The sequence below is a fragment of the Nicotiana tabacum genome, chromosome 22 (assembly GCF_000715075.1).
Source record: "Nicotiana tabacum cultivar K326 chromosome 22, ASM71507v2, whole genome shotgun sequence".
Lineage (NCBI taxonomy): Eukaryota > Viridiplantae > Streptophyta > Magnoliopsida > Solanales > Solanaceae > Nicotiana > Nicotiana tabacum.
Genome location: NC_134101.1, coordinates 2,142,553 through 2,214,641, shown reverse-complemented (window position 1 = coordinate 2,214,641; position 72,089 = coordinate 2,142,553).

Sequence of the window (72,089 nt, the reverse complement as noted above, 5' to 3'; positions counted from 1 at the left end):
GTGCACCCGGTATTCCATGTGTCCATGTTGAAGAAGGTAGTTGGAGGTCTGTCCGCTATTGTGCCGGTTGAGACCATCGAGATCAGTGAAGAACTGTCATATGAAGAGATTCCGATTGCTATCCTTGATAGACAGGTCCGGAAGTTGAGGAACAAATAAATTGCATCCGTAAAGATATTATGGCGAAACCAGCAAGTCGAAGGAGCTACTTGGGAAGCCGAGAATGAAATGAAAAAGAAGTACCCTCATTTATTTGAATAGCCATGTAATAGCTCTATAAAGTTGTTCCCCTTAAGTTTTGTATCACTTGTTCGGCTAATATAAAGACACTCCTTTCTAGTTATATGTCCCCTATGAGGCTTCCGTTGAGGTTATTTTGCATTATACTGTGTCATTTAACTCTATATATGTTTCTAAGGTGTGTTTGGGGGATCTCTGATAGGTGGATAGGCCTAAATACAAAGGAAACTCTAGCGAAATTTTCAGAAAGTTAGGAAGTTAGGCAAATCTGGGGCTGATGTTATGTGGTGCAACTGAAACTGCGTTAAGCAAACCTTGATCCTCATTCGAGGACGAATGATCTTAAGTGGGGGAGGATGTAAGGACCCGTAAAAATTTAAACCAAAAACTTGGGGGTTCGAACTTTTTGGATTGAACAGTACCCTACGGACTGAGAGGAAAATATTTCGCAGAAGAACGTATTTTTGCGGCCCATTATGCGGCCGCATAATCACTCTGCGGACCGCATAATGGCTGCAGAGTGAAGCAGTAAGTTTGGCCAACTTGAGGTCATTTTTGCGATCGATTATGCGACCGCATAATTGATATGCGAACCGCATATCGATCGCATAATCTCTCTTGAGTTTTTGCGGAGGGAGTTTTGCGGTGCATTATGCGACCGCAGAACGAGTATGCAGACCGCATACTGGTCGCATACCTAGGACGTAAGTTCAGGCCCCTGAGGGCCATTTATGCGGTCACTTTGCGGACCACATAATCATTATGTGGTCGCATATGCGACCATAGACCTGTGTCCAGGCACCATTTTTCTTAATTTAAAACCCGACCCCCATTCCATTAAAACACCCCATTCAGTCTATTTTCAGCTCATTTCTGATATTTCTAGTGAGAGAGAGAGAGGGTTCTAGAGGGAGGAACTAATTTTCATCATCCAATCTTCATCCATCACTCAAAGATTGGAAATACTCAAGTAGAGCACTCAATTCCTTCATCCAAAAAGGTAAGACTTCATCACCCCAGCTCTTAATTTCAAATATAGCTATAATGGGGTATTAATAAGATGGCCCATGGGTGTGGGGGTTATTTATCTTGCATGCATGTGATAAAGAGTGTGGAAAAAATAATAAGTGAACTAGAACCATGAATGTTTTCCTAATTTTGGGTTCAATTTGTATATTGCTTAAATAGATTGAGGTTGCTAAGGGTTCCGAAAAATTGTAGAGTCAAAAAAAAAAACGCAATTGAGGTATGTATGGCTAACTCTCTTCTTCCTAGAATCGAACTCCTCGTGTCCGAATATTTGGTGTAAGTTCCGACTTGATCATACTAGAATTGTTTGCCTTAGTGTGTATGGTTGGAAGATTCATGTTCCCTAATTGTTTTAGATGGTTACCATGTCATCATGCTATTTGAGAACGTGACTATGATTTTCCCAGCTCCTTCCCTTATGTGTGAAATGCCTTATATGATGGTACTTATCGACAGGAATAATGACGTTATTTGATTGAATAAAAAGGGAAATACTTGAATTGTAAAATGTGCCCAAGTGCCAAGAATTACTTAATAAATGAGGTTGTTTGTGCCATGTAATGAAGATGGGAAAGAAATGTGAATTGAGTGGACAGTTAAAAGAGGTTATGTCTCAAGTGAGATGGCTTAGCCGATCGGGCCGAGATCGGATGCCATGCTGTACACATAGTGGCAGTTGTATTTGGAATTATTGAATTACATTGTGGATATGGATATGTCTCACTTGGGATGACTTAGCCGTTCGGGCCGAGACCGAACTCCGTGTAAAGACACGGTGGCCTTGTGAGTTGTGGGTTTGGCACTAAATATCATTAACCTAAAAAGATGGAAAGATTGAATTGGGAATTATGTGATCCTTATTTGGTGATTCTTTGTATTTCTGTGAAGTACTTATTGATTGTTATGACTGCCTTCTCTTTGTTTCATTGTTCATTTTACTAAGATTAGTGTTTGCCTTACATACTAGTACTATTCGACAGTACTAATGCCCCTTTTTGCTGGGAGCGCTACATCTTTGAATGGATGTAGGTGGTTCCATCGCAGATAGCACTGATCGCAGGTAGTGGTGCTCTCCCTCTCACTCATCACAGCAGTCTTGGTGAGCCCCATTTCTTCCTGGGGTCATGTAGTCCTTCTTCTGTATAAGTTTTTATATTTTGAGGTATAGCCGGGGCCTTGTTGTCGGCATTGTCATGTTGCTCTTTTGTACCCTTAGAGGCTCCGTAGACGTTTTGTGGGTCATATATGTATGTTGGGGAAGTCGTTGGATCGAGTTGTATATTGGAAACTTAACTATGGCATAATGCATATAATGAAAAAATGAACTAGCAACGTTTATATATTTATATAACTGATCTCTCCCCTGTTTTACAAATGGTGACGCATTCCCTTTTTGGATCATGAATGATTCGAGTAGAAAAGATTTACTAGGCTTGCTCGACCGGGTCCACTCGGTTGAGCGCCGGTCGCGCTCCCCGAGGTTGGGGGTGACAGTTCATTTTCCTTATGTATCGTAATCGAGTTCGTAGCTTATTAGCTAATTGTGGCATCATATGAGGTTTTTTGATCGTGTTCGAGGTGATTTATTGCCTGAGCAGCTTATACTTGGTGAGACGAGATTATTGGATTCGGGATCAGTGCGATCGGATTATATGGAGTGTAATAAAGAGCAAATACCATTATTTGGTTATAATGAGGCAATGGTTTTTGTCAGAAGAGAAACTCAATAATTGTTGACTCGGCAGTTGGTTATGAATTTCTACACATTTCTTCCATCATGGAAGCATTTCAAGAGTTGGAACAGGACTTATATGTATCATGAGGTGTGTTGTGAACATCATATTAGTGGAATTTTGGCTGTTGTTATCGGAGGATGTTATTATCGTCATGTGAATGATGCGGTGCATGGTCAAAATTCAACAATGGTATGCAATCTTGTATTGGTGTGATTGATACGACATTCATAGGTTGGAAACATGCATGGTGGAGAATTCTGGATGCTAGAATTGGGCTCTAAGGCTTATTTGCCTAAATAAAGGGGGAAATTTTTAGATTGGCTTGAGTTAATATGCTCAACTGGGTGTGGTAGCACGGGTAGGTGCACGATGTGTTAAACAGTAATTTTGGATAACTTCGGAACACTCCTTAGCACGTTCGAGGACGAACGTATATTTAAGTGGGAGAGAATATAACGACCCAACCAGTCGTTTTGACTTTTAGAATCCCGTTCCCTTAAATAAAACTTCCCCTATGTGCTTTAATGATTTATGACTTGTGGGGATGGTTGGTTCGGGATTTGGAAGTGTTTGGGTTGAAATCGGAACACTTGGTTCCTCAAGTTGGCTTTAAAAGGTCAAGTTTGACTTTGGTCAACATTTTGAGCAAACGGACTCGGATCAGTGTTTTGACAGTTTCAGTAGGTCCGTATCGTGATTTGGGACTTGAGTGTAAGCCCGAGATATGGAATTTTGATGAAATAATTAAAACAATTTAAGTTAAACTAGTGACTGGATGTCGAATTATGTGCAAATGACTCCGGAATAGAATTTTGATGATTCCAACAGCTACGTATGGTGATTTTGGACTTAGGAGCATGATCGGAATTTTATTTGGAAGTCCGTAGTAAAATTAGGCTTGAAATGGCTAAAACAAGAATTTAAGTTTGGAAGTTAGACCGGGGAGTTGACTTTTTCATACCGGAGTCGGAATACAGTTCCGAAAATATTTATAGCTCCGTTATGTCATTTATAACTTGTGTGCAAAATTTGAGGTCAATCAGAGTTGATTTGATAGGTTTCGACGTCGAATGTAGAAGTTAGAAATTTTAAGTTTCATTAAGCTTGAATTAGAGCATAATTCGTGTTTTTAGCGTCGTTTTATGTGATTTGAGATTTCAAAAAAGTTTGTATGATATTGTAAGACTTTTTGGTATATTTGGTTGAGGTCCCGAGGGCCTCAGGTGGATTTCGGGTGGTTAACGGATCAAATTTGGAATTTGAAGAAGAGTTGAGGCAGCTGATATCTGGTGTGATCGCGGGTGCGAAAATTCTATCGCGGGTGCGAAGCCGCAGGTGCGAAAAATCCATCGCGGGTGCGAAGCCGTAGGTGCGAAAAATCCATCGCGGGTGCGAAGCCGCAGGTGCGAAAAATCCATCGCGGGTGCGAAGCAGCAGGTGCGAAAAATTCATCGCGGGTGCGAAGCCGCAAGTGCGAAAAGATTTTGCCGCGGGCGCAATGATCGCTGGGCAATGAGTGTTTAAAGCGGGGATTTGAGCATTTTTGCTCATTTCTTCATTCTTGGACGATCTTGGGAGCTTCTTGAGAGGAGCATTCACCTAGGAACTTGGAGGTAAGTTAATTCACACCTATTGCAAGTTAAATACATGGTTTATATATGGATTTAAACATGAAAATTTATAGAAATTTGGAGTTTTGAAGAAAATCCTAGAAATTGGTATATTTGATTTTTCACCACGGAAATGGTTATAGAATTGGATGGAAATTATATATTTGAGTTCTTGAGATTATGAGTAACGATTCCCTCTGGAAATTTCCGAAATCTGGGCACGTGGTATTTTAGGAATTTTACCATTTTGGATAAGATAATTTATTTAATAGATAAATTTTGAATCATTTAGCATATATTAATTATTTTGTATAATATTTGGATAGTTTCGGATTTTTCGGCGTCGAATCGAGAATTCAACGCGACGTGGTAATCGGAAAGTGGACTTTGAGACGAGGTAAGTCTCTTGTCTAATCTTGTGAGAGGGAAATTACCCCATAGGGATTAAATTAAATAATTATTGCTAATTGCGGGGGCTACGTACATACGAGGTGACGAGAGTTCGTGCGTAGCTACTATTAATGCTAAAGTCCGGGTAGTTTAGGACTCAAAGCATGAATTACTTGTGTAAAATGTATTCTTTTTTAATTAAATTATTTGATGTGTATATTGTGAATTGTTATGAAAGGTAGTAAAAGATAAAATTTTCATATGCTTAATTTTTGTTTAGATTAAATACATTATTAAAAGAAATTATTCATCCTCTCGAATTTATCTTATAATAAACATACTCTCATTCCCGGAGGTACATAAGAAAAATGTCCTCCTTTCTTGTGGAGTGGGCCGAACGCCTCGACAGGATAGATACATCTATGGATCGTGCCGCACATCCCTCGGCAGTGTACACGACACTCTGGATCAGGCCGAACGACCTCGGCAGAAATCGTGCTTAATAATAATAATTATACGATACCTTAATAGTTTATTTCAGCTTGCGAAGCTAATTGATAAATTGGAGAATCCTTGGAATTTAATGAATTATTATTCTTGCTTGTTAAGGAATTAATTATTATTCATGTAAATGAGATTAATTGATAAATTAGAAATTATTTGAATTGAAGGAATTTAATTAATATATTGAGAATTGTTGCATTTGAAGGAATTTGATTATTTTTGCTGGTTAAATAAATTATTGTAAATTCTGTGAATCATGCTAATTTAGATATTCTAGTTTTATTTCAATTATTATTATTGACCCATAGTGAGTGTCAAAGTCGGCTATTTCGTCTCTACCACTTCGAGATTAGGCTTGATACTTACTGGGTACACGTTATTTTCGTACTCATACTGCACTTGCTGCATATTTTATTGTGCAGGTACATATATGTATAGCGGCCTTGCGGGCGCAGAGGTGTGGTTAATAATTGTGGGGACATAGGTGAGCTGCATTCTATATTACGATCCGCAGCTAACAGAGTCTCCTTCAGAGTTATTATATTTTCATGTCTAATTTGTGTTCTGGACAGATGCTGTATTTTATTTTTAATTCCCTAGTAAATGCTCATGCACTTGTGACACCGGGTTTTGGGAATGGTTGTGAATTGTTTAGAAATTTAGTTGCTAAAAATATTTATCATTTACTCTATGAGTTTTATCTTTACAATTTCATTGAAGAAAGTTTTATTTCAAAAATACTAAAATGGGTAATTAAGTTAATTGATTATGGTTAGCTTGCCTGACAGTGGTGTCCGGCGCCATCACGGCCCTTTTGGATTTTGGGTCGTGACATATATATATATATATCCACCGACTATTTTTAGATTATATATAGTATAGTATAGTATATATACTAAGTGTATAGTATATAAGCTATATATATACTAAGTGTATAGTATATAAGCTATGTAACGACCCGGCCGGTCTTTTTGAATATTATAACCCTGTTCCCCCATTTATTGCCAAATTTATGCCTTGCAATTGATTTATGACGTATCGGGTTAGTTGGTTCGGGTCCGGAAGGAATTCGGAATGAAATGAAACACTTAGTCGCATAATTGAAAAGATTTAAGTTAGAAAAGTGGACCGGATATGGACTTATGTGTAAATGATCTCGGATTTAAATTTTGATGATTCCAATAGCTCCCTATGGTGATTTTGGACTTAGGAGCGTGTCCGAAAAAATATTTGGAGGTCCGTAGAGGAATTAGGCTTGAAATGCCGAAAGTTGAATTTTTGAAAAATTGACTGGGGGTTGACTTTTTGATATCGTGGTCGAAATCTGATTCTGAAAATTTTAATAGGTCTGTTATATTATTTATGACTGGTGTGCAAAATTTGAGGTCAATCGGACGTGATTTGATAGGTCTCGGCGTTGTTTGTAGAAATGGAAAGTTTCAAAGTTCAATAGGCTTAAATTGGGGCGTAATTAATGGTTTTAGCGTTGTTTGATGCGATTTGAGGATTCGACTAAGTTTGTATGATGTTTTAGGACTTGTTGGTATATTTGGTTGAGGTCCCGAGGGCCTCGGTTGAGTTTCGGATGGTTAACGGATCAAAAATTGAACTACAACAGTTGCTGCAATTTGCTTCTGTTGGAAATTTCTTCGATTTTCCAAATAAATCGAGCCCAGAAAATCGAGCCCAGAAAATTGAGCCTAGAATCGAGCCCAAATAAATCGAGCCCAGAAAATCAAGCCCAAAATCGAGCCCAAATAAATCGAGCCCTGAATCGAGCCCAAAATCAAGGACGATCGAGCCCAGGGTCGAGGGCCACGATCGAAGGCAGGGTCGAGGATCAGGCTCGAAGACACGATCGAGCCCAGGGTCGAGGGCCATGATCGAAGGCAGGGTCGAAGATGAGAGTCGAGAGCCATGATCGAGGGTCAGGATCGAGGGTTAGAATCGAGGCCCAGGATCGAGGCCCGGGATCGAGGACCTCGATCGAAGGCCAAGATCGAGGCAAAACCGACACAGTCTGGGCAGAATTATAAAAACAGGGACTTCGTCCCATTCTCCATTTTTGACAAATTGGAGCTTGAGGAGAGGCGATTTTTTGATATATTTTCAAGGAAAACTTGAGATAAGTCCCTTGTGATCATTTCTACTCCATAATATTGAATTATCATCGAATAATCCGACTAGATTACATGATTTTGAGGTGTAAATCGGAGATTGGAACTTAGAAATTTGGAAATAAGATTTGTAGATTTGAGGGTCGAGTTGAGGTCGGATTTTGGTAAAATTGGTATGGGTAGACTCGTGGTTGAATGGGCTTTCGGATTTTGTAACTTTTGTCGGGTTCCGAGATGTGGGCCCCACGGGCGATATTTGAGCTAAATTTTGGATTTTTATGAAAAAATTAGTATTTTCTTATGGAATTAATTCCAATAAATTTTATTGACTGAAACGAATTATTTGTGACTAGATTCGAGGCATTCGGAGGCCGATTTGTGAGGCAAAGGCATAGCAGAGTAAAGAGTTTCACGTTTTGAGGTAAGTAACAGCTTTAAATATGGTCCTGAGGGTATTAAACCCCGGATTTTGGTATCATGTGATTATTTTGGAGGTGACGCACATGCTAGGTGACGGGTGTGTGGGCATGCACCGAGGGAATTATGACTTGGTCCGTCCCGGGAAACTGTAAAGTTGAAATAATTTATTGTTAGTTATATGCTCTCTATGTGTAGATAGAGTTTGACTGTAAATCATGTTAGAAATCATGCTTAGGCTATGTGATAGTACTGTTGGAACCCACAGAGGTCGCGTACTTGTTGAATTGTGTCACGATCCAAAATCTACTAGTTGTGATGGAACCTAACCCAACCCGCTAGGTAAGCCAATTAACGATTATCCATTTTCAATTAACTTAATAAAACAATTAAACAAAGGAATTGTCTGAATCTTATACATCCCCAAGGACTGGTAGTACGAATCATGAACTTCTAAGAATAGAATTTACAAAGCTGATATGAAGTAAATACATCTTCTGTTTGAAAAGTACATGAAGAGAGTTTTTATAAATCTAAGGCTACCATGAACAAGAGGCAGCTACAACAGAAACGCAGGTACATCTTCAATTCCGGCATCGTCGAGCACATCAACAACAACATCCAACATCTGCACACAATGTGCAGAAGTGTAGTATCAGTACAACCGACCCCGTGTACTGAGTAAGTATCTTGTCTAACCTCGTCAAAGTAGTGACGAGGCTTTGGTAAAAGGATGCTCACTGATAAAACCTGTAATATAAACTAACAATAGAACTATACTACAGTACAATAGAATAGAGCACACGAAACGAATATACAAAGCAATAACGGAGTACGAGAAGAAAACACAATTCAATAGGTATCAATATCTCACCCCAATCATTTGCATAGAGCGAAAGCCAATAAATCACAACAGTCACCTCAAAACTTTCATAATGTGAGAAATATATTCAAGACATCAAATCCAACGGCACGACAACACCCTTCGTGCATTTATCTCATCCTCATCAATTATGCGTAAAACAGTACCAACCAAATGATAGAAATGCCGATAATAGAAATAATATGTAGGAAATACGCAATTAACTATGGAGAACGAGAATGTACATGAGAACATCAGTAACAGACTGAACAAAAAACATGGAGGTAATAACAACAATTAGGAAAAGGGATGTAACTTCGACTAACTAGCAAGGTGAAGGCATGAAAATAGATATGGCAAATAAGGAAGCGAACACGTGATCTTTATAAATTAGCAAGTAGGGACATGAACGACTAGTATGGAAGAAGACCTACACTTAAGTGCAACAAAATAGATGACATGGATGCAATCATAACAGCAGGAAGTAAGCATGATATTGGCAAGTTTAAGTAAATAGAAGGCATGGTAACACGACAACAAAGGTGATAGAGGATAAGACAGAACAGTAACAACATATCACATAAGAACCATGAATATGATAACAACAACTTCAGGTAAAGACATAAAATATCTGCAAGAAAGAGATATCACAACATAATGCATGTCTCTCGTCCTCACTTGCACGGAAACACCCTTCGTGCCATGAACTCACCATAACATGAAAGCGTAATAATATTAATACAATGGCACGGCATCACCCTTCGTACTTTTACTCACATAACATGGCACGGCATCACCCTTCGTGCTTTTACTCACAATGATATGGCACGGCATCACTCTTCGTGCTTTTACTCTCAATAATATGGCACGGCATCACCCTTCGTGCTTTTACTCTCAATAATATGGCACGGCATCACCCTTCGTGCTTTAACTCTCAATAATATGGCACGGCATCACCCTTCGTGCTTTACACTCTTCCTTACCAAGCATATGTATATCAATGACAAACAAGGCAGGAAGCATAAATAACATCAAGGAGAGTATTTTAACGGATGTTCCAAACAAATCCCAATCACAACTTTTCGAGCCAACAATGATTCAATAAACCCTCAAGAACTGTATTATTCAAATACTTCCACAATCTCACAAATGATCCACAACACAAGTATAGAATCTAGTATCCCAAGGAGATCGGCTTTAGCAATGTATTAACGATTAAGCATAGAAATGACCGAATTAGACACATCAATATATTCTCAGAATTCCATCAAATTTGATCAAGTTATAATAAGCTAAGTCTTGATATCTATCATTTAATATTATGTTCTTAGTTTCTAAGAGTCAAGTAAGGCATGAAGCAGGAGATCACGAAATTCTACAACCATAAATGTAACATTGTCCACCCCCCGAGCATGATTAACCCTGGCACATACATATACGCTCATCACCTCATATATGTATCACCCCCGCATGTGGCAAACAATGACAAATAGGAGGAAAAATTCCCTCAACAAACTTAGGCAAAACACTTACCTCAATTCGGCTAATTCAATATTCAATTTAGCTTTTCCTTTACCAATTCACCTCCGCTCGGCTCAATCTAGTCAAAGACGACTTAAACACATCACACAATGCAAGGGAAAACAACTTCAATCAATAAAGGTGTGATTTTTATTCAAATTCTAAAAAGTCAATAAAAGTCAACTCCCCGAGCCCGCACCTCGGAATCCGATAAAATTTACAAAACCCAAACACTCATTCTGGTACGAATTCAACCATACTAAAATTATCAAGTTCCTATACCAATTTGTCCTTCAAATCATCATTTTGCATTTTTGAAAGATTTTACAATTTTCCCCAAATTTTCCTTTATACTCTCATGAATTTGATGTTAAATCATATATATAATCATGAAATGTAGTTGGGAAATGATTAAAGGTACTTACCCAATGATTTGGTATGAAAATCCCTTCACAAAATCGCCTCTTCTCGGACCTAGGGTTCAAAATATACCCAAATGAAGCTAAGTCTCGGAATTCTCAGCACTTAACATGTTGCAGATGTCGCATTTGCGACAGGGGGTTCGCAAATGTGACCCTCGCAAATGTAAACAATGTATCGCAAATGCGAACTGGAGGGCCTCCTGCTTAGGTCGCAATTGTGACCCTATACTTCGCAAATGCGAAGGCAGAAATTTCGCAAATGCGGCAGAGTTCTTCGCAAATGCAAACTCTCCCCAGCAACCCAGACTTCGCAAATGCGTTGGCTGCTTCGCAATTGCGGTTGTCGCACTTGCGACCAATACATCGCAAATGCGATGATACCAGTACCAGCAATCAAAATTTATGAAGAATCAATCAGAAACTCACCCGAGCCCTCGGGGCTCCAAACCAATCATGCACCCAGGTCTAGAAACACAACACGAACTTGCTCGCGTGCTCAAATCATCAAAATAAATTCTAAAACAACGAATCGGACGTCAAAACGCATGAGATAAACTAAACTTCAAGAACTTCTAGAATCGCAACCGAGCGTCCGAACCATATCAAATCAACTCCGAATGGCGTCAAATTTTGCAAACAATTTCCATTTGACGAAACGAACCTACTCGAAGCTTCAAATCACGCATAACAACCTCAAAACAATGAATCATACCTCAAGTCAAAATCAATAAACTTTGAAACTTCAACTTCTACAACCGATGCCGAAACCTCTCAAATCACCTCCGGTTGACCTCAAATTTTAAACACAAGTCACATTTGCCATTACGGACCTATTCTAACTTCCGAAATCGGAATCCGACCCCGATATCAAAAAGTCCACTCCCAGTCAAACTTCCCAAAAAACTCCAACTTTCACCAAATCCAGACTAATTCGACTACGGACCTTCAAATTACAATTTGGGCTCGCTCCTAAGTCCAAAATCACCCAACGGAGCTAACGGAACTGACAGAACTCCATTCCGAGGTCAAATGCTAAAAAGTTAAACTCTGTCAGCTCTTCCAACTTAGAGCTTAAATTTTGAAGTTCATTCTTCTAAATCGATTCTGGATAACTTGAAAACCAACACCAACGGTTTACGCAAGTCATAATACATCATACAGAGATACTCGAGCCCTCAAACATCGAGAGAAGTGCAGATCTTTAAAATGACCAGTCAGGTCATTACAAATTGCCTGCTAAATGCTATATGTACTCAGCCTCAGCTTTTACTTGCACATTTTATCTCAGTCTCGGTTGTTATTATTGATACATCATATCATTTTTGTTTGGGATGATTTCATGATTATTAAGAGCCCGAGAGGTTGAGGGCCTGATTGTGAGATATTATACTATAGCACGTGAGTTGTCTGTGCAGCATGTGAGTTGGCCGTGCAGATTCTTATATTATACTATAGCACGTGAGTTGGCCGTGCAGCACGTGAGTTGGCCGTGCGGATCCAGATAGTTATATTATGGCATGTGAGTTGTCTGTGCAGCACGTGAGTTATCCGTGCAGATTATAGCACTTGGGCTGTAGGAGCCCTTTCGGAGTCTGTACACCCCCAGTGAGCGCGGGTACCCATTGAGAGTGAGTGATGAGGGCTGGGAGCCCAGGGAGTGATGAGGGCTGGGAGCCCAGGGAGTGATTGTTGTCCTAAGAGGTTGTACTTGATTTCCATTTGTTGTTGCACTTAGTTGCTATCTGTCATTGTTGTGAAATCTCTGAAAGATTGTTGATATACGGATTACATGAACATGAACTGTATAAAAATTGATTTGACATTAAACTGCCAGATTTGATAGCATGTCTATTCTTTGCTGGAACTACTGAAAGTGAACTATGACTGTGTAGCTCGTCATTATCTTCAGTTCCTTATTTATTATTGTTACTTGCTGAGTTGGTTGTACTCATACTACACCCTGCATTTCGTGTGCAGATCCAGGTGTTCCCGGATATAGCGGATGTTGATCCTTTCGCGCGGTTGATTTTCAGGAGATTTTGAGGTAGCTGCCGTGTTCCGCAGATCTTGTCTCTCCTTCTCTATCTCTTTGTTTACTGTATTTGGTCTCAGACTATTATAGACTATATTTTTCAGACTTGTATTCATATTAGATGCTCATGTACTCAGTGACACCAAGTTTTGGGGAGTATTTGTATTGTATTTAACTATTGTATTCTTAACCTTAAAGAGAAGTTTTGGTTTATTAAGATTTTCGGCTTGCCTAGTATCGAGATAGGCGCCATCACGACAGGTTGGGATTTTGGGTCGTGACAATTCGATATAACATTAGCTACCGTTTGACCATGCCATTTCCGACCGAAATCGGTCGGAAATGTTTAGTTAATATTTAATAATTAATTAACTACTTATTATTTATTATAAGTTATATATATATCAAATAAGTATTAAATATTATTTATTTAAAAGCTCTTTATTATTTACACACACAAATATATAGTAAATTTATATTTTAATTTGTATAAAAGCATTTTTCCGACTGAATTCGGTCGGGAATATTGAATTATAATTATTTCGGTTGGTTAATTAAATATATATAATTTTTGTCTTGGGCAGGAAACAAAAAATTTAAACTTTCCGACCAAAATCGGTCAGAAATTATTAAAACTTTTAATATATAATTATTTTTGTACATTATATACAAGTATGACCAAATATTTGACCAAAATTTGGAAATATTTTAATAAATAATTATTTTGCACATTATATAGAAGTATGACCAAATATTTGACCAATTTCCGACCAATATCGGTCGAAATATTTTTTTTTTTTTTTGCTGTCAGCCAGATTTTTGTTGACTTTTGCGACTAAATACTTCATTTTCGACTGATTTCGGTCGGTTTGTTTTCCGACCGATTTTGGTCGAAAATTTTTGGACGAAAAATGTCAGTTTTCTAGTAGTGTGTACCTCGTATCGATGAGTATTAATTTATATAAAATTTATGTTTGAGTTATAAAATAAAGTGTAAGTTTATGAGGATGATCATGAATGTTGATAGTGTATAACTAACTCATTCAAGAAAGAAACTGTCTCGTAAAAATTTTCAATCATTAGTCAATAATTTAATTTAGAATTTGTTCCCATTTTATAATATCATAATTTTAATTTCACAAGTTATTATGCTTCCTTTTCAGTTTGAGAAATAACAGATTACCCTTGAAAACCTATATAATACTGAAGGATAGTATTTAAAATATATCAGTATGTAACTAATAATTTACTAATGTCAAATGAATACAAAAACCAAAGTGCAATAAAAACTAAAAAAAACACTCAAAAAGGATACTAAAGCAAGCTAGTGAAGGAAAGGAGTACAAATGTAATATAAAAATTATTATAGTGCATATATAAAGTTCAAAGTTAGTTTGGAAGGAATTTATATGATTATTATACACTATTCAAATAAGAGCATAATTTACAGAAGATTAAATTTTAATTAATTCTAAATAAATTTTAATTAATTTCAGAATCCTAAATATAAGGACTTAAATCAAATACGGAGAATTTAATAAACAAAATTTCAGTTAAGCTCAAGATATTATGGAGTAAATATTAAGAAAAACAACATTAAAGAATTATAGTTATTTTGCAATAAAAATTTTATGCTCAAAGAATTTATTTTTTACGTGTCTTTTTGACAAGTAAGCTAACGTTTAGCCTTAATATTTTTCTAATATTTAGTACTACCAATTATACTTGTGTTACCTACTTCAATTAGGAAAGAATTTATGAAAGGTAAATCTTAAGTGATTTTAATGTCTTAAATATTAAGAATCTATAATAATATTTTAAGCAAGAAAAGATTTAATATTCAAAGTTTAGTTGATTTTAAAGTTCTAAATATTAGGAAAATAAATTAAATTACAATTTTGTCCAATGTAAAATCTGTTTTTAAAGGGTAAAAAAGACGAATGACATTTCGTTAAGGGTTTTCGTACTTTTAATATAGTATAGATTTACATAATTTGTAAAAATTATATATTTATTGGTATAGATACACGCACAAGGCGCGTACCCTAAGACTAATATATATAAAGCCATGTGAACTAAATAACTAGAGTCTGCGATACAATAGGAGATTATTTTATTTTAAATACTTAAAAGGGACTACTAATTAAATTGTATGAACAAAATCACACGAGGGCACAAGGCCAGTGAGATCAACGTAACTTAACGAAAAGTGGAAAAGTTTTCCTTCTCTACTTTAAGCAAATGATAATAAATTTAAGGGGCGCAATGTAATAAAGCAACTTTATCATTGAGGAAATGGATTAAAATTACAATCCTTGCACTAGGCAACGATACCATTTTAATTGTCCGTAGACAAACAACTAATTAAGCTGCATATATATTTTATGCTAGCTAACCACTGACTAATAGTAATACTGATCAAATAACATTTGAAAATTACAGTAATATTCTGGATCAAGACCTTGATCTCCACGACTAGCTAGCTTAATTAGTGTCCCTTCGATCGACCCAAGTTTATTCATTTTTGGTTCTTCTCTTAAATCCTAATTAATATTATAATTACTTAACCTTAACCTTTCATTAATTTTCAAACAGGCATATATGGCTTAAGGAGTTGAAGGAGAGAGCCTTTAAGATGGAGAGACATGATTTCATTAGTAGAACCAATCAATTTCCCTCCTATGAAAACTGCTGGTACTGAAGGATTGCAACCCATTTTAATTAGGGACTTGTCCATTTCCTTTCCATCTGAGTCATGATCCAGTTCATGCACGTACGCATTCACCCCTAACTCTCGGAATAGAATACTCACTGCGTAGCACAAGCAGCACGTACTCTTGCTAAATATCATTACTCCATTTTCTGATGCCAATTTCTGTACTTTATCCATTTCTCTTATCCTATATTCCTTCTTTCCTCTACCTTGAACAAGTAATGAAATGTTTAGGGGTTTTTTCTATGTGTTTCTTAAGCTAAAACAAGCACACCATCGGATTGCAAAGTTCAAACAAATTGAACTTTGATCCGATGACTAATTGTTTTACACTATAATATGTAATTAAGGAGGAGAGGAATTAAAGAGATGGAGATTTACGTACTAGGGGTATATTTTTTTTTTTTTGAAGCTCCGAGTTTAGATGGAAATTGGGTTGTTCAGGTTCTACCCTATTTATAACAAAGGGTAAAGGAATATATAGCGGTGATGAAATTTATGAAGTGGGATCCTTTTTAAAAAACCAGAAAAGAACAATATTCAAAAAGACAGTGAGCTTTCTTTAGATGCTTCATCTAATTAAATATGCATGGTATTGATCTGATCTTCCAAAGTAACTATTCAAACTTAAAACAGAAGATACTATTTCGTTCCAACACAATGGGCAACTTGGAGGATACATATATTCCATCTGGTCATTCACCTTTCAACTCTATTTAATTTGTACTTAATAAAGTTCGAGGGATGGCCTGATATTCGTAGTCTGTGGGCCCATTAAGATAAAAACTTTATACTTAGTTCACATTTAAGAATAAAATGAGAAATTTAAGTTAAATTATTTTTAATTTAAAGGATATATCATTTTTTTTTTTGAAAAAAAATTTTCAATAAAGAAAAAATGTCATATAAATGGAAAAGTACTTGATAGGAATAATATATACCCATGCACACTATAAATTTAAACTCCTAGATCGGTCTCCATCGGTGTATTAGCATTGCTTGAGTAGGTTGCAACATTCTTTACTTAAACTAATTTTTTTTGTGTGTCTATATATATATATATATATATATCACGCGCACACATATATACGTGTGCGCACGCACTCTCAATTGTTTTATAGAAATTTAACTTATACAGTCACGGAGTAAATTTTATATTATTAATTTCACTTATCATGAATGATTCATATAATTATTTGGAGTATCTTTTAGATAATGTAATCAGTGTAATAAATTATTTATTATATTGATAATAAACTTTTTAACACATATATGCTCTGGACAAACTAGAGCCATACAACACTAGAAACAAAATATGTACATAGCTAGGTAGTTCAAGAAGGACGGTCAATTTAGTCCAGATTCTTCTCCCAATGTCCTATTGATTTTATTCTCTCCTTGAATTGAAAAGCATTTTGGTGGCTTGGATTCTCTCTCTTGTGCACTGCTCGCATCTTATGTAAAGCCTTGTCACACGTGATAATTGTTTTAGAATCCAAAATGGTTGAGGGAATGGTCTGGTTTCTTTATATAGTCTTGGAGTTATGCGTTTAGATCATATTTAAGATCTACTTTTCTTTATCTGATACGTATTAGAATCACATTCATCATTGTTAGAATTTGAACCTTATAAATTTGAAATTTCAGCCGTTCTAAGTTTTAAAATTCTAAATTAATAACTTGTATATAGTTAATAAATTTTTTAGACGAATACAAAATTTAATCCAAAGCAACCGAATTTAATTGAACTGTAACCGATATTCTAGCTCCGACCCTACTCATTTTTTTATGTTGGGCCACCTAATGTTAGACCCAATTTATACTCCCTCGGTTTCAATTTATGTGAATCCATTTGGGTGTGCACAGAGTTTAAGAAAAGAGAAGACTTTTGAACTTGTGGTGTAAAATAAGGCACATATATTTTGTGTGGTTATAAATCATTGCATAAAGGTAAATTGTTTCCAAATAAGGAAATGGATCATTCTTTTTGACACGTACTTAAAAAAAATATGTTCACATAAAATAAAACAGATGGAGTATTATTCATACACCTAATGTTCAATATTCCTAAACATGTGGAGAGCGCTAAAGTCTCACTTCAGTTGATGGTATGTATATACTGGAGTATTCTTTATATGATCGTTAACCATCCTTACCCCATCTTAAGCACATTAATACCCGGTGTGGTAATAAGCGTGCATGTTACATTTTTATATGAGAATGAAACTATGCATATAAATTTTGGTAGATGCGGATGTTAATTAGAATTTAAGTTATATACGCTAATAGTATAAAAAATTTTAAATAGTCAAGTCAATTTAACCGGTTGTTAATTTATTCTTCTTATTTTCGAGTTTTGGATTGTGGCGTATATAGGGTCAATTATTTATACACATTGTTAATTTATCTCTTACGATAGTTCATGCGTGTGATATTCCTATATGGACCATTTTCTGGATGTAAGGTATATTTGATGAGAGTGAAACACAACAATGGTTTGAACCGTTGAGGATTTTTGAAGATATTTCTTTAAAATTCAAATAGAATTAATGTTTTATCAAATATTATGAAGTGAACAAAAATGAAATTAACAAACTCCCTACTGAACGGACCAAAAGGAATTCTCAGGTCTAAATTAAGATGAGTAATTAGGGACTGTAAAATATCTACTGCAACTTTTGTTCTATTTCATTATATGGTTATAAATTTTATGGTCCCCTTTTTAAAGTGTGTAGTGCACGAATAATATATCAAGTTGGGTGGTGGACACGAGATGCATTTCTGTTAATGGTTATGAAGAAGGGATAAGTTCTTGGGTAAGCAAACACGAGTCGGATCCAAGATTTAAATCCTATAGGTTTAATTTTTGAAATTTTTAGCATTTAACCAATTATATATTTAATGCTATAGGTTCATATTCACTATTTTTGTAATTTTAATGAATTTTTATTCCGCGTCGAAAATTATAGGTTCAATTGAACCCGTCGACAATGCACTACATCTGCCCGAGTAAACAGGACCAACCTTATAACTTTGATTCGGAGAAGATGATATGATAAGTTTTCACTGCTTCTTATGGCTATTTCTTATTATTCTTTTCTTTATAAATCACCGATCGAGCAAAGATAAGGTTCCTTTGGGATTAAGTGTAGCAAAAAAGAACGAAGGAGAAAAGAAAAGAGAGAAAAAAGAAAAAGAAAAGGTTCCTTTTGAATCATTTTTTTTAGCACCTTTGACTTACCCATTTACATGGCTAATCAACTTGTTAGTCTTTTGACGCATATCGTGGTACGTCTTCTGCTGTACTGGCTCTCTCTCTATGTGGTATTCGTATCCAACTAAGGAGAGAGGGATTTAAGATTATAAATTTCTACAAGGATATTAAATTGATAGTATATTATACTAATAACTAAGTTCACCGTCACCTACTTATAAAATAGCAAGTAATTATGTCAATGATCTTTTCATAAAGCATGAACATAGTTGTTTCTACATTTCCAGCTAGCTACTAAATGAAAAATCACGACATATCCTCTCACTTCTCTGTGATTGTAGAGGCGGACGTACGCATTAAATTCGGCAAATTTTTTAAATATATAAGTGTATATATATTAAAAATGGTCATATATTTTGCTTGAAACCTTTAAGATTAAAAGTTCAATTGCGACACCGGCTCATGTGACCCGCGGCCCACAACCTTTAAATTCTGAATAAGTCTTTGACGGTAAGTAAGACATTGTGTCACTTTCAAAAAGTCTTACTCAAATCCTAAAAAAATATTCTATTTTTGGAGGGAGTGAATTTGTAAGATTCATATATGCAAGAAGTAAAGGACTGGGAGTCTGTCAATACACGAGTTGAGTGATCATTAAATATCTTTTTGGAGAGTAGAGATAGCTGAGAAATTGTAGAGAAACGGAAAACGAAGGAAATGGGGATAAGGAAATACCGCGGTTTTGGTTTAAAAATATTTTATGTCGTTGCTTCTATAAGCGACCTGCTGTTTTCATTTTTAAAAAAGCTATATACATCGCATATAAAGCAAGCCCTGCTTACTCTTATAGTCTTATTATAACTTCTGCTAGTATTAATGACCGGAGTAAAATCATATTTTCTCTTTAATTAAAGGTTAAATGGAGAAATTTTATTTTATGTTTCACATGCCGCATCATACTCATATGAGGCTCTTTATTATTTGACAATTGGACTTGTAGGTCCCATTTGTTTACTTTAACGATAAAGCTAAAAAAGGCAGTTTAAAGTTTCATACTTTTCCTATTTGATACCCGTAAACTAAGGACAGAAAAGAAGTACTAATAAATTAATAATAATAATAATAATAATGGTAATAAAATATTTGTCTTTTAGAAGCTAATTAACGTGCGCCCAATAGCCTACCCACATGTCCTCCACCTCTTGGTGGTCGGACTACTGGTGGAGCAACTGGTGCGGTAAACATAGGCTGCTGACCTTGTTGCATTGGACTACCCCGAAGCCGGGGGCAGAATCTCCGTATGTGACTGGGATCCCCGCACTCGTAACAACTTTTCGGTACAATGGACTGCTAACTAAGAATCTGGCCCTGGTCACCTGAATACTCACTGGAAGAACCTTGAATAGCTGGTGGGCGATAAGAACTCTCTGGTATAGCACTGAAATAAGGTCACACTAGAGGACCCCAAGGAGGCGGTGGTGCTGGATTTGGGGGCATGCTGGACTGCCCTCTCACAAACTTACCTCTACCCCCAGACGGAGCACCTCTGAACTCTCCAGCATATCTAAACCGCTTATCTCTCATAACCTACTCTCGGCTCCGCTGACGCACACCCTCAATCCTCCGGGTTATCTCCACGACTAGCTCATAAGAAGTACCCATCTCAACCTCCCGGTCCATACAACAACAACAACAAAAACAACCCAGTAAAATCCCACTAATGGGGTCTGGGGAGAGTAGTGTGTACGCAGATTTTACCCTTACCCCGAAGAAGTAGAGAGGCTGTTTCCGAAAGACCCTCGGCTCAAAAAACAAAAAGGCAAAAAGACAAAAAGGGAGACAATATTAGTATCACAATAACAATCATAGGATAAATAGGAACACCATGATGGCCCGAATGCCAGTATGTAAACCCGCAACAAACCTCCGCACTCTCTCCGCCTCAGTAAGGAGTATCATAAGTGCATGGCAAGATAACTCAGAGAACCTCGCCTCATAATCGGTCACTAACATCTCACCCTGCTGGAGCTGCTCAAACTAAAACCGCAACTCTTCCCTCTGGGAGGGTGGAATATACCTGTCCAGGAAGATACGGGTGAACCTATCCCAAGTCATGGGAGGAGAATCTGATGGTATGCCAAGAAGATAAGACTTCCACTATCTACGAGCTCTGCTCTCTAGGTGAAAAGTAGCAAAGTCAAATCCATGAGACTCCAATATCCTCATGTTGTACAGTCTATCCCTGCACCGATCAATGAAGTCCTGGGGATCCTGTCGTTCACCCCCAAAGACAGGAGGATGTAGTCTAGTCCATATGTCCAATAGTTTCTGCGGATCAGCGGCTGTAGCTGGCCTGGGCTCAGGTGTAAGCTGCTGCCACTGGCTGGGCTCCACCCATGGGTAGTGCACCCTGGTTCTGATATATAGCAGCTGCCTGTCCATGAGCCTGTGCGGTAGGGGTCTGTGCTCCCCCGCCCGCCTGAGATATAGCTGGGTCTTCCGGAAATAAACTAGCCAGAGTCATAGTGTCCATGAACCGCAACATACGACCCATGACATCCTGGAATCCCGGTGCAGATGTGAAATCCACCGGAGCTGGCTCTGCCACAGGCACCTCACCATGTTTCTCAATAATGGGATTCTCTGCTGGACCCACTGGCGGCATAACTGGAACAGTTCTGGGATGTCCTCGTTCCCTACCACGGGCTGGAGCCCTCCCTTGGCCTCAGTCTCTAGCAACTGGGGGAGTAGCTCTTCCCTGGTCTGGAGCCTCATTAGAGCGCGTTCTCACCATCTGTGAGAGTAAGAGAAAGATATTTAGTACAACATCAATTGCAAGATGGAAAATGAAAAAAGGTAGTTTCCTAACGCCCTATAGCCTCTTGAAGATAAGTACAGACATCTCTGTACTGATCCGCAAGACTCTATTAGGCCTGCTCATAACTTGTGAAACCTACGTGAACCTAGTGCTCTGACACCATGTTATCACAATCCAATTTCACCTATAGGTCGTGATGGCGCCCAACACTACAACTAGGCAAGCCAACTAGTAATTTAAACCCATATTCAATTCTTTAAAAATTAACCGAGTGATTAAACTCTTCTTACTTGAAAGAATTTAGACAATATGAAAATATTTAGTAAAATAAAATAACCAAGAATAGAATTTAAATCCAAACATTCTACTAGTGTGTGTGTGCCAAGACCTGGTGTCACAAATATATGAGCATCTAGTAGATTATACAAAAATTATAAAGACTGTCTGAAATGAAATAGACAGAATAAAATTCCCAGAAGAGGCACTAGTTGCTGCAGAACGGTTCAGAAAGCAGCTCACCACTAAGCCTCTGGATAACGCGGGTGCGCGCCGATAGGTCCAACGATAGCACCTGTCTCAGGTCCTGCACAAAAAGTACAGCAAGTGTAGCATGAGTACGTAAACAATGTGTACCCAGTAAGTATCAAGCTTAATGTCGAAGAGATAGAGACGAGATGGTCGACTTTGACACTCACTAAGGGCAATAATAATAAATAAAATAAAAATAGAAACATTTAAATCAACATGATTCCCAGAGTTAACAACAATTTTATTTAACCAGCAGAAATAATTAAATTCCTTCAAACGCAATAATTTTCAATCTATTAATTAAATTCACAAACTGCAATTGAAATACCAAGGTATCGTGTAATTATTATTATTATTAGGCACGATTTATGTCGAGGTCGTACGGCCCGATCCAGACTGTCGTGTACACCGCCGAGGAACGTGCGGCGCGATCCATAGATGCATCTATACTGCCGAGGCGTTCGGCCCGCTCCACAAGAAAGGAGGACATTTTCTTATGTACCTTCGGAAGGAGAGTATATTTATTATAGATTAATTCGAGAGGATGAACAATTTTTTTTAACAATTAATTAATTTAAGCAGAAAATTAAGTATATAAGATTTCTATCTTTTACTATCTTTCCCTAACAATTCACAATATATTTCAAATAATTTAATTAAATAAAGGATACAATTTACGCACATAATTCATGCTTTGAGTCCTAAACTACCCGGACTTTAGCATAGATAGTAGTTATGTACGGACTCTCGTCACCTCATGCGTACGTAACCCCCATAATTAGCAACAATTATTAGTTTAATCACCTATGGGTAATTTTTCCTCATAGGATTAGACAAGAGACTTACCTTGTCTCAAAGTTCACTTTCCGATCACCACGTCGCATTAAATTCTCAATTCGATGCCAAAAAATACGAAACTATCCAAATGATATACAAAATAATTAATACATGATCAATAATTCGAATTTATGCTATTAAATTAATTACCCAACCCAAAATGGTAAAATTTCTGAAATGCACCCCGGGCCCACGTGCCCGTATTCCGGAAAGTTTTGGAGGAAATCATTACCCATAATCTCAAGAACTCAAATATATATTTTTCATCCAATTCCATAACCATTTTCGTGGTTAAAATCTCATTTTTATACAAATCTAGGTTTTTCCTCTAACCCTTGATTTTCAAGATTTACAAGTTATAATCTACCCATAATCTTTGGCCTTAGACTCAAAGTCATACATATTCTTTCACATGGAGCACTAATAGTCAATTACTTTAACAAAGTGGTGCACTTTTAGTCATAACACTAAACACATTTTATTTTTTAACAGAATCTAAGATCTGACAAAATCTATGTTCCCTTTATTTTCTTGTTTACCTAAAGAAATAAAGATAACAGATTTATCTAGATAGCAAATAGTAAATATACATAGAATTTATTTACTATTTATCTATTTACTATACGTAAAATATATATTTTACTAAGAAATGTTAAACACCGTTAATTTTTATTTGCAATGATTTTTATCTAGATAACCTCAAATGTTATCTAGATTTTTTATTATATACATAATATTTACTATACGTTGACATAAAATAAATATACGTAAAATCATTGCTGAGAGTAAAATAAATTTTATTACTAAAATAAATATACGTAATATATATTTATTAGATTTTTTTATTTTATGGGAGTCAGCGTATAGTAAATATACATAAAATAAAAATAAATATTATGTTTACTATACGCTGACTCCCATAAAATAAAAAATCTAATAAATATATATTACGTATATTATTTTAGTAATAAAATTTATTTTACTCTCAGCAATGATTTTACGTATATTTATTTTATGTCAATGTATAGTAAATATTATGTATATAATAAAAAATCTAGATAACATTTGAGGTTATCTAGATAAAAATCATTGCAAATAAAAATTAACGGTGTTTAACATTTCTTAGTAAAATATATATTTTACGTATAGTAAATAGATAAATAGTAAATAAATTCTATGTATATTTACTATTTTCTATCTAGATAAATCTGTCATCTTTAGTTCTTTCGGTAAACAAGAAAATAAAGGGAACATATATTTTGTCAGATCTTAGATTTCTGTTAAAAATTAAAATGTGTTTAGTGTTATGACTAAACGTGCACCACTTTGTTAAAGTAAATGGACTATTAGTGCTCCATGTGGAAGAATGTTTATGACTTTGAATCTAAAGCCAAAGATAATATATGTTTTTGAGCTTTTTTCAGTGTTATGACTAAAAGTGCACCACTTTGTTGAAGTAAATGTACTATTAGTGCTCCATGTGAAAGAATATGTATGACTTTGATTCTAAAGCCAAAGATGATGTATTATTTTGGTCTTTCCCTCTAGAATTAACTTACCTTCAAATTGATAATTGAAATCCCCTCTCAAAAAGCTCCAAAATCGCCCAAAAATGGAAGAAATAGGGTTAAAATGGTAAAATCTCGTTTTTAAGACATTCTGTCTGGTACAGTAAATCCCTACGCGATCAGTACCTCGCGTTCGCGAAGGCAAAATTCCACAACCTTAAAATTACCCTTCGCGAACGCGACAGGGGTCTCGCGAACGCGAAGACTTACTGGCCTGCCCTTCGCGAACGCATGATCTCCCTCGCGAACGCGAAGAGAAAGAAACCCACGCTGGTCCCATTCCTCTTTCGCGAAGGCGAGTCTACCATCGCGAACGCGTAGGCCAAAATGCTCGGGCTTCTCGAACGCGTCACCCTCCACGCGAATGTGAAGGGCAATAACTGAGCTCCTATTTTCCTTCTTCGCGAACGCGAGGGTCCTTCCGCGTCCGCGAAGAAGGAAACCAGAACTGGAAATTTCTGGTTTTTCCAACTTAGCTCCGGGTGGTTCAAAACTCACCCGAGCCCCCCGGGACCTCGTCCAAATGCACAACAAGTCTGAAAACATAACACGGACTTGCTCGAACTCTCAAAACACGCAAATCAACAACGAAACTAAGAATCGCACCCCAAAACCCAATTGGATCAAAATATGAACTTCAAGTTTCTAACTTCCTCCGAACGCGCCGAACATACCTATACTACCCGGAATGACACCAAATTTTACGTGCAAGTCTTAAATTACTATACGGAGCTATTCCCAGACTCGAAATTCCAAACGGACCTCAATTACTCCAAAACCTACTCCAAACCAAATTTAAAGAATATTAAACCTTCAAATAGTTAATTTTTACTATTAAGCGCTGAAACACTCCCGGATTGTCCAAAACCCGATCCGAACAAACGTCCAAGTCCAAAATCATCATACGAACCTATTGGAACCATCAAATCCCAATTTTGGGGTCGTTTTCCAAAAATATTGACCGAAGTCAAACTTGGCATTTTAAAGCCAATTTAAAGAACTAAGTGTTTCATTTTCAACCCGAACACTTTCAAATCTCGAACCAATCATCCCCGCAAGTCATAAATCAGTAAAAGCACATTCGGTGAGTTTTATTTAAGGGAACGGGGTTCTAAAAGTCAAAATGGCTGGTTGGGTCATTACATATATAAGAAAAACCGTACACTAATTTAAAGTCCTAAATATAAGGACTTCCTACTTAGTTCAAATAAGGAAAAATACTATAACTAAAATTTTGATTGATTTTAAATTCTTAAATATATATTAGGAAAATAATCAAATTACAATTCTATCCAGTATTAACTCTATTATTAAAGGGTAAAAATAGCGAACAACATTTCGCTAAGGGCTTTCATGCTTTTAATATAGTACTAGTCTCTATAGACGTGCGTTGCCACGTCGTCTATAGAATTATTGTCATTTAGTGGAAACTTTATGTCACGACCCAATTTCCCCTCCGTGTGACGTCGTGACAACACCTAGTCTCTACAACTAGGTAAGCCTAACATTTTGTAAAATAATGAAATAAAAATATAAATTTAACCAATTATTCAAAAATACACAACAAATCCCAAAACTCGGAACATCGTGAATCACAAACTACAGAAGGAAAAATCTAGTGTCTCTATACGTCAGAGTCTAACAAGGAAAAATACAGAAAATGATGAACATAAGAAAGAGTAGAAGGGGACTCCGAGGTCTACGGACGTGGCAGATATACCTTGAAGTCTCCAAAGCTGTCCCGGTTCACTGATAGTGTGGCTGATAAGGTGCACCTGGATCTGCACACGAAAAACATGTGCAGAGAGTAGCATGAGTACACCACAATCGGTACCCAGTAAGTGCCAAGCCTAACCTCGGTCAAGTAGTGACGAGGTCAGGTCAGGACCCTACTGGTAAATATATAATAAAACAATATAGAGTGTAATACCGCAATAAAATAAAGGCTGAAATTTAACAACAATGGAATCAAAGAAGGTAACAACTCAGCACACAGAAACACAACAGGGGATCTCCCGAGATACCGTCTCGTAGTCCCAAACGTAAATGAGCAGGAGGATCTCCCAGAATACTGTTCCGTAGTCCCAAAGTAAATGTGCAGGGGGATCTCCCAGAATACCTTTCCGTTGTCCCAAAGTAAATGTGCAGGGGGATCTCCCGGAGTACCGTTCCGTAGTCCCAAAGTAAATGTGCAGGGGGATCTCCTGGAATACCGTTCCGTAGTCCCAAAGTAAATGTGCAGGGGGATCTCCCAGAATACCGTTCCGTAGTCCCAAAGTAAATGTGCAACGTGAATGATAGAAATACAACTACATCACGAAATTCTTACAATTTAGACTAAGTACCAGTAACGGAAGAAGCAGGAAATTCACTAAGCATGCTGCACATAATTCACATAAACAATTAAGACACGTAGACATGTTGCATTAGACTAAACATGATAGCTACACATATTGGAATAACTCAATTAAGAATGAAAATAGATTAGTACTCATTAAAATGGTATAACTCAAATAAACAGGAAAACATGTTCTTGCTAGGTAAGAAAAGCGGGTTTTACCACAGCTAGCCCGTGTACGTACTCGTCACCTCACGCACACGGCGCTCACATAGCACAAGAGTTCCAAATCTTAAGGGGATTTCCCCCACACAAAGTTAGGCAAGCCACTTACCTCGAGTCAAGCTCAATTAATCGGTCACAATCCCCTTCCCACGAATATCCGGCTCTGAATGGACCATATCTAGCCAAAAGAAATTACGTATCATAAGTATAATAATAGACTCATCGAGTTAATGAAATCAACATTTAACGAAAATTCCGAAATTTAACTCAAAAATCACCCGTGGTGTCTACTTCTCGGAATCGGGTAAAAGTCATAAAATACGAAAGCTCATTCACTCACGAGTCTAACCATATCAAATTTACTAAAATCCGACACCAAAATCTCTATCAAAACTCTAAAATTCGGCCTAAGAACTTTTCTCAATATTTCACACCAAATCCGAATTTAAACGATGAATTCAAGTATAGATTAGTGGAAAATAACCATAAGAGAGTTAAGAATCATTACCCAAAAACTTCCTCCAAAATTCTCTCCAAATTCCGCTTTCTACCGAGCTCTCAATCAAATTTGTGAAGTGAACTTCAAACCCTCGAATCTGCCCCTTTTCTGCCCAGTTATTCCGCATCTGCGGACCTTGGATCCCACCTACGACGCCGCACATGCATAATTTCCTTCGCAAGTGCGGAAATGACTTAAGAGGGCTGGGTCCGCTTCTGCGGAAAATGGACCGCACCTGCGAGTGCGCGCCTGCGGACTATTGTCTGCTTCTATGATCTCCTCCGCGCCTGCGGGTCCTTTAGCGCATCTGTGGGAATCGCAGATGCGGCATTTCCCTTCGCACCTGCGACCCCTGACCACACATCCCAAATCCGCTTCTGCACTTGTCTCTCTGCACGTGCGATCACGCACCCGCGGTCTCTCCACCGCAGGTGCGAAAATGACAGATGCCTGAAGACTTCAGCAGTAACACAAATCCAACTTTTGATCCGTTAAGCACTCGAAACTCACCCGAGCCCCCCGGGACCTCAACCAAACATACCAACCAATCCTAAAACACCATACGAATTTAGTCGACCCCTCAAATCTCATCAACTAATGCTAAAATCACGAATCACCCTCCAATTAAAACTTAAAGAACTTGAAACTTCAAATTCCTACAACCGATGCCGAAACCTATCAAACCACGTCTGAATGACCTCAAATTTTGCACACAAGTCATATTCAACATTACGGACCTACTCCAACTTCCATAATCGGAGTCCGACTCGGATATCAAAATTTCCACTACCGGTCCAAATCTCCAAAAATTCAATTTTTGCCATTTCAAGTCTAAATGAGCTACAGGCCCCCAAAACACATTCCAGACACGCCCCTAAGTCCAAAATCACCTAACGGAGCTAACGGAACTGACGGAATTCCATTCCGGAACCATCTTCACACAGTTCCGACTATGGTCCAAATTCTAAGGCTTAAGCTCTCATTTAGGGACTAAGTGTCCCAAAACACTCCGAAACTCAAAACCAATCATCCCGACAAGTCACAATAGCATAAATAGATATGGGGAAAGCAGTTAATAGGGGTTTGGGGCTCTAACTCTCAAAACGACCGGTCGTGTCGTTACATCCTCCCCCTCTTAAAACAATCGTTCGTCCTCGAACGAGCATAGAGACATACCTAAAGTGGTGAAAAGATGAGGATAACGGCTGCGCATATCCTGCTCGATCTCCCAAGTCGCCTCCTTGACCAGCTGTCCCCTCCAATGAACCTTCACGGAAGCAATGTTCTTTGATCTTAGCTTTTTGACCTGCCTGTCTAAAATAGCCACTGGCTCCTCAACATAAGATAGATCCTTGTCTAATTGAACTGAGCTGAAATCCAACACATGGGACGTATCGCCGTGATACTTCCAGAACATAGAAACATGGAATACCTCAAAGCAACCTCCTGCTAGATTGGGAGGCAGGGTGAGCTCATAAGCAACCTCCCCAACTCGACACAACACCTCAAATAGACCAATGAACCTTAGGCTCAGCTTGCCCTTCTTTCCAAACCTCATAACACCCTTCATAGGCGAAACTCGGAGCAAGAATCCCTCTCCAACCATGAATGCCACATCGCGAACCTTCCTGTCCGCATAACTTTGATGTCTGGACTGGGTTGTGCGAAGTCTATCCTGAATCACCTTCACTTTTTCCAAGGCATCCTGAACCAAGTCTGTACCCAATAATTTAGCCTCACCGGGTTCGAAACCAACCCACTGGGGACCGACACCGCCTACCGTACAGAGCCTCATACGGTGCCATCTCAATGCTGGACTGATAGCTATTTTTGTAAGTAAACTCCGCAAGTGGCAAGAACTGGTCCCAAGCACCCCCAAAATCTATCACACACGCACGGAGCTTATTCTCAAATATCTGAATAGTGCGCTCAGACTGCCCGTCCGTCTGAGGGTGAAATGTTGTGCTCAACTCAATCCTAGTACCCAACTCATGCTATACAGCTCTCCAGAACCGTGATGTAAACTGCGTACCCCGGTCAGAGATAATAGATACCGGTACGCCATGAAGCCGGACGATCTCACGGATGTAGATTCGAGCTAGCTGCTCGAAAGAATATGTAGTCATCACAAGAATGAAATGAGCCGACTTGGTCAACCTATCCACAATCACTCAAACAGCATCAAACCTTCGCTGAGTTCGTGGGAGTCCAACAACGAAATCCATAGTGATCATCTCCCATTTCCACTCCAGAATCTCTATCTTCTGAAGCAACCCACCCGGTCGCCGATGCTCATACTTCACCTACTGGCAATTTAGACATCTAGCCACATACTCTACTATGTCTTTCTTCATCCTCCTCCGCCAATAATGTTACCTCAGGTCCTGATACATCTTCGCGGCACTCGGATGAATGGAGTACCGCGAGCTGTGAGCCTCTTAAAGAATCAACTCACGCAAACCATCTACATTGGGCACACATAGCCTGCCTTGCATCCCTAATGCACCATTATCTCCAATAGTAACCTCCTTAGCATCACCGTGCTGGACAGTGTCCTTAAAAACAAGCAGATGAGGGTCATTATACTGACGCTCCCTGATACGGTCATAAAGAAAAGACCGATAGACCACACAAGCCAATACTCGACTCAGCTCAGAAATATCCAATCTCACAAACTGGCTGGCTAAGGCCTGAACATCCAATGCCAATGGCCTCTCTGCTGCTGGTAGATGTGCTAAACTTCCCAAACTCTCTGCCCGGCGACTCAAAGCATCGGCCACCATATTGGCCTTCCCAGGGTGGTACAAAATAGTGATATCATAATCCTTAAGTAGCTCCAACCACCTCCGCTGACGTAAGTTAAGATCTTTCTGCTTAAACAGATGCTGCAAACTCCGATGATCGGTGTAAATCTCATAAGGAACACCGTACAAATAATGCCGCCATAACTTCATGGCATAAATAATAGCTGCTAACTCAAGATCGTGGATAGGATAGTTATTTTTGTGCACCTTCAGTTGTCTGGACGCGTAGGCAACCGCCCTACCATCCTACATCAACACCGCACCGAGACCAATCCATGATGCATCACAATATACAGTATAAGACCCCGAACCTGTAGGTAATACCAATACTGGAGTTGTAGTCAAAGCTGTCTTGAGCTTCTGAAAGCTCTCCTCACTTTCCTCTATCCACCTGAACGGAGCACCCTTATGGGTCAGCCTAGTCATAGGTGCTGCAATAGATGAGAATCCCTCTACAAAGCGACGGTAATACCCCGCCAAACCAAGAAAACTCCGGATCTCTATAGCTGAGGATGGTCTGGGCCAACTTTGCACTGCTTCAATCTTCTTTGGATCCACCTGGATCCCCTCACTCGATACTATATGACCCAAGAATTCCATTGAGTCTAGACAAAACTCACACTTTGAAAATTTTGCATATAACTTCTTTTCTCTCAAGGTCTGAAGTGCAGTCCTCAGGTGCTGCTCATGATCTTCCCGAGACCGGGAATATACCAGGATGTCATCAATAAATACAATGACGAAGGAATCAAGATAAGGCCGGAAAACACTGTGCATCAAATGCATAAAGGCTGCTGGGGCATTGGTCAGCCCAAATGACATGACAAGAAACTCATAGTGACAATATCTTGTCCTGAAAGCAATCTTCGGGATATCCGACTCCCGAATCTTCAACTGATGATAACCTGAACGTAAGTCAATCTTGGAAAATACTCTGGCACCCTGTAACTGATCAAATAAGTCATCAATACGAGGCAATAGGTACATGTTCTTCACTGTGACTTTGTTCAACTGGCGATAATCAATACACATCCGCATAGAACCATCCTTATTCTTCATAAATAGGACAGGAGCACCCCAAGGTGACACACTAGGCCGAATGAAGCCTTTATCAAGCAATTCTTGTAACTGCTCTTTCAACTCCTTCAATTCAGGAGGAGCCATACGATATGGAGGAATAGAGATGGGCTGAGTGCCCGGCAACAAATCAATGCCAAAATCAATATCTCTGTCGGGCAACATGCCCGGAAGATTAGTTGGAACCACATCTGGAAAGTCCCTTACTACTGGAACTGACTCAACTATAGGGGTATTAATACTGACATCTCTCACATAAGCTAGATACGCGTCACACCCCTTCTCAACCATTCGTTGAGCTTTAAGAAAAGAAATAACTCTGCTAGGAGTATACTCTAAGGTACCTCTCCACTCTAATCGCGGTACACCTTGCATAGCCAGCGTCACGGTTTTAGCGTGACAATCAAGAATAGCATAATGGGGAGACAACCAGTCCATGCACAAAATAATATCAAAGTCCACCATGCTGAGCAATAATAAATCGGCTTTGGTCTCAAAACCACTAAGAGCAATCAGACACGACCGATACACGAGGTCCACAACAAGAGAATCTCCCACAGGAGTAGATACATAAATAGGGGAACTCAAAGAATCCCGAGATACGCCCAAATACGGTGCAAAATAAGAGGACACATAAGAATATGTAGAGCATAGGTCAAATAATACCAATGTATATCTATGACAGAACGGAACGATACATGTAATGACAGAATCAGAAGCAACTGCCTCTGTACGAGCAGGAAGTGCATAATATCTGGCCTGGCCTCCCCCTCTAGGGTGACCTCTACCTCCCCAACCTCTACCTCGAGTTGGTTGAGCAGGTGGGGTGGAAGCTGGTGCTGTAATCATAGCCTGAGGACCCGGTGGAGCATGGTGTGGCTGAAAGGTCTATGGAGGTGCACCCCTCCTAATCTTGGGGCAATCCCTCACCATGTGGCGAGTGTCGCAACACTCAAAACAAGCTCTGGGAGGGCGTGGCTGCTGTGACTGGCTCGGGCCAGGTCTGCTGGACTGGCCACTAGGAACACTCCGTGCAGGAGGCACACTAGATACTGGCGATGCATAATGAGGCCCCTGGGGTCTAGAAGGAGCTGGAACACCGTTGGAGGCTGGAAGAGCTGAATGCACGGGGCTTCTCACATAACCCCTACCATGGTGAGTTGCTGGGGCACGAGCTCCCGAATAATAACCAGCCTCTCGAGACCTCTTGGCCTCCTTCTTCTCTCTATCCCGGGCAAGCATGCCCTCGAATATCCTGGCAATACCCACAACCTACTGATAAGAAATACCCATATCCAATTCCCTGGCCATACTACTCCGGATGCTGGGATGGAGACCCTCAATAAACCGTCGAACCCTCTCTCGAACTGTGGCAACTAAGGCCGGTGCATGTCGGGACAAATCACTGAAGAGAACTGCATACTCTGACACAGTCATAGCACCCTGGCACAGCTGCTCAAACTCCGCGCGTCATGCGTCCCTGAGGCTCTGAGGGACATACTCTCTCAAAAACATGTCCAAGAACTGAGTCCAAGTAAGTGAAGTTGCCTCAGCCGGACTACTCAACTCATAAGCACGCCACCACTGATAGGCTGCTCTTCTAAGCTAGAATGTAGTAAAAGAAACCCCGCTCGTCTCCGCTACGCCCATAGTACGGAGAATACGATGACACTCCTCCAAAAACCCTTAGCATCATCTGTAGCCAATCCACTGAAAGTAGGTGGGTGGTACTTCTTGTACCTCTCAAGTCTGAGCTGCTCCACCTCAGAAGCTTCTGCCCTAACCTCGGGCTGAGCTGGAGCGACCGGCCGCATTGGTACAATCTCTGGAACCTGGTCGACTTGAACCCGCTGCTCTGGATTATCGGTGATGGGAGTCTGTGCTCCTCCCCCGGCCTGAGATGTGGTAGGAGCAAGTAGAATCAATCCAGCCTGAGCTAAGGTGCTGAACATGCTAAGAAACTAGGCTAGAGTCTCCTGGAGGGCTGGTGCAGCTTGTGCTCCTCTGTAGCAGCTTGTGCGGGTGTTCTGGCTACACCACATGGACGTCCTCGGCCTCTACCCCGGCCCCGGCCTCTTGCGGCTCTAGCAGGGGTGCATATTCATCAGATCCGCTTGTACGTGTCCTCACCATCTATGAGAGAATAGAATACATAAATTTAGAATCTCTGAAGTCAACAAATTTTCACACGACAAGGAATCAAAGTAGTGAAATTTTCCTAACAGTTCCATAGCCTCCCGAAGATAAATATAGACGTCTCCGTACTGATCCGCGAGACTCTAATAAACCGGTTTGTGACTCACGACACCTACAAACCTAGAGCTCTGAAACCAACTTGTCACGACCCAATTTCTCCTCCGTGTGACGTCTTGACAGCACCTAGTCTCTACAACTAGGTAAGCCTAACATTTTGCGGAATAATGAAATAAAAATATAAATTTAACCAATTATTCAAAAATACACAACAAATTCCAAAACCCGAAACATCATGAATCACAAACTACATATGGAAAAATCTAGTGTCTCTATACGTCAGAGTCTAACAAGGAAAAATACAAAAAATGATGAACATGAGAAAGAGTGAAAGGGGACTCCGAGGTCTGCGGAAGAGGCAGATATACCTTGAAATCTCCAAAGCTGTCCCGGCTAACTGATAGTGCGGTTTATAAGGTGCACCTAGATCTGCACACGAAAAACATGTGCAGAGAGTAGCATGAGTACACCATAATCGGTACCCAGTAAGTGCCAAGCCTAACCTCGGTCGAGTATTGACAAGGTCAGGTCAGGGCCCTACTGGTAAATATATAATAAAATAATATAGAGTGTAATACCACAATAAAATAAAGGTTGAAATTTAACAACAATAGAATCATAGAAGGTAACAACTCAGTACACAGAAACACAATAGGGGATCTCCCGAGATACCGTCTCGCAGTCCCAAATGTAAATGAGTAGGGGAATCTCCCGGAATACTGTTCCATAGTCCCAAAGTAAATGTGCAGGGGAATCTACCGGAATACTGTTCCGTAGTCCCAAAGTAAATGTGCAGGGGGGTCTCCCAGAATACCGTTTCGTAGTCCCAAAGTAAATGTGCAGGGGGGTCTCCCGGAATACTGTTCTATAGTCCCAAAGTAAATGTGCAGGGCGAATGATAGAAATACAACTACATCACGAAATTCTTACAATTTAGACTAAGTACCAGTCAGGGAAGAAGCAGGAAATTCACTAAGCATGTTGCACATAATTCACATAAACAATTAATACACGTACACATGTTGTATTAGACTAAACATGATAGTTACACATATTGGAATAACTCAATTAAGAATGAAAATAAATTAGTACTCATTAAAATGGTATAACTCAAAATAACAGAAAAACATGTTGCTGCTCGGTAAGAAAATCGGGTTTTACCACAGCTAGCTTGTGTACGTACTCGTCACCTCACGCACACGGCGCTCACATAGCATAATAGTTCCAAATCTTAAGGAGATTTTCCCCACACAAAGTTAGGCAAGACACTTACCTCGAGTCAAGCTCAATTAATCGGTCACAATGCCCTTCCCACGAATATCAGGCTCTGAATGGCCCAAAATCTAGCCAAAATAAATTACGTATCATAAGTACAACAATAATAGACTCATCTAGTTAACGAAATCAACATTTAATGAAAATTTCGAAATTTAACTCAAAAATTGCCCGTGGGGCCCACTTCTTGGAATCGGGTAAAAGCCATAAAATATGAAAGCTCATTCACTCACGAGTCTAACCATATCAAATTTGCTAAAATTCGACACCAAAATCTAGATCAAAACCCTAAGATTCGGCCTTAGAACGTTTCTCAATATTTCACCCCAAATCCGAATTTAAACGATGAATTCAAGCATAGATTAGTGGAATATAACCATAAGGGAGTTAAGAATCATTACCCAAAAACTTCCTCCAAAAATCTCTCCAAATTCCGCCTTCTACCGAGCTCTCAATCAAATTTGTGAAGTGAACTTCAAACCCTCGAATCTGCCCCTTTTCTGCCCAGTTATTCCGCATCTGCGGACCTTGGGTCACAACTGCGATGCCGCACATGCGGAATTTCCTTCGCAGGTGCGGAAACGACTTAAGAGGTCTGGGTCCGCTTTTGCGGAAAATGGGCGACACCTACGAATGTGCGCCTGCAGACTATTGTCCGCTTTTGCGATCTCCTCCGCGCCTGCGGGTCCTTTAGCGCATCTGCGGGCATCGCAGATGCGGCATTTGTCTTCGCACCTGCGACCCCTGACCACACATCTGAAATCTACTTCTGCACTTGCCTCTCCGCACGTGCGATCACGCACCTGCGGTCTCTCCACCGCAGGTGCGAAAATGACAGATGCCTGAAGACTTCAGCAGTAACACAAATCTAACTTTTGATCTGTTAAGCACTGGAAACTCACCTGAGCCCCCCCGGATCTCAACCAAACATACCAACCAATCCTAAAATACCATACGAACTTAGTCGAGCCCTCAAATTATATCAACGAATGCTAATATCACGAATCACCCTCCATTTAAAACTTAAAGAACTTGAAACTTCAAATTCCTACAACCGATGCCGAAACCTATAAAACTATGTCTGAATAACCTCAAATTTTGCACACAAGTCATATTCAACATTATGAACCTACTTCAACTTTCGGAATCGGAGTCCGACCCCGATATCAAAATTTTCACTACCGATCCAAATCTCCAAAAATTTGATTTTCGCCATTTCAAGTCTAAATGAGCTACGGGCCCCCAAAACACATTCCGGACACGACCCTAAGCCCAAAATCACCTAACGGAGCTAACAGAACCGACGGAATTCCATTCCGGAATCGTCTTCATACAGTTCCAACTACAGTCCAAATTCTAAGGCTTAAGCTCTCATTTATGGACTAAGTGTCCCAAAACACTCAGAAACTCAAAACCAATCATCCCGGCAAGTCACAATAGCAGAAATAGATATGGGGAAAGCAGTTAATAGGGGTTCGGAGCTCTAACTCTCAAAACGACCAGCCGGATCGTTACACTTTACGTAAGAAATAGTAATATTGTTAACTGCATTAATATTCAGAACATATTTAGTTGAACTATGACATAAAAATTGAAGTAGTAGAGATCTAACTGCATAAATTTTAATTTGCTTTCATTCATGAAATTAATGTCAAAAGGCATGTGCTTGCTCCCCTTACTTGGTATAGTTTGTTATTTTTGTATCCTTTTTATCTTTGTTCTCGGCCGAATACGACTGATTTTTAGAAAGACTTGTAAAGATAGGAGTATGTCTTTTTAGTTATTTTTACTATAAATTCCGGAAAGACTTACATATGATAAGTCTCTTGTATATGAAAAACTCATCTATTACTTATTCAAGGGGATGATTTATTTTTTAAAAAGATATAAAACTCCATAACTCTACTGCATGTGAGGACCTTCAAATTCTAAATAATTGGTTCTATGTAAGCTTTTAGGCTGAAGATGAATAATCCAATTATGATTAGTCAAAGCTTTATGTTTTTTGTTTAGATTTTTTTCCTTCTTATTTCAGCATATAATGACTCAATTTTTGTTAGACAACAACAAAATGACAAAAAATTTAGATATTCATTTAATCTCCATAACAATAATGCACAAAAGTTTAATCATATATCTATTCAGAAAGAGATTCCCATGAGCAACATATAATCCCAAATAGCCATATTATCAAAATAGCGTAAAAACACAAGAGGAAAAATATATTTTGCATTTTGATGCACATGCTATTTAGTAAGAGAGTTTCCCCTATTCTTTTTCTTTTTCTTGTCCATGTCAATCTCAAAATGTTTGCATTTCTTCTTTGGGTATTGTGATTTGCAATCCTGGTGTTGAAATCAGAATATTTTGGCAAAACAAGGTTGAGATAAGTTGGCAGATAAGTTTAATAATTTAGACCGAAGTTGAGTTCAATTGCCATTAAAAGATAATATTTATTGACAGAAAATAAGAATTAGAGATCGATAGGAGGCCACTCACCGTAAAAATATATTTGGCATTGTTCCTACAGTAGGAATCGAAAAATCTTTTCTTGGATAGCCTCAGGGAAAAAATAACGATATTTTTTACTATTGGTTTAGCATCATTGCTAATTAAATATGTTGTGTGATGCAAATAATCAAATATAGTTATGCTTATCTTGCACTGTGTGTTAGATAGGGAGAGAAATTAAAAACATTAACTAAAATTATTATTCTTCAACCAAAGACAGAAATCTTTTAATAGCTAGATAATCTCCAAGAATAAATAAAAATTAAGAACTTTTGCCAAATCAATCAAATATTATAAGGATACAAATAAAATAAATCACGAAATACAAAAAGAGGTTAAAACTCCATCCATGCTACTTGATTATATGCATATGTAGCATCTTACGTAAATAAAAAAGAGAGGAAATTATGGACGTTCCTTTCTAATCCAAGTAGGATCAAATTTGTAGGGCCAACATATGTATAGTTTAAATCGAAAAAGAATTCCATCATTAAGTAATTTACAATTAGATTCTTAAATTATATAAATATTTAAGGGCATAAAAGTCAATCAATATTTCGGGGATATTTTAGTCGTTCAACATTTAACATAAATTATTCGTGCTTTTATAATAACTAGTATCTATGAACGTGGGTTGCACGTTAATAATGGCATGTGATGATTTAAATATTTATTTATGTGAAGGAACAATGGAATTTAATTAATGAGATAAAATTTATGTATAATAATACAATAATCATCTAAATGCCGAAAATATTAGTATCACATTAACATAATACATGAATTTAAAATAAAATGACATTATCAAAACTTACACAAATAATCAATTTTCTCGTGTTAGATAGATAATTATGTATTATAGTTTAAAAGTATTTAATGTGATGGTATCTTAACGAACATTTATTTGTGGACAATATTTTTTTGTGTATGTCTCCTACTAATACTTTGGTTGCTCTGCCTTATCCAAAACTCTTGTTGTCGATCTTGATATCCTTCTTGAAAGTGCAACAAACAGTTGTTCGTGCAAGAAAATATATTGCGGTAAATATAGTCCAATATTTAGGATGTTTGTCCTTGTGCTTTATTTATTATATTTGCAAAACATAAACATACTAAAAATTATTTTCACACAAATTTAAAAGGATATTCTTTAGTTTCGAAAGACAAAAGTTGAATTCAGGGATAAGAATATACTTAGAAGCACATTGACCAGTATCATAATTTTTGCATGTATGACGTTATTATCAAAACTTCTATATACCATATGTGTGCTATTGCATAAGCTATTAGGCGTATGTAACTTTTTCAGTGGCATGACAGGCATATTCTTTCTTTAAAACCAACTTATATATAAGGGAAGAACAATTTTAAATTAGTCTATTATATATACGATACTGTAACGACCCGACTTATCATTTTAAGAATTAACGCCCCGTTCAGTGACTTAAGATCCCGAGCATCTTCGTAATATGTATTATGATCCACGAGTGTGGTCGAGTTTGATTTACTGAAGATTGGAAATTAAATTAAAAGAACAATCCTTAATTAGAAGCATAAATGGAAAGAGTTGACCGGAGAGTTGACTTTTGAGCAAACGACTCCGGAATAAAATTTTGATAATGTCAATAGCTCTGTATGGTGATTATGGACTTAGGAGCGTGTCCGAAAAATTATTTGGAGGTCTGTAGTGGAATTAGGCTTGAAATGGCGAAAGATGAATTTTTGGAAAGTTTGACCGGAGGTTATTATCCAGAATTGTTTCCAATGAATATTAATGCAGTTGTACAATTAATGAAGGTTTAGATTAATGAAAGATTTGCTTTATGCTAAATAATTTCTATCTCTATTGATTATTTTTGTGGCATTATACACATTCTGTGGAGCCTTCAGCTATTTGTTGTGAAATTAATTGATTTGGTTGTATCTTTGTAATTTGGTTGTAGCCATTGGGCAAATTGTGATATGAATTAATTTTGTTATGTTGCCGTGATAATTTTCCGTGTAAATTGTTGTGTTGTGTGAGTTATTATTTTGAGAATGTAAGGGTGGCATTCCACTTTTGATATTATGTGGGTATAAGGGTGTAACGACCTGACTTGTCATTTTGGAAATTATCTATTCTAGTCCATGTGAAATTTATAGTATATGACTATGGAACATAACAATGGGCAGGAATCCTGCTTTGTATATGAACCCCATGCGAATCAGTATTAATTAGTAAAAGTTTTCAATGTTACAATTTTATCCACAAATGAACTTATATTAAAAGTAATATGATTTCATGACTAAAGATATTTACTTGTTCAATTTTATATGAATTAGACAGCCCGAAAGTAATTATACTAATAGGATTCCTAACGTGTAGTATTATCTCCTAAAATTAATAGGATTATAAGGCTAATATCTAGAATTCCGGTTATGTCCTTTTAACCGGCTAATATCTAGAATTAAACAAATTCGTGTGTGCTCCAATGAATGAGGCAATGCACTCCTTTACATAGGTAGTATGAGGCGGCGGAGGAAATTATCTATTCTAGTCCATATGAAATTTATAGTATATGACTATGGAACATAACAATGGGTAGGAATCTTGCTTTGTATATGAACCCCATGAGAACTAGTATTAATTAGTAAAAGTTTTCAATGTTACAATTTTATCCACAAATGAAATTATATTAAAAGTAATATGATTACATGACTAAAGATATTTACTTGTTCAATTTTATATGAAATAGACAGCCCGAAAGTAATTATACTAATAGGATTTCTAACATGTAGTATTATCTCCTAAAACTAATAGGATTATAAGGCTAATATCTAGAATTCCAGTTATGTCCTTTTAATATGAGTTATTATGCTTAATATTATAAGGTTATTTTTGTAAACCGATATTGTATTCATGCTTTTATATTAATATAGAATAGATATAGATAAAGAGATATAGATGTAACGACCCGATCGGTCGTTTTGAGCTCTAACGCGTTGTTCAGCAGTTTGAGGCCAAGAGTAGGTTCACTTCAGGTATTATGAATTGTACACGTGGTCGGAATTGAAATTTCGGAAGTTCAGAGTTGATTTGGAAAGAAAATTCTCATTTCAGAAGCTTTAAGTTGGAAGAATTGACTAAGGTTGGATTTTTGAGTAAACGACCTCAAAATCAGGATTTCAAGGTTCCAACAGGTTCGTATGATGATTTTGGACTTGGGCGTATGTCTGGGTCAAATTTTGGATGACCCGGGAATTTTTCAGCACCTATTATGAAAGTTGGCATTTTAAGAATGACTTCTTAAATTTGAGTTTAAGTGCATTTCAATGTTATAAATGTCCGTTTGGGATTCCGAGCCTGGAAATAGCTCTGTATGGTGATTGTGGTATTGGAAATGCCTCCGGAAGTGGATTCGGAGGTCCGTAGATCATTTTGGGATCATTTGGCGGAAATTAGAAATTGGAAGGTTTTTGAGAAGTTTGACCGAGAGTGAACTTCTTGATATCGGGGTCGGATTCCGATTTCGGAAGTTGAAATAGGTCCGTAATGTCGAATGTGACTTGTGTGCAAAATTTGAGGTCAATCGAACGTGATTTGATAGGTTTCGGCATCGAATGTAGAAGTTTGAAGTTCTAAAGTTCATTAAGCTCGAATTGGGGCGTGATTCATGATTTTGATGTTGTTTGATGTGATTTGAGGCCTCGAACAAGTTTGTGTTATGTTATGGGACTAGGTTGTGTAATTGGACGGGGTCTTGGGGGCCTCGGGTGTGTTTCGAGGTAGTTTCAGACCAAGTTGGAGTTGTTTTGGACTGCAATTTCTGGTGTCTGTTTTCCTTCTTCGCGAACGCAAAGGAAGTCCCGCGTTCGTGAAGAAGAAATTTTGGGGGTGCTAGATTTTGCCTTCGCGAATGCGAAGCAGTGGACGTGAACGCGAGGCAAGGTCTGGTCAAGCTTACGCGAACGCGACGTAGTGGTTGCGAACGCGAAGAAGGAAGGGGAGTCGGGACCCTGAGCCAATAAGCCTTCGCGAACGCGAAGCTTAGACTGCGAACGCGAAGAAAGAGGGCAGTTGGCTACCGCGAACATGAACGTGATGTTGTTCATGGTCAGGCCTTCGCAAACGCAACACTGGTCACACGAACGCGACATTGGTCACGCGAACGCGAAGAAGAATGGGTCTGGGCAGATTGGATTTAATACGGGATTTGGCTCATTCTCTCTCATTTTTCACTGGGATGGACGATATTTGGAGAGCTTCAAGGGGAAAGTTTCATCATCTATGTCAAGGTAAGTGATTCACACCTATTGCAAGTTAAATACTTGGTTTATATATGGATTAAACAAGGAAATTAGTAGAAAATTTGAATTTTGAAGAAAAACCTAGAAATTGGTATTCTTGGGGTTTTTACCACGAATTTGGGCATGGAATTGGAAATAAATCATACATTTGAGTTCGTGAGGTTATGGGTAATGGTTATCTTCAAAAAATTTAGGAATCCGAGCACGTGGTCCCGAGGGTGGTTTATCGACTTTTCGAGCGGAGTTGGAAATTATTGTAAATTGATTACTTTTGAGTATTAGAGCATATTTTGATTGGGTTGCATCGTATTTGACTAGTTTTGGAGCGTTGGGCATCGATTTGAGTTAATTGAATGGCTTAGGAGCCGGTTATGAAACTTCGGAGCGAGGTAAGTCTCCTTTCTAACCTTGTAATAGGGAATTTACCCCATAGGTGAAATAAATCAATATGTGCTCCTATTTGTGGGGGCTACGTACACACGAGGTGAAGTGTCACGACCCCAAATTCCCTCTGTAGGATGTCGTGATGGCACCTAGTTTCTAAGACTAGGTAAGCCTATCAAGGCGGAATAATAATAAATATATGAAATAAATAAACTACAATTCAAGCAATTTCAGCTCTCAAAACCCGGTAGAAATAAGTTACAAGCTTCTAAGAATTTATTCTCAATGTCTCTATATATCAAGGTCTAAAGAAAAATAAGGAAGCAACATAAAGATGATAGAAGGAGACTCCGGAGTCTGCGGACGCTGACAGATATACCTCGAAGTCTCCGTGCGTAGGTAACTCACTGACGTCTAGGCTGGTAAGATGTACCTAGATCTGCACAAAAAGATATGTAGAAGCGTAGTATGAGTACACCACAGTAGTACCCAGTGAGTGCCAAGCCTAACCTCGGTAGAGTAGTGACGAGGTCATGTGAGGCCCTACTGGAATGTAATAATGGCATGGTAAAATATTTAATAATATAGTAAAATAAAATGACATTGGAAATGAATCAAGTAGTGTGTCACCATTTAATTAAGCAAAATAATGGCAAATAATATCTCGTGGAAACAAAACAGAAGGCTATCTCGTCTCTACCACTTCGAGATTAGGCTTAATACTTACTGGGTACACGTTGTTTTCGTACTCATACTACACTTGCTGCATATTTTATTGTGCAGGTACATATATGTATAGCGACCTTGTGGGAGCAGAGGTGTGGTTAATAATTTTGGGGACATAGGTGAGCTGCATTCTATATTACGATCCGCAGCTAACAGAGTCTCCTTCAGAGTTATTATATTTTCCTGTCTAATTTGTATTCTGGACATATGTTATATTTTATTTTTAATTTCCTAGTAAATTCTCATGCACTTGTGATACCTGGTTTTGGGAATGGTTGTGAATTGTTTAGAAATTTAGTTAATAAAAATATTTATCATTTACTCTATGAGTTTTATCTTTACAATTCCATTGAAGAAATTTTTATTTCAAAAATACTAAAATAGGTAATTAAGTTAATTGATTATGGTTGGCTTGCCTTACAGTGGTGCCCGGCGCCATCACGGTTTGTTTTTGGATTTTGGGTCATGACAATATGGTATTAGAGCACTAGGTTCACTTAGGTCTCACGAGTCATGAGCAGGTCTAGAAGAGTCTTGCGGATCGGTACAGAGACGTTTGTGCTTATCTTCGAGAGGCTACGGGACAGTTAGGAATACTTCCCTTCTTGATTCCTCATCGTGCGATTCGATTCCTTTGAGGCTTATGCCTACATTTCCTTCATATTCAATCTTATGCGACGTGAAGCGCTTGTTATAAATTGGGGATCGAGGAAATTTTTAAATTGGGGTTTGAGGAAATTTTTAATGGTACTACAGATGTAGTGCGGGATGTCGTCACCTTGCGGAAGGCCGCTCTATCGTTTCAGTTCAGTATCAATACTACCTAAGGTTTTGAGATTTGGCATTGATTGTTATGACGATTCATGCGTTGTTATCGCATAGTGTTTATGTAATGGTAGAATGCATGTCTATGTGTCAGGGCAGTAAACGACTTGAAAGAAGGTTTTTCTCTGTACATGATTCAGAGGTTCCATGTTTTAATTCCAGCGGAGAAAAGACAATCGGACTATGAATGTTCAGGTTTGGGGTTGATGGAGTAACGAAGCTTGATATTTTCGAGTGTGGTAGAATTCTCAATTTTGATGTGGTGTCATCGCCTTGTAAAATACGTTAAGGTTCGCCGGTGTTATGGTTTTCTTTAACTCGCCTTCACGACAGGGTATTAGGAATTGGTATAGGGGAAGCAATCGTTAGATATTGCGGTGTGCAGTGATTCAGGATCGAAGCAGCATTTTTAGTGTTGATGTCTCGAGAAGGATGATCGTCAGAAAGGTTTAAAGCTGGTAACGAGCTATTGGTTCAAGTGCTACAAAGACTGATATTGAGTTAAGGCAACAACTGGGCAGTGAAGGATGAGGAAGGACACGTGGAAGGTGTCTTGTGGTGGTTAAATTCCTAGAAGGCCAAGTGTATGAAAACAAAAGTTGAGTAGTTGCTTAAAGGAGAGGGTTTGACCAAAGTGGGAGAGTGGCAAAGTAGCATATGGATTACGTGGTAGGATAACTACATGGCTTGAGGAAAGTTTGAAGTGATTTGGGATCCATGGTGGACAGTGACTATGTCTATGGGCTTAATTTGGAATATTGGCTGTTATATTGAGGAAGATTTGGTGTGACAGGAGAGAGTTGCTTGATATGAAGGATACAACATGACTTTGGATTGGAATGTATTGTCGCACCTTTAGCTGATGACCATGAGGAGTGAACGGACTGAATGCAACTAGTGAATGAGCTTGGACTCATGATGATCTACTGATTTCGTAGTAATTGCACCCAGTGCAGCGACGTTGGAATATGTCAACATGTAATTTCCACAGGTGGGTTATCTCCTGTAAGCAGGTTAGAGGTCGTGTGGTATTGACGAAGCTTCTGCGAAGAATTCTACTGGCTACCCGATAGGAGATTTAATATGTAAATGTGGCTAGTGGTTTAGAGTGTTTATTAAAGGTTAATAGAAGGACTTCGAGAAAATTTGGCGAGTTGCGTGTGCAGGATCATATCAACGATGAAGAAAGAATATCGGTGGATTCCAAAATTTTATAATTGTAGCTTCAAGCTAAGTGGGAGAGCCCCACCGTCTATGATAGGACTGTGTAGTGTCAACTTGTGCGGTTTCTAGTTATCGGTGTATTGGTGGGTCATTGCAACTAAGGAAAGAAAACATAAGTAGTAATTTGAGCAAAGGATTTGGGAAATGTGTGCCATATTTGGCCTTACCAATTCATATTCAGGTTTTTGGAAGACTCAGAGTTTATACTTCGTGTAGATGTAATGCACAGGAAAGTGAAATAGTCGGATGTTTCCTTGATAAAGTGTCCATATGCTAGCAGGGCCTTGGAATTGATCATGTTTGGGAACAAGTCAGAGTAAGTGACTCACAATAATGGTCCTAGTGGATTCAAAAATTTAAAGTGTGGTGTCTAAGGATCTCAAGTCTATAGTATGGTTGAGTATCGAGCTTTTGCAGCAGATTATGAAACGGAGCTTGGATTACTCTGCATTATCTTCAGGTTGTGGTGTAGCATTAGAGAAATGGAAGAAAATAACTTCGGATTCATAAAAGAAGTATCATAATGGGTGTACCAGTTGAAGATGTAAAAAGTGCGCACACAAAGGGATATGAGATAATTAGTAGGTTTTGAAATAGCGTGGTCTCGTGAAATAAGTTCACTTGGGATGAGTGCGAATTTGAGTTCGTGATGTAATGAATGGAACTATTATTATTTCTAAGGCAAGTTGAGAGTAAATTGAGAAAATACGGATCGGCTAACAATGGTTGAATCGGCATGATAGTGGCAATGATCAGTTCCTTCAGCGCATTGAATTATGCATGTGACTTGTGGCGGTACGTGCGAGGCTTGACGGCCGTCGTAATTGATTTTATTTGGAGGAATTCAAGTATTATGACATGTTATGTGTAGAGGGATCCCAGAAGAGTTATGGTGGTTTAGACCACTACCTGAGGCCGGTATTTTTACAGATATGGGAATTCAGTCACATATTGCAATGGTTCTCTTGAAATGAGTTAAGAAAAAAGTTTTTATATGATGAAGTGTTTACCCTATTAGTGGTTCGGGAGATATGATGGAATTCGTGTACTCCTGCGCATTGGCGTGGTTAAGTGCACTAAGTAGCATGGGATTCGAAAGTTGAGAATTTAAGATTTCGGTTCGGTGTTGACAAGGATGTCATGAGCTCGGATGAGCAGGAAAGTGATTTAGATGTTTAAAGTAAGATGGTATTGTTTTTGGGCATCATCTAAGGTCGATGTCAGGTGTAAGAGACCTTGTGTATTGATTTGTGGATTCTTGATATGCTTTACAACATTAGTGTAACCGATAGCATGGATGTGCAGACTTGTTACCTGGTGCGAAAGGTCGTGCGAGTGTGTCTCATGGAAAGATTGTGTAAGAGTGACATGTAGTCACTTGATGGAGTGAAGATTGAAACCAAGTATGAAGATTGTGGTATTATCGCTGATTTGAGAATTTATGCCTGGAGGGCGCTCGGTTCATTTGGTTGTCGACTGTGGAAGTATTGTTCCGATTATGATGGCTATTCTTGTATGTTACGGGAAAAAGGGGTTATTATGGATACTTGAAAGGTTATTAGCCTAGTACGATGTGATCAGAATCGTCTTGAGGTCTGTGGATGGATTTGAATATGAATATGGGCTCTATATCAGGTCGGATGTGTTCATTTCAGCATAACCGCTCCCTATGGAGGAATATTCAGATGTTGGATGTTGTTTCATCGTCGGTTATTTCATGTAATACTATATTGTGACGCGTGAGTTGCAAAACGACTTGATAAATTTTCTTATGTATTGAGGTTCCGCATAGCGATGGTGTTATGTGAGCGGGATGGCTCTCGAGATTCAGATCATATATCGCACCTTAGTTGTGCTTGAGTTTTGTAGCGTATGGCGCTGTCGGTCCTTCCAAGGATGGTATTATGCACTTAGCGTGCTTTTGTCCGATGTTCGGATATTTTGTAAGTAATAAGCATTCTAGCTCGATAAGTATTTTCTTATAGATTCTTTTTGTGCGGATCGGAATGCATGCCGCAACAGTGTGATGTTGAGTACAGTTCTCTATATTCTATTTTGTGTGTTTTGTGTCCCATTTTCCGAGGAAGGTTCATGACACCTTTTCAGTTGTTTAATTAGTCACGTGGGTTGAGTAATCCTTCCCATAGTCTGTTTTCCTTATGTATCGCAATCGAGTCCGTAGCTTATTAGCTCATTGTGGCGTCATATGAGACTTTTTGTCATGTCTGAGGTGGCTTATTGCACGAGCAGCTTATACTAAGTGAGACGAGGTTATTGGATCTGGGATCAGTACGATTGGATTATATGAAGTATAATAAAGAGCAAATACCATTATTTGGTCCATAATGAGGCAATGGTTCTTGTCAGAAGGAGAAACTCAATAATTTGTTGACTCAGCAGTTGGTTATAAATTTCTACACATTTCTTCCATCGTGGAAGCAGTTCAAGAGTTGGAACAGGAATTATAGGTATCATGAGGTGTGTTGTGAACATCAGATTCGTGAAATTTCGGCTATTGTTATCGGAGGATGATATTTATGATCATGTGAATGGTGCGGTGCATGGTCTAAATTCAACCAAGGTATGCAACCCTGTATTGGTGCATCGTGTAGTGATTGATACGGTGTTCGTAGGTTGGAAACAGGCATGGTGGAGAATTCCGGATGTTAGAATTGGGCTCTAAGGCTTATTTGCCTAAATAAAGGGGAGAATCTTCAGATTGGCTCGAGCTAATGTGCTCAACTAGGTGTGGTAGCACGGGTAGTTGCACGAGGTGTTAAACAGTAATTTTTGGATAACTCCGAAACACTCCTTAGCACGTTCGAGGACGAACGTATATCTAAGTGGGAGAGAATGTAACGACCCAACCGGTCGTTTTGACTGTTAGAACCCCGTTCCCCTAAATAAAACTTTCCGTATGTGCTTTTAAAAATTTATGACTTGCGGGGATGCTTGGTTCGGGATTTGGAAGTGTTTGGGTTAAAACCGGAACACTTGGTTCCTTAAGTTGGCCTTAAAGTGTTAAGTTTGACTTTGGTCAATATTTTTGAGAAAATGACCCCGGAATAGAATTTTGACGATTCCAACAGCTCCGTATAGTATTTTGGACTTAGGAGCGCGTTCAGAAATTTATTTGGAAGTCCGTAGTTAAATTAGGCTTGAAATTACTAAAATAGGAATTTAAGTTTGGAAGTTTGACCAGGGAGTTGACTTTTTGATATCAGAGCCAGAATCCAGTTCTGAAAATTTTCATAGCTCCGTTATGTTATTTATGACTTGTGTGCAAAATTTGAGGTCAATCGGACTTGATTTGATAAGTTTCGGTACCGAATGAAGAAGTTGGAAATTTTAAGTTTCATTAAGCTTGAATTGGAAGATGATTCGTGATTTTAGCGTTGTTTGATGTGATTTGAGGTTTCGACTAAGTTCGTATGATATTTCAGGACTTGTTGGTATAATTGGTTGAGTTCCCGAGGGGCTCGGGTGAGTTTCAGATGGCTAACGGATCATTTTTGGCTTTTGGAACACTGCTGGTATTTTCTTCTGGTATCCTTATACGTGATCGCGTAAGTTGGTCTGCGATCGCGTAGAGTAATTTAGGTAGAGGTGGATTTGTTCTACGCGATCACGTGAATAGGGTTGCGATCGCGTAGGGTTAATTTGGGCAGCTGGGAATTTGTTCACTGCGATGGCGTAGGCACGTCCGCGATCGCGTAGGATTGGCCAGTGTGTATCGCGATCGCGTGTCAGTATTTGCGATCGCGTAGGGGAAACTTGAGAGGAAGCTGGGCCACGTGTTGTGCTATGCGATCGCGTGAAGAGGGGTGCGATCACATAGAGTCGGAACCTGGTGCATTCGCGATCGTGTAGGACTTGATGCGATCGCGTAGGGTTAATGTTTGGGTAGTAAAATTTGTGTTACGCGATCGCGTGAGGAAGTTCGCGATCGCGTAGAAGAAATCGCTCGGCAGAGAGTTTAAGTTCGGAAAATGGGAATTTTCCATTTTTAACGATTTGGAGCTCGAATTTAGGCGATTTTTGGGAGATTTTCAGAGAAAACAACGGGGTAAGTGTTCTTAACTCAATATTGGTTAAATTACCCGAATCCATCACTATTTTTATCATTTAATTGGTGAATTGAGTTGGAAAAGTTTGAAAACCCTCTTGGATAGATTTGAGGATTTGAGGGCCGAATTGTTATCGGAATTTAGTAATTTTGGTATGGGTAGACTCGTGGTTGAGTGAATGTTCATATTTCGTAACTTTCGCCGGATTCCGAGACGTGGGTCCCACGGACGAAATTTTAATTAATTTCGGAATTTTTATTGAAAAAGTAGTATTTTCTTATAGAATTGATTCCAATAATTTTTAATGATTGTATCGAATTATTTTGGCTAGATTCGAGCCAGACAAAGTTGGATAATCATGGAAAAGGCCTTCTAGTGGATTAAATTGGAGCAAGACGAGGTAAGTCTCTTGTCTAATCTTATGAGGAGAAAATTACCCCATAGGGATTAAATTGAATAATTGTTGCTAATTGCGGGGGCTACATACGCACGAGCTGACGAGAGTCCGTGCGTAGCTAATATTAATGCTAAAGTCCGGGTAGTTTAGGACTCAAAGCATGAATTACTTCTGTAAATTGTATTCTTTGTTTCATTAATATTAATTGATATACATGAATATATTGTGAATTATTAGATAAAGATATTAAAGAATGGAAATCTCATATGCTTGATTTCTGTTTAAATTAACTAATTGTTAAAAGAAATTGTTCTTCCTCCCGAATTTATCCTATATTAAATATACTCTCCTTCTAGAGGTACATAAGAAAATGTCCTCCTTTCTTTTGGAGCGGGCCGAATACCTCGGCAGGATAGATGCATCTATGGATCGTGTCGCACGTCCTTCGGCAATGTACACGACACTCTGGATCGGGCCGTACGTACTCGGCAGAAATCGTGCTTAATAATAATAATCACACGATACCTTAATAGTTTATTGCAGCTTGTGAAGCTAATTGAAAAATTAGAAATCTTTGAAAATTAATGAATTATTATTCGTGCTTGTTAAGGAATTATTGTTATTTCTGTAAATAAGACTAATTGATAAATTAAAAATTTATTGAAATTGAATTGCAGCTTGTAAAGTTATTTGATAGATTGAAAGTTTTATTGAAATTGCATGATTTAATTTATAAATTGGAAAATTGTTGCATTTGAAGGATTCTTATTATTTCTGCTAATTGAATAAAAAATTTGTTAACTCTCTGAACCATGCTGATTTGAATAATTATAATTTATTTCAATTATTATTATTGACCCATAGTGAGTGTCAAAGTCGGCTATCTCGTCTCTACCACTTAGAGATTAGGCTTGATACTTACTAGGTACATGTTGTTTTCGTATTCATACTGCACTTGCTGCACATTTTATTGTGCAGGTATATATATGTATAGCGGCCTTATGGGCGCAGAGGTGTGGTTAATAATTTTGGGGACGTAGGTGAGCTGCATTCTATATTACGATCCGCAACTAACAGAGTCTCCTTCAGAGTTATTATATTTTTCTGTCTAATTTATATTCTGGACAGATGCTGTATTTTATTTTTAATTTCCTAGTAAATGCTCATGCACTTGTGACACCGGATTTTGGGAATAGTTGTGAATTGTTTAGAAATTTAGTAGCTAAAAATATTTATTATTTACTTTATGAGTTTTATCTTTACAATTTTATAGAAGAAATTTTTATTTCAAAAATACTAAAATAGGTAATTAAGTTAGTTGATTATGGTTGGCTTGTCTGACAGTGGTGTCCGACGCCATCACGGCTTTTTTTTGTATTTTGGGTCGTGACAAATAAAATACCAACAAGTCCTAAATCATCATACGAACTTAGTTGAGTCTTCAAATCATATCCAACAACACTAAAAATACGAATCACACATAGATTCAACCCTAATAAATCTTAAGAATTTTCAACTTCTACACTCAATGTCGAAACCTATCAAATCAAGTTCGATTGACCTCAAATTTTGTACACAAGTCATAAATGACATAACGGAACTGTTAAAATTTTCAGAACTGGATTCCGACCCCGATATCAAAAAGTCAACTCCCCGGTCAAACTTCCAAACTTAAATTTCTATTTTAGCCATTTCAAGCCTAATTTCACTACGGACTTCCAAATAAAATTTTAATCACGCTCCTAAGTCCAAAATCACCATACGGAGCTGTTGGAATCATCAAAATTCTATTCCCGGATCGTTTGCACATAATTCGACATCCGGTCACTATTTGAATTTAAACTTTTAATTTTTCTTCAAAATTCCATATCTCGGGCTAGGGACCTCGGAATTTGATTCCGGGCATACGCCTAAGTCCCAAATCATGATACGGACCTACCAAAATTGTCAAAATACTGATCCAAGTCCGTTTGCTGAAAATATTGACCAAGGTCAATTCAGTTGAGTTTTAAAGCTCTAATTCACATTTTAATTTATTTTTCACATAAAAACTTTCCGAAAAATTTTACGGACTGCGCACGCAAGTCGAGTAATAATAAATAGTACTTTTTGAGGTCTTAAAACACATAATTAATTATTAAATTTAAAGATGACATTTTGGGTCATCACATGAAGAGAGTTCGTGCGTAGGTACTATTATGCTTAAGTTCGGATAGTCTAGGACCCAAAAGCATACTCTACTTGTAATATTTACAACCTTGTTGTCAATTTAAAATGCTTAAATTATATCGAACTTGGTAAATAAATTTTTTAAAAAGCTAAACATCATTTCTTGACTGTTAAAAGAGCAATTGCCATTTCCTTGGATAATTCCCTCTTGATGAATTCTCGATTGACAGTTTGAATGTGTTTATCTTTGTGTAACGAGCCGAACACCTCGGCAGATTAAATAGATGCATCTATGGTTCACGCCATTAGACTCTCTGGTAGTGCACAATTTAAATATTTGTTGGATCGGGCCGTACGACCTCAGCATGATTTGCGCATGACTTAATTGATTGTTTTGGAATTATGGATAATTGATATGGCCTCATTGGCTGGAGATATAAATTGTTAAAAGATAAAAATAAATTTGAAAATTCCCTATTAACAAAAGAATTATTTACCTGCCTCATGTTATTTGTGTTTACCGTTGCCTCATAAAATCTATAATTTATCATATCATTGGTGTTTTAATTATAGCCCATAGTAAGTGTCCGAGTCGACCCCTCGTCACTACTTCTTCGAGGTTAGACGGGATACTTACTGGGTACGCATTGATTTACGTACTCATGCTACACTTGCTGCATATTTTTGTGCAGGTACACATATGTTTAGCGGCCTTGTGGGCGTAGAGGCGCGATTATGGCGGGGACTTAGGTGAGCTGCATTCCATAAGACGCTCCGCAGCCAACAGAGTCTCCTTCATAGTACTTACATTTTTCCTGTCCAATTTGTATTTCGGACAGCTGTTGTATTTTATTTTACATTCCTAGTTAATACTCATGCACTTGTGACACCGGGTTTTGGAATGATTGTGGGATTATTCAGTATTGAAATTTGCAACAAAAAAAAATTATTTTTTACTTTGTGAAGTTCATTATTTATTATTTAATTGAAAGAAATTTACAATTTCAGAAATATTAAAATGAGAATTTACTAATTATTGGTGTTGGCTTGCCTGACAGTAGTGTTCGGCGTCATCACGATCTTTCAAGGATTTTGGATCGTGACAATAGATATAGATATAGATAGATATATTTGACACACTCGGGTGTTTCTTCATTTGCCAAGTAAACACATGTTAATATTTCAGTATCATGTTATTTGTGGACTAAAATCTCAATGTAACATAAAAAAATACTTTTATTTTTGCTAGGAGAAGAAGATAGAAAGTTATTTACAGAAGAGAATAAGATGTAAAAATGTTCACGCTAAAAAATAATCATCATCCACCTGCAAATCATTTACTTCCTAATTATCCGCCGTTTGAGATAGGAGGACAAAGACTGACTTTGTTCTACTTCTGAAGCAACCCTATCATTGCTAAAGAAGTACTACTATATGTTATAGTCCCAAATCCTCTGAATTCATAAACAAAGAGCAGAAAGTTATTAAGCTTAGTGTTTGGAAATAGATTTTATTAAAACTTGAAAAAAAAGATTTTAAAGTTGTGTTGGAAAATAAATTTTGAAAGTTGAAGTTATTAAATATTGTTTCATAAACAAACAATGTTTTTAATTTTTTATGGAGCTAAAAAAGTTATGGCTCTAGCGAGACAAGAAATTAAGTTTTCAAAATTTGCAAGATAACGACACTTTCAAGAGAAAAAGTACAAAAATATAAAATAAAACTTACGAAAAGCAATAATCTTCTTTAATTACACATGGTAAAACTAAGTGAATTATCCAATATAGCAATAATGGTAGTAAATTTATCAAATGGTCACTTATGTCAGTGAAATTATTATGCAGTAAAGTCACTTCTCTTGTTTTTGTATCAATAAAATCGTTCAACTTAAATCTCCGACAAAGAGTTAATTCAACCATAGAAGGGAACTTGATAAACCAAACATAAGAAGAAGAAGAAGAAAAAATAGGAGTGACAAAAAATATTTCAACTTTTATATTTTTCATATAGATCGTTTTAAAGGGATTTAAATCGAACAGGCAAAAAAAAGGCTAATTAGGGAGACGTCTACGAATAAAACGCGATGGCTGAACAACTCGAAATCTTCAACAATACAAGCTTGCCACACAATCCATAGAGTAATTACTATATTTGCAAATATAGACTTTGACCTAAAGCGTCTAACCAGTGATATCAATGAACGAAAATAAAAACATAAGAAACTAACCAACCAATAGGGTTTACATGGTTGGTTCGATTTTTATCAAATCAACTATATCGGTTTGGATTACATGAATATTATTTCAATTTTGTTTTGTTAAAATTACATAAATTTTTATGGGAGAAATGTTTTAGTATTACATGATAGTTATTTTCTTAGTTGTCTAACAATAATTTTGAGTTGATGTATAATAAAAATCAATATGAAACATAAATAATGATATGTTCTACTTAAATTTAAATTATAGAAATACTATTTCAAATTCGAAAAGATATAAGAAATCTTGACATATGAATTGGAATAATAAAGAGATGATTTATGCATTTCAATAACACTTGATAAGAAAGTGAGACAACTTATTATTTAAAGTAAATAAAAATAAATGCACTTTATAGTTCTATTAAATATTACATCCCAAGAGAGTATTCCAAATATTTCTAGACATTTTAAAAAATAAATCTATATAAAGTCTTAAAAGTATTATATATTTATATGTCGGTTTGGTTCGAAGTTTTTTTACTCAACACTAAAAATATCAAACCAAACATAATCGAATTTTTTAATCAGTTTGGTTTGACTTTTTGGTTTGATGCGATTTTCCGCTTCGATTTGAACACCTCTACCAAACATGAAGCATCTTACCTATGGAATTTCTCATCGGCAATTGGTTCTTTCTCCTCCGATGATTTCCTCGCTGCCTTAGGTGCCATTGGAATTGATAATGTGAAGGTTTTTGCATGGAGTATGAAATTGTAGCAGCCAAGTTAATAAGGCGTTTGGTTTTCCTATTTATTACGGATACGATGGCTGGTTTTAATTAATATAGTGGCTTTTGTAATGTTTCTAAAAGTTGAATATAAAAATAAGGAAAAATGGCAATATATATATATATATATATATATATATATATATATATATATATATATATATATATATATATATATATATATATATATATATATATATATATATATAAAAAAAACGATAAATAGCATTCTAGGCTTTAGAGAAATGCCAGCTCAGCTATGTTACTCCAGTCTTTAAAGTATGGACTAAGTACTAAACATTAATGAAATGCATGTCAATTAAGATAAACATTAATTGAAATGCTTAATGAAACGTTAAAGGGGATAAAGTCGGTGCAAACAAAAAGTTACACAATCAAGCCAACTATTGTAAGAACGCGTAAAACATTTCTAATGATTTAAGATTAAAAAATGCACCAGTGATATTTGGGAATAACGTATTCGAGTATTAAAGGAGGCCTATGGAATATAACCACATCATTTTGAAATGAAAATATATGTTTAAGGTGTGTTGGAACATAATAAGGAGTTTTGTGAATATGAAGAATTTGTGTGTAACAAGTTGGATACAATAAATGGAAAGGATGTTATTATGTAAACATGGTTTCATACTTATATGAAGATTTGGAAGTCAATTCGGGTCTATATCATAGCAAGGTATCAATTGAGGGTGAGTGGATAAGAAATAAATGGAAAAGAAAAGAACTGGGAGCATGCTAGGGTTCGTGCAACGCGCGGATTGTGGCACGCCAACCCTCTCAGCAAGTTTGAAAAACCAGTGAAGAATAGAAGATGGCGTTGACGCGGGCACGCTACCCCCACCTGAAGCCTTTTAAGTACTCGCCTTGGGGGTTCATTTCCCCCATTTCATTTGGATGGATTTGGAAACTCTTCTCCACTCTCTCAAGACCACCAACTCCCCTCTTCTTCAAGGTAAGCAATCCCCATTATCTTGGTGTTAAATTCCATCATTTCTACACTAGTATTGATGAGATCTACACATAAAATATCTGGATCTTCAAGAAATATTTTCAAGAACTCAAAGGAGGGTTTTGCAAGATTTCTTCTAAAAGGTAATCCTACACCCTTAGACTTACATGTATGGATATATTATGGGAATATAATTATGAATTAAGTATTGAAACTTATAGTATGGTGATGGGAAGCCATAAGTTCCCAATTTAAATACATAACCTTTGTAGAGATTGAAAGGTGATTATTTGATGGACCTTTGTGTCACGACCCCAAATTCTCTCTATAGAATGTCGTGATGGCACCTAGTCTCTAAGACTAGGTAAGCCTATCAATGCGGAATAAAAATTAAAATCTTAAACTTTACATAATTACAACTCCTAAAACCTAGTAGAAATAAGTCACAAGCTTCTAAGAATTTATCCTCAATGTCTCTATGTATGTCAAGGTCTAAAGAAAATAAGGAAGCAACACAATAATGATAGAAGGGGACTCCGGAGTCTGCGGACGCTGGCAGATATACCTCGAAGTCTCCGTGTACAGGTAACTCACTGATGTCGGGGTTGGTAAGGAATACCTAAATCTGCACAAAAAGATGTGCAGAAGCGTAGTATGAGTACACCATAGTGGTACCCAGTAAGTGCCAAGCCGAACCTTGGTAGAGTAGTGAATAGGTCAGGTCAAGCCCTACTGGAAAATAATGATTTCATGGTAAAATATTTAACAATATAATAAAATAAAATGACAATGGAAATGAATCAAGTAGCATGTCACCATTTATTTACACAAAAAATAATGGCAAATAATATCTCGTGGAATCAAAACAGAATTCCTTTCAACTTTATGAAAATCACAACAAATAATCAAAGGCAACTATGGCCATAAATCAATATCAACAAGGGCACTCATGAGGTACCGCCTCGTAGTCCCAAATCATAAATAAATTCACAATATCTCATTTCCTTATCTCACCGCGGGAGCCTTCACAATTTATTTTAAAGAAAATATTTTTTCCGAAATAGCATCCCGCGTTTTAGCCATCCTTATCACACCGCATGACTTCTAGTAGTTCCCCCTACTAGCCACGCGTATCAAGCCACCCTTATCTCACCGCATGCGTTTCAATACCCAGACCTTATACCACCGCATGCGTATCCATATCACAATAAATCACAATTTGCACCTCAAGTGCTCAAATAATTTAATTTACCAAAAATAATTCAACAACAATATTTTTCCACAATAAAAAGACTCACGGCTCCATCACAACGAGTACAAAAATCTTACAAAAATCAGGAATAAATAATTTAGAAAAATAATATTTCAAACTCTTTAATACGTTGCTTCAATATCAATTTAAGAATGTCAAATACTTCATATTAATAATATTTAATTTAAAGAAAATCAACCTTCAAATAATGCACAGTATAAAAGAAACCAAGTTTCAACTAAACAGGTAAAACAATTAGCAGGAAAAGGTCAAACAAATTTACAGTATATATCTCAGATCAATGATGAAGAATATAACAAAATAAACTAATTTAATAAATGCGCAACAATGATCTACACAATTTAAAAGCATAATCTTTCACATTTAGCCCGTGTACATACTCATCACCTTGTATACACGACTTTCAACACATTATAATTTATCACTTCAATAGCAATCCTAGGGAAAAAATTTTTCACACAAGGTTAGACAAGTCACTTACCTCGACTTGCTCCAATTTAATCACGTAGTATGCCTTTTCCTCGATTTTTCGACTCCGATCGACTTGTATCTAGTCATAATTAATTCGATACAGTCAACAAAAATTATAGAATCAATTCCATAAGAAAATACTATATTTTTCAATAAAATCCAAAATTAACTCAAAAAATAGCTCGGAATCCGGCGAAAGTTATGAAATATGAACGCCCATTCAACCACGAGTCTACCCATTCTAATTTTACCAAAATCTGACCTCAATTCGACCTCCAAATCTTCAAATCTTATTTTCAAATCCCTAAGTTCAAATTCCCGATTTACACCCCAAAACATGTAATCTGGTCAGATTATTCGATGATAATTCAATATTATGGAGTAGAAAAGCTCACAAGGGAGTTACCTCAAAATTTTCCGTGATTTCTCGCTCAAAAATCGCCTCACCCGCTTTTGGAAATGTCAAAAATGACAAAATCTCGGACTCCTCTGTTTTAGCATTCTGTCCAGGAGTCTCGCACCTGCGGAATTTGAACCGCTTCTACGGATTTTTCCCTCGCTTCTGCGAATTTTTCGCTTCTGTGATCACCCACGCGCAGGTGCATGTCCGCACCTGCGAGATGCCTTCCGCATCTGCGCTCCACAATCACCGGCCCAGCCTCCACTTCTGCGCATCTCAGCTCGCACCTGCGAGCTCGCTTGTGTGAGTTTCCTATCCGCTTCTGCGAACCTTGCGCACCTGCGGGGTCCATTGCGCTTCTGCATGGTCGCACCTGCGAGCCAACTTCCGTAGGTGCGATTACACCAGAAGGCAGAAACTTTATATTTTTCTTTGAAGTCCGAATTTGATCCGTTAACCATCTGAAACTCACCCGAGCCCCTCGGGACCTCAACCAAATACACCAACAAGTCCTAAAACATCATATGAACTTAGTCGAGTCTTCAAATCACATCCAACAACACTAAAAATATGAATCGCACATGGATTCAAGCCTAATGAACTTTGAAACTTTCAATTTCTACAAACGACGCCGGAACTTATCAAATCAAGCCCGATTGACCTAAAATTTTGCACACAAGTCATAAATAACATAACGGAGCCATGAAAATTTTTGTAACTGGATTCCGACTCCGGTATCAAAAAAGTCAACCCCCCGGTCAAACTTTCAAACTTAAATTTCTATTTTAGCCATTTCAAACCTAATTTAACTACGGACTTCCAAATAAAATTCCGAACATGCTCCTAAGTCCAAAATTACCATATGGAGCTGTTGGAATCATAAAAATTCTATTCCGGAGTCGTTTTCTCAAAATGTTGACCGAAGTCAAACTTAGCATTTTAAGGCGAGCTTAAGGAACTAAGTATTTCGATTTCAACCCGAACACTTTCAAATCCTGAACCAACCATCCCCGCAAGTCATAAATTTATAAAATCACATACGGGGAGTTTTATTTAGGGGAACAGGGTTCTAAAAGTCAAAATGACCGGTTGGGTCATTACAATTTGTTGGTTGGGTGTGGATGGATGGTCATGTATGTGATGTTGGAAGTTATGAATTGTTTAAAAATGATGGTGGGATAAATTGTTGGTAAATGGTAGTAGTTGGATGAACTAATTCTATGGTTAAGAGGTGTAGAGATTCATGCCTACCAGGTATTTGATAAAATGCCTAAATGGCCTAAATTATAGAATTTGTTACTAATATTGGTCCCATTGGATGTTGTTATTGTAGATTGAAGTTGCTTAGTGTAGTGGATTGTTGTAGTATCATTAAGGGGCGAATTCTAGGAATGTTGGCTAAACTTTCTCTCTTGGAATGGAATTTCATAATATTCCTGTAAGTTTCAAAGTATGGGTTGCGTATTAAAATGTTATCGCTTTGAGTCGTGTTTCAATGAAATATACTATGCCAAAATTGTATGAGAAAATCTCAATATTCTTAAGACTCTTAATTGCTCGTGTACCTAAAGTCTTGATTTGGAAATGTCTTATTATTGATAATCTATAAAGATGGTTGGAAGTGAAATAAGTGAATTGGGGATATAAGTGTGGCCAACATGCCAAGAATTTAAGTTATGACTGTGGCTAGTAGTGCAAATGATTTGAGAGAATACGATAAAGAATATGAAATGAGCCTCGACTCAACTGTGTTAAAAGTGATTTGGAAAATAGAATTTTCATAAGAGCTTTTGTACTCAATTCATGCCCATTAGTGGCTGCTTTAACTAATGCTTTGCTTTATAAATATATACCCAGTGTGATTCGAGTTCTATATACTCATGTGTTGAAATTGTACATTGTCATTTCTGGGGAAGAGTATTGCAAGAGTAAATGGTGTATTGATTGTTTATGATTTTTCATGTGTGTTTCTATTGTTGGTTGGTATGCCTCATTCTTTGGGAAGAAACCATTTGTGTTTGAAGTTCCCATTTCAAATGGATTTGAAGTATATGATTTATGAAATATTCTATATGTTGGTATTTGATGGTGATCTTTGAAATTGAAAGAGGTGAAAGTGTGAAATATGAAATACGGCCACCGTGCCAGGAATAAAGAATCTTGTGAATGGCCTAATGAGCCAAGGAAATATTGTCTTTGTGAATGACTGAAAATACTAATGAGAATTTATACAATGTGAAAATGTTGAGGTGAGTACAATTGTATTTATGTTACCTTTGTGTGCAAATAAAATCAAAAATGTTTTTGGGAGCAACATTAGCAAAACCGAGGAAGGGTGGGTCATAAGGCCCACACCTGAAATTACACGTGCCAGTGTAGGGGTGGATTGTGATTACCGAGTCCGAAAAGCTGTTTTAGGGACATCAGATGCCCTAATCTTCAACTGATGGTAATGAGACCTCAAATCGATCTTCGAAAATACCTTGGCACCCTGAAGTTGATCAAATAAGTCATTAATTCTTGGCAGCAGATATTTGTTTTTGATAGTGGCCTTGTTCAACTGCCGATAATATATACACATCCGCATAGAGTCATCTTTCTTCTTTACAAATAATACTGGTGCACCCTAGGGCGAGACACTGGGTGTAATGAATCCCTATTCAAGCAAGTCTTGTAATTGCTCTTTCAATTCTTTCAACTCCGGCGGAGTCATACGGTATGGTGGAATAGAAATGGGCTTAGTGCCCGGAGCCAAATCAATACAGAAGTCAATATCTCTGTCGGGTGGCATCCCCGGCAAATCTGCAGGAAATACTTCTGTAAATTCACGAACAACTGGTACTGAGTCCATAGAAGGAACATCCCCACTGGGATCGCGAATATAAGCCAAATAGGCTAGACACCCTTTCTCTACTATACGCCGAGCTTTCATATAAGAAATAACCCTGCTGACAGAATGACCAGGAGTTCCTTTCCACTCTAACCGAGGTAACCCCGGCATGGCTAGAGTCACTGTCTTGGCATGACAATCCAATATAGTATGATAAGGTGACAGCCAATCCATACCTAAGATGACATCAAAATCTACCATATCAAGAAGTAGAAGATCCACACTAGTCTCAAGATTACCAATAGTAATCACACGCGAATGATAGACATGATCTACTACAACAGAGTCTCCCACCGGTATAGATACACACACAGAAGTACTCAGAGAATCATAAGGCACAACCAAATATGAAGCAAAATAGGAAGACACATAGGAATAAGTAGATCCTGGATCAAATAGAACTAAAGCATCTCTATGGCAAACTGGAATAATACCTGTGATCACAACATCAGATGACTCGGCCTCAGGCCTAGCTGGAAAAGCATAAAATTGGGGCTGGGCCCCACCACTCTGAACTGCGTCCCTGGGACGGCCTCTAACTGGCTGGCCTCCACCTCTAACGGTCTGACCTCCACCTCTAATGGCCTGACCTCCACCTCTAATGGCCTGACCTCCACCTCTAGCTGCCTGACCCCTACCTCTAGCTGGCTGAGCAGGCAGTGAAGCAACCGGTGTCGGTATGATGGCTTGAGAATCTTGCCGAGATCTGTTACTCGCCAATCTAGGGCAATACCTCCTGATGTGACCAATGTTTCCACACTCATAACACCCATCCTGATGCTGTGGTTGCTGAAGCTGACCCAAATGGGCCGAATAATCGCTGTAGTAACTATGGAGTGGTGATGCACTGATATGAGCTAAATGTGCACTGAATGCTGGCTGCCCAGAGTAAGGCATATTAGGACCGTAACTCTCTGAAGCATCGGGAGATGCATGAAGTGCTGAATGAAAAGGTCTGGGAGGATGACCCCTACCAAAATTACCCCTATCTCCAGACGAGGCACCACTAAAACCACCAAATTGATGAGGCCTCTTATCAGACCTCTGCCCTCTCTCTTGTGCAAGAACCATCTCAATCCTTCTTGCGACATTAACAGCCGCTGAAAAGGAATCTCACTTCCGGTCTCCTTAGCCATTTAAAGCCTGATAGGGTGGGTGAGTCCCTCAATAAACCTCCTCACTCTCTCTCCCTCCGTAGGTAGTAAAAGGAGAGAATGACTGGCCAAATCCACAAAACGGGACTCATACTGAGTAATAGTCATACTGCCCTACTGTAGACGCTCAAATTGCTTGCGGAATTCCTCTCTCAGTGTGATAGGAAGGAACTTCTCCAGAAATAGCTGAGAGAACTGCTCCCAGGTAAGTGCAGGCGATTCAACTGGTCTGGTCAATGTATAATCTCTCCACCATCTCTTGGCGGAACCCATCATATGAAATACAGCAAAATCAACCCCATTGGTCTCAACTATACCCATATTCCGCAACACCTCATGGCAGCATTCAAGATAATCCTGTGGGTCCTCAGAAGGTGTACCACTGAAGTGAACTAGAAAGAGCTTAGTAAATTTATCCAGTCTCAATAAGGCCTCAAAAGACATGGCGGGCCTATCACCGGTCTGTGCCGCAATAACTGGCTGAACTACCCCAACTGGCGGGGCTGCCGGAGCCTGATTCTGGGGAGCCATCTGCTCCGAAGCGGGAGTAGTGGGAGTTTGTGCTCCTCCCCCAACTTATGAGACGGCTGGTGCCACTGGAAATGTACCATTTTGGTCCACGCCCTCCATAAGACTTACTAAATGGACTAGAGCGTCCTGAAGTACTGGAGTGGCTATGAATCCTTCCGGGACCTGAACTGGTCCAATTGGTACATTCTGAACTGGAACTTTCTCCTGAAGATCTGCCTAAGGTTCTATAACAGGTGCAGCTACTCGAGCTCTGGACCGAGCTCTATCTCGGCCTCTGCCTCGGCCTCTAGTACGACCTCGACCTCAACCTCTACCCCTGGCCATAGTTGTCACCGGGGGCTCTGGTCCATGTCCATCGGTAGAGGTATTACATGTTCTCACCATCTGCGAGAGAATAAGAGTAGAATGATTCAATCATTGATGATAGAATGAAATCGCAGGACAGAATAAGAAAGAAGTGATGTTGTTCCTAAACTTCATAGCCTCTGAGAGATAAGTACATACGTCTCTGTACCGTTCATTCAGACTCTACTAAGCTTGCTCGTGACTCGTGAGACCTATGTAACCTAGTGCTCTAATACCAACTGTCACGACCCGAAATTTCCACCTTCGGACCGTGATGGCGCCTAACATTTCACTTGCTAGGCAAGCCAACGTTAGAATAATTTTATCAATTTTTAAAACAATTTTTAAATTTATTAATAACAAAGAACAATTGCGGAAGTAAATTCTGAAATATAGTGAATAATTCATAAAAACAATAGTGTCTAAATACCATCCCAGAATTGGTGTCACAAGTGCACGAGCTTCTATAATAAATACAAATAAAGGTCTGAATAAATTAAAGTTGTCTGGAAACAAACACACAGCTAAAGTAAAATAGACGGGGACTTCAGAACTGCGGACGCTGTGCAGTTATACCTCAAGTCTCCTCCGAGTAGCTGAAATTAGAGCAAGTCTATGGTACGCCACTGGGACCAACTCCAAAATCTACACAAGAAGTGCATAGTGTAGTATCAGTACAACCGACCCCATGTACTAGTAAGTACAGAGCCTAACCTTGACGAAGTAGTGACGAGGCTAAGGCGGGTCACTTACATTAACCTGTATACAATATTATTGACAACAACAAATATTAGAAATAAATCAGGTAACTCATTTATAATAATTGAAGTCAACTCAGTAGTCATAACCAATTATCATTTCCATCAATTTCCATTATCGCGTGCAACCCGCTCTCTCAATATATTCACATTCAATTCTATTACGCCGTGCAACCCGCTCCTCCAATATATTTATTTTAATCAAGTCTATTACGGCGTGCAACCCGATCTTTCAATATGGACTTTTAATAAGTCTGTTGCGGCGTGCAACCCGATCCTCCAATATTGACTTTTAATAAGTCTGTTGCGGCGTGCAACCCAATCCTCCAATATATCAATTTCAATCAATTATGTTGTGGCGTGCAGCCCGCTCCTCCAACATATTCATTTACCAATTCTTATAGAAGAAATTTCCCCAATAAATGCAACAATTAATATAAAATTATAAGACAACAAGCATACAATAATTATGATTTAATTATGAAACAAACAATGACAAATAGCAATTTATTATGGAAATCAAGGAGAAAATAGGCAGTTTGATGTTTAATATGCTAATTGTCAAGTAGCAATTAATACACATAATTCAAATAAGATGTAACAATTAATGCAGGAATTCAAGAATTATTATTTGACAAAGAATAAGAGAGAAACAATTATTATAACAATTAATTCATGATTTAAAATAATTTATGATTTTTCAAATAAATATGCAAATAATTAATTTGACGACGTTTAGACACTCGTCACCCCGCCTATACGTCGTTCACATGCATTTCACATAACAAATAATTTAAGGGTTCTATTCCTTCAAGTCAAGGTTAACTACGACACTTACCTCGCTTTGCAAATTCCAATCAATTACTCAACCATAGCTTTTCCTTTTAAATGTGTCTCCAAAAGCTTCAAATCTATTCACAAACAATTTGATATATTCAATACGAATCATAGGAATTAATTCCATATGAATTTACTAATTTTTCGGATAAAATTTGAAATTCATTAAAATATTCGACAGTGGAACCCACGTCTCAAATCTAGGAATAACTTACGAAATACGAACACACGTTCCGATACGAGTCCAACCATACAAAATTTATCAAATTCCGATGTCAAATGGACCTTCAAATCTTAAATTTTTATTTTTGAAAATTTTTATAAAAATCTGATTTTACTCCCACAAATTCACGGATTCATGATATAAATGATTATGGAATCATGAAATATAATCAATATAGGATAAGGAACACTTACTCCAATGTTTTTCCGTAATAATTGCCCATAAATCGCCTTACCCAAGCTCAAAAATGGAAAAGGGTTGAAAATGAGACGAATCCCATTTTCCAGAACTTAAGTTCTGTTTCTCGGATTTTTACCCTTCTCAAACGCGGTCATTGCCTCGCATTCGCGAAGCACATTTTTGTGCTGCCAAAACTTTGCTCTTCGCGAACGCGAAGGCAATGTCGCGAGCACGAAGGCAATGTCGCGAACGCGAAGCCTTGCCAAATTTGGCCTTCGCGAACGCCGCGAATGCGAAGAGTAATTTTCACCTGCCACCAGTTTCTTCTTCGCGAACGTGAGCCCCTTCTCGCAAACGCGAAGAAGGATACCAGAAGCAGATTTCTGTAGTTTTTCCCAATTCCAAAAATAGTCCGTTAATCACCCGAAACCAACCCGAGCCCTCGGGGCTCCAAATCAAACATGCACCCAAGTCCTAAAATATTATACGAACTTGCTCGTGTGATCAAATCGCCAAAATAATACCAAGAACTACAAATCGGACACCAAATCAAAGGAAATTTTCAAGAAAACTTTAAAACTTATATTTTTACAACCGGACGTCCGAATCACGTCAAATAGAGTTCGATTCTTACCAAATTCGGCAAACAAGTCATAAATATTATAGTGGACCTATACCGGGCTCCGAAACCAAAATACGGACCCGGGGTCAATAAATTCAACATCAGTAATTTTTTAAAAATCTTTAAGCTTTCAAACTTTTAATTTTTCATCAAAATTCCATATCTCGGGCTAGGGACCTCGGAATTCGAATCTGGGCATATGCCCAAATCCCAAATCACGATATGAACCTACCGGAATTGTCAAAATACTGATCCGAGTCCGTTTGCTCAAAATGTTGAACCAAAGTCAACTCAGTTGAGTTTTAAAGCTCTATTTCACATTTTAATCTATTTTTCTCATAAAAACTTTCCGAAATATTATACGGACTATGCACGTAAGTCGAAGAATGATAAATGGTGCTTTTTGAGGTTTTAGAACACATAATTATTTATTAAATTAAAAGATGACATTTTAGGTCATCAGAATGCAATGCGTGATATCTCAGTCACTAAGTATGTAACAAAGACCTGTGCCTTACAGAAATAATAACCATACCCTTTATAGTGGAGGGATTCTACTTTAGATATAATTAAATATACATAGTGGAAGACCCATGATAAATCAGCTTTTCCATAATTCCTTCCAGGATTCTCTTCTCTAGTGGGATTGCAACGGTTCTTGTCTATAAGCTCGATATTGACTCTAGCTCGATTCTGGATCGGATCCTTATATTGATTCGGGGTCAGTGTTGGTGTGATGTCCCAAAAGGTCATCTTATGTTTTAGAACTCGAATCTGCGCTCTTAAACCTTAAAAATCTCATTTTTACCCTTCTTGATTTGCGTGCGTAATCCGAGCAGGTTTCCGGAAAGCTTTTATGTTGAAAACTAATGAAAATAAGAATATTTGCCTTAAAAGTTGATTTTAGTTAACTTAGGTCAATATTTTTGGTAAACGGGCCCGGATCCCTGCTTTGACGGTCTCGGTGGGTCCGTATCGAATTATGGGACCTGGGCATATGCCCGGAATCGAATTCGGAGCTCCCTAGCTCAAGTTATGAATTTTTGATGAAAATTAAAGTTTGAAAATTATTTATTTTTAAGAATTGATTGATATTTGGCATTATTAGTATCGGGTCCGTATTCTGGTTCCGGAGCTCAGTACAGGTTCTTTATGATATTTAAGACCTGTCTGAGAAATTTGGTGAGAAACAGAGTTGATTTGACATGATTCGGACGTCTAGTTGAGAAAATAAAATTTTTAAAGTGTTCTTGAGAATTTCATTTGATTTGGTGCTAAATTCGTAGTTCTAGGTATTATTTTGGCGAGGAGCCCCGAGGGATCGGGTGAGTTTCGGATAGGCCACGGGATGTTTTGGACTTTGAAAATCTGGTATTTTGCTGCAGCAGGTGTTCTGGCATGTCCTTCTTCGCGTTCGCGAAGGTACTCTCGCGAACACGAAGAGTAAACTGGGCAGCTGAGGATTTCTTCTTCGCGAACGCAAAGGCTTGGTTGCGAACGTGAAGCGATGGGGGCGTTACCCTTCGCGAAAGCGACAAGCCCATGCGAACGCGTAGTGTTAGGCACTGGGGAGGGGCAGGCAACGTTTTCTTCATCGCGAACACGAACAATGACTTGCGAACGCGAAGACCAGAGAAGGGTAGCCTACGCGAACGCGAGCACAGTCTCGCGAACGCAAAGGCTTGGCAGCCCATACACTTCGCGAACGCGACAGTGCTCTCGCGAACGCGATGAACACTGTCGCCCAGCATTTAACAAAACCCAAAAACGGGATTTTAGCCAAAAACTCATTTTTCTCAAAAACCAAACAGTGAGAGGCGATATTTCAAGAGTCATTTCTTCCCCAAATTGTTGGTAAGTGATTCTAAACCATTTTCTTTCAATTATTCATTACATTTCTTGAAGTTTCAACCTAAAATCTAGAGTTTTCATGGTAGAATTAGGGGTTAGGGTAGAAACTAGGGATTTCGGGACTCTGGGGATTTAGACCTCAATTTGAGGTCGGATTCCAAAACCAATTATATATTCGGGCTCGGAGATGAATGGGTAAATGGATTTTGGTCCGAACCTCGGGTTTTGACCAAGCGGGCCCGGGGTCGATTTTTTGACTTTTTGGAGGAAAATTTGAAAAAATTAATTTATGCAATATAATTAATTCCTTTAGCAATATTTGATATTATTGAGTCATTTTTGAATAGATATGAGTGGTTTGGAGGTGAATTCCAAAGAAAAAGCTGTGATTGAGAATTAAGTGGCCTTCGGAGCGAGATAAGTGTTGTGTATAACCCTGACTTGGGGGAATTAGGAACCTTAGATTACTTGCTAAGTGAAATTCATGTGAGCGGCGTATATTGCTACCAGCTCAGGTTCTGAAGGGATTCATTGCTACCCCAGTACTTCAGGACGCTTTGATCTGTTTGGTGGGCCTTATGGAGAGTGTGGCACAAATTGGCGCATTTCCCATGGCACCAACAGTCTCTCAGGCTGGAGGAGGAGCCCAGACTCCTACCACTCCCGCTCCAGAGCAGATAGCTTCCCAATATCAGGCTCCAGCAGCTCAGCCAGTCGGATTAGTTCAGCCGGTTATTGCAGCACAGGTCGGAGATGGGCCAGCTATGTCTTCTGAAGCTTTATGGAGATTGGATAGGTTTACCAAGCTCTTTCCTGTTCACTTCAGTGGTGCTCCTTCAGAGGACCCCCAGGAGTATCTTGACAGTTGTCATGAGGTTCTACGAAATATGGGTATAGTGGAGACCAATGGGGTCGATTTTGCTGCATTTTAGATGACTGGTTCCGCCAAGAAATGGTGGAGATATTACTTGTTGACCAGACCAGCTGGGTTGCCTGCTCTTACTTGGGACCAGTTCTCTCAGCTCTTCGTAGAGAAGTTTTTGCCTATCACATTGAGAGAGGAGTGTCACCGTCAGTTTGAGCATCTTCAGCAGGGCAGTATGACTGTTTCTCAGTATGAGACCCGTTTTGTGGATTTGGCCTGTCATGCTATTCTTCTGCTTCCCATCGAGAGAGAGAGGGTGAGGAGGTTTATTGATGGACTTGCTCTATCTCTCTTTGGTTTCCCAATATAGATTTCATTTTTCTCTATCTCTCTTTGTTTTCCCGATCTATATTCAGCAACTGCATTAGGATCCAAACTTATCCGGACTCGCTGCGGGTAAAGCCCATTAATCAGGGGAATCGCTTCTTTCCTGAACTTTCTCAATCCCAATTCTAGGGCTAAAATCTGAGATCTTTAGTTAAGAATTATGAGAATATGTTCATTCCACCACAATCCTTGTTATAAATAATGTTCTATATCATGACATTGCTTTGTCTGAAGGAAGAGGTGAGGATCTGAAATCACGTTTTTCACAAGTCTTTGAAGTGAAAAGGCATTCGTGCATATTGTTCATCTTTTAAAAAGAAACACTTTATATATGGTCAAAGGTGTTAGGGGTATAGTAGATATGCCCTAGATCCATTCTCATATTTGATGATTTGAATATATTTTTGTGAACGTTATTTGATATAAAATATAAGGCATTTGATATTCTTTTATCATAGTTATTATCAATTGCTTGATTAATTTAATAAGGTCCTTGATTAAATTTTAAAACTTGTCATCATGATGGAGATGATGATAATGAGAGTGAAGTTTCTTATAATTTAATACAAATTTGTTCTTGATCGTAGGATTATTAATTTGGACATTAGTAATCCTGTTAGATCAATATTTATGTGATCGTCTTTATTGGATAAAGATTAGTTGATTTTATTAACTAAATCACATAGATAGATGATGCATATAGAGATATGATCATTGAACAGACTCATTGGATAATTCCTAATGGTTAGAATTACCATAAAGTGTCAATAGGATATTCTCTTGAAGAATGTGATGTAAGAGTTTCTTTTGACCTGAGATCATCATAGTAATTGACAAGTTATTTATTGTGCTTTGATACTAGATACCTATGGCCCTAGGGAGATAGTTGAAAGGATATTGGGTACGATTAAATGCTTGTAGAATTAGTGATTGATCAAGATAGAATCTGTCAACTCTTGGTGATGAGTTTAAGCTCCATGTTGTCATTAATTATAAACGACCAAACTAAGACCTTGGCCAGGGCAATTGAATGAAAGAAGAAAAGAGTTTCTTAGGTCATTCAATGGTCGATTATATTTGACATGAACACATAGTTGGTCGCCTATTAGGATTTGACAGTTGAACCATATCCTAGGGTGACCCAGAGCTATAAGGACAGAAGGAATTACTATATTATTCTTCTAAAGGTTCTTGAGAGTAAATTATATACTTCATGCTATCCGGTCATTAAAGAGTGTTGCTAGACGTCGCCCTTGATTAGTATATCGATGTGATCAATTTACTACCGGCTTAGTATTGAATCTATGGGGTCGCACACTAACGAGTGTTCTGATCTTTGCTAAAGGATTAATTACTTTACTATTTAATAATTAAATTATAAAATTTAATTAGTCAAATAATTCAGTTATTATTTCAAATGAAATATTATTGTGTTCTTTGCTAGCACAGAGGATATAATTAATATTGTGAACAAATTGATGTTTTCTATTTTGGAATAGAAAATTAAATTATATATATATATATATATATATATATATATATATATATATATATATATATATATATATATATATATATATATATATATATATATATATATATATATATATATATATATATATATATATATATATATATATATATATATATATATATATATATATATATATATAATTGATATTTATTTATATATAGGATATATAAATATTAATAAAGTATCCAATTTGGAATTGGATCGTAAATCCCACAAGAGACGTCGGCTACGTGAAATCTATTTGTTATGGGATTCCAACTTTCTATTAGCAAAGTATTAATTAATGACTTATAAGGAAAATCCAATAGTGAATTGGATTTCACTTTACTATCCAACTTTGACGTTGGACATGGAAAGTCCATGTAAAAGGGTGCGGCCATTAAGCATGGGTTTCGATTTTTCCAATCAAAATTCCATGAAAGTTTATTTTGGAATTAAATTTTTACCCTAAGTAAATCATCACCTCAACCAAATAGGAAAAGGGTTTATAGGTGATGCTATATAAAGGGTGATGGAGAAAATTTACCGGATCATTATTTTCTTGAGAAGAAAAATCACTTTGTAAAAGTGGGAGTGCAATACAAAGCCAAGAGAGAAAATACAATTACAAGAAAAGTGTTTCTTGTTCTTCTACCTTTGAGTTGAGATTTTTGAGTAAAATTTCAACACAATTTTTCGTTCAGTTTGCTCGCGGGTTTCATTGATCAAAGAGTTGATAACAAGGATCAGTCTCGGTGTGGATACGCATAGAGTCTTCGCACTATCGAAGAAATTTTTGAAACGAGACTCTCTTCACCAGGTACGTCTTAGATCCGATCTTTGACATGTAAATAAATTTTAAACACAAAAAGATCTGCCTAGGATTGTTATTGTCTTCCGCTGCGTGCTACGAACATCTATATGCAATCTTACAGTGGTATCAGAGCCATGGTTTCTCGTGTCTAAAATCTATTTACGAAATATTATTAAGATTATATTTGAAGAGTTCAAACCATAATACTTTTGTCATGTGCAATAGTCAAATTGTTTGAATACATATGGAGTGATATTATTTTATTGTGAATAAAATATGTATACATATAAGTTAACTATTGAGATAGTTCGTAACTTAAATTTAAAACTTTGTATTAGATACGACGATAATCTATAATAGGTTATTAGATTCTACTGTTATTTTAATTATTATTAGTTCGTGAGATGTTAATTAATAATAATAGTCTGGCATGAATTATTTTTTATGTGATATATGTGATATATAAGATAAACATGTTAGAAGTATGTTGAATTTCGTTTTTATGTCACGTGTTTGTTTGTTACATAATTTTGAATTATTACATGTGATGTAAATTAATTTAGGACTAAGCATGTAGACAACTTGAACTAAATTCACATGTTATAAAAGATTTGATCTTCATATTATTAAAAGTTATTTTAGTAACAATTCCCTCTTACTAAAATTTGAGTTCTTAAATAATGAAATATAAGATATTTTACTGTAAAGCTATCCATCAAAATAAATAATTTTATCTATTCCTTGTTTATTAGGAGTGGCCTGACTACCAGGAGACTTATAGTTCGAGAATATGTTAAAATTATTTATTGCATTAGATGCATGGATTGAGAAAGAATTATTTAATTTTACACTAGACGCCTGGACTACCCGGGGAGTATAAAATTTAATAAGTTCTTTGCTATCATAATGGTTGAACTCAACTATGCCAATAGGATCGACCTGACTACAAGGGGACTATTTGACATAGAGCTATTTAAGAAAATTATACGGGGATACAATTGGTAAGAGTACCTACCTTTAAAATATATGTGAGAAACGACTTGACTTCCAAGAGGCTCATATATATTGTTAAAGGGTTCCTTTATTCCACTAACTGAAATAAAGATTGCTTAAACTATAATGAGGGTAAGTAGTTTAAAATAATTAGTGGAAATATCATTTAGATAAAAGTCCATGTCTTTATGATATATGTAAATATGTTCTTATATTATTGCTTTTTCTTTTCTATATTTTAGATTTCTCAATATGTCTGTTATATCACTGCGTGAAATACTTGAGACCAATAAGTTGGTAGGACCAAACTTTGATGACTGGTATAGAAGTTTGAGAATTATTCTCATGCATGAAAAGCTCATTGATGTGATCGATGAGCCTGAAGATTTGATCTTGCAGTCAGTAT